Here is a 72,089-nt window from a genome sequence, read left to right as displayed (position 1 = left end):
ATGTTGGTGCAGGAGGAGAAGCTGCTGGGGTTGGTGGGGCCCCACCAATTGATCCCTAGGCTATAGGTTCTATGGTGGCTTCTACATCTCAGAGCACTAGGGGTGCGAGGCATTAGGGTCTCAATGTTATTATGGCCCATCTGGGCACCACTATGTCATTAATGAGGAGTATAGATGGCCGCCTCTAGAGCATGGACAGAACCTATTATCTTATGGACAATAGAGTGGCCTCCCTAGAGGCACAGATGCAGGCGATGGTCTTCCATCTCGGTATTCCGATGCCTCCTTTAGGAACGCATGGTCCAAACCAGGCTTAGGGCCAAGAACAGCAGCAGCAGCAGCAGCAGTAGCAAGAGTAGTGGCACCTATGCTCCAAGTGTAAGCTGTGTATTCAAGTTCTTTATTGTAATGAAACGGCTTTAACACCTATACTTGTCGCCTAATTCTACAATTTCTATTATTGTTGTCTGGAGATTTTTATTTAATCCTAGTTTCCCCAAAATCATGGTTTGGCTGAGATTGTGAGTTAAGGCAGAGCATTGCGCTTTGATACCATAGCTGTCACACCCCACTCCCGGCAGACCCAACTTACCATTAGGAATACCGACGGTGTGAGTAAGACACGTACCTATCTTACAAACCTACCAGGATCTTTGATAGCGGTACCTTAACATTTTCACAATCTCACATCACAAACCAGCATAAGCAGTGGAATCAGAGTATAGTAGAAAAATTTATAAATAAATGGGGAAATATCTAATGGTGATATAATAGCAATAACCAAGTTGTTCTGTTACATTCATCCCTGACATATACTATAATCTCAAGAAAATATGCAATCCACAACTATATCCAAAATTATCAAAAGAGGATGTACAATCTCATGGTGCGGCGTAAGCACAGTGATCATAAGCACAGTCCTGATCATGTTCCTCCGCTTTTGGCAACCACCAATCTCTCACACCATACTCCGACCCAGAAGATACTGGGTCACCCGCCATTGGCACCATGGTACCTGCATCATCATCTAAAAAGGGATGGATACGTGGGGTGAGCTTTCCAACTCACTCAGTGAGGGGTGGGGTCAAACACATCCAAGCAAGATGATAGCAATAATAATTTATGATGCATGATTGCAAAAATTAAACACATAGTCCATAATGCTCATGATGCAGTTCATTTGTTTATTATCCACCTAACAATATAAACTAATCTGGTGAAAGCTACTACGGTGCATTAGGTTGTATCCCGCGTCTCAGAAATGACATCAACTATGCAGTGATACAAATCCTAGCCATAATTAGAAGCCTATCGATCCCCGTATGCATCCATAGGTCACTCAACAAACCCCTGAGAACCCCCTCCTGGTAGTCATGACACCGGTAACACATCGGCCACGCCGGACAGGTTCCTGCCTCCAACAACAATCACATCGTACCGCGGGAGTGGTACTTTAGAAAGGCTCCACAATGGGTCATCCAACACCTCAACCCTTGTTGGCAAGGGTGTGTAGCATAAGGAGTGATAAACCACATATATACTATATGCCTTCATAATGATACAGTTAGTATGGATTACACGATACCAGAGAGACCTCGGCCACAAAGTGTAACCCATCTCCAAATACAGTCCCGGGTACACAATACCAGAGAGACCTTGGCAAAAAATTGAAACCCGAGACCGTTTACCTAATCTAGCATACATATCACAGTTGAGTATGGACTATGCAACACCGGCAAGACATCGGCCACGAAGCGTTTCCATTTCCAAATGTAGTCCTGGGATACACGATACCAGTGAGACCTTGGCCACAAAGTGTAACCCGCGATTACAACTAGCTCTAATACACATAATCAATGCATGAATGCAACATACCTATGCCAATCACGACACCAGTAGCACCGCAACCATACCGGATTCCATCTCTCACACACACACCCATCTAAACACATGAAGATCACGGTACTGATACCACCTCGGCCACACCAGATCCCATCATACATTTCCATACAATTCATATCATGATCGTAAAATGATAATTTCAATTAAACATATAATTCTAAGCATGTGAGCAATTAAATAAGTAATAAACATTTAAAAATAAACACAGTCCATCCCTTACCTATTTTACGATCGATCATGTTTGGGTTCAAGAACGGCCACCTATCGATCAATTCAATTTTGGCTTTGGGGCATATGTGCATCACCATCCTAGACACAGGGGAGGGATCCACACAGGTCACCCCGAAAGTGTATAGACACTGTCTCCCAATGACAGTAATGTCACCGAAAATAACCACCGAAAACAGGGCATTTCCACCGGAAATATCAGACCTGCTTCTAGTGGAGGTAATAGAGAGCACATAAGACTCCATGCCCACCAGAAATATGCCACCAGAAATAGACCCAGTGGATCCGATGGACTATTTTTGGTGGAGGTACAAGGCAGTCCAACAATTTGGGGCTTTTCGGCTTGGGACAAATTGCCAGGATTTGTTCCGTGGAGTTTGTAGTGGATGTCCCTATCATCATTCTAAGCTAAGAAAATTCCATTTCCACTAAGCTATTTGGGAGATATGTCAATCGAATGATTGAAACCCTAGTTGGTCTTTTGGCATTACATGTTGCCGGAGCTCACCGGGCTTGGTTCGAGCTTAGCAACAACACCGTGAGGGTAGAATATGCATCCTACAACCTTAACATGGTGTGTACACCAAGATTATATCCATACCTAGCTTTGTCTAGGTTAAAATGAAGAGAGAGAGTAGCATGGGAGGTTGTACTTACCTCCGATAGCAATTCCAGCAACAAGGCGGCAGCCGACACCAAGGTAAGCCTTCAATCCCCTCCTTCTTCCTCTTCTTCTTCCTTCCTCTCCTCTTTCTCTCCTATCCTATGTTGGGCACAAGGGAAATGAGAAAATAAATCCTCATTTCCCAACTTATATCCGTTTGGTTTGGGCCTCTTTTGAACCAATCGGTTTAAAATGAGTTTCGAGGCATGAGGGCCCGCACATTTGGGTCCATAAGGTGTTCACATCAAGAGGAAGGTGTGGAGGATGATTTGGGATCATCCATAACCATTTACGATGCGAGTGGTGGGGACCCACAGGAATCGAAACCTCGACAGCAGGACCCACCGGAAATAAACACCGGATTCATGCCCAGGCTGCTTCTAGTGGCTTATTTCCGATGGTTAAGACTTCTTGCTGTCTTGATAGCTTGTTGTCCCATGGTTGGTCTTACACAGGTGGTTTCCCTCGAACATGCCCAAGGCTTTTCGACAATTATAATGTGTGCTGGAAATCAAGTGTGAGGATTCGGGTCACTTGCTGTCTGGGATTAGAAGATATGAATCCCCTCCAGTTAGATAGTCATGCAATGCATGAACATGTGGGCTCATCTCTACCCCTTCGGTAATGTGTAGCCACGAGCCAAAACCTGGTTGTACTTCTAATCTCTGATTTGAGGCCTATCATAACAGTTCAAATGACACCGGATTAGGGCACGGGTGTAACAGTATGTTCATCGACAACACTAGATAAGTTCCTACCTCTGGTAACAATCACATCGTAGCACGGGTGTGGCATTCTGGGAAGGTTTATCGAACATACCACCATTGGGTTATCCAACACCTTACCCCCTATTGGCAAGGGGACGTAGCATAGGGAATGACACCTAACCATAAATATTCTACATGCCTTCATAATGATACAATTAGTATGAATTACACAATACCGAGAAAACATCGGCCATAAAGTGTAATCCATCTCCAAGTACAGTCCTGGGGTACACGATACAGATAACACATCGGCCACCTAATCTAGCATGTATAATAATAGTTGAGTATAGACTACACAATAGTGGGATTCCCATTGGCCACGAAGCATATCCATTTCCAAATATAGTCTCAGAGTACACGATACCTGTAACACATTGGCCACAAAGTGTAATACACGACTATAATTAACTCGAATGCACATAATCAATGTATGGAAGCAACAAACATACGGGGATCGGCAATCACGATATCGGTACCTGTGAGGGTAGCAGCCAGAGATGCCTCTGCCCTCTTTGTGAAAAGGGTTTGCACGTTGATTTTGTCCTCTCTCCTCTCTTTCACTTTCATGTGAGGGGAGGGGTTTGTGTCATGTGTGCTTTGCTTGTGGGCCTCACACCGTCGTATTGCCACTCGGAGATACGTGGAGGCCTATTTCATAAGAGTGTAAAATTCATCGTTTGAGACGGGGGTTTGATGATGGTCCAATATGAGGATCGGGATCATACAAATGGGGGTTTGGAGTCTCTACCTAGGATTATGGGCCTAGGACCCATGAGTGGGCCCAATTCTGGAGAAAAGGGCCCGATAATTGGTCTGGTCCAGAGATTTAGGGTAAATGTTAGGTTGTAGAATTGGGAAGGTGTTAAGCACCCAGTCTACCTGGCTCAACCGGTTTTCCTACTAGATGCTTAAGAACGAAAATTTTCCACAATTATTACAATTCCACATGCATGGCTAAGTTATCACACATATATACATTGACTTAATTTAAACTACTATATACACTAAAACAAGGTCTATATAAAGTCAATAGGATGACAATTTGGTTGAGAAACTGTACCTAAACTTAACCCTTGTTTCGGGTCAAGAGGGGTGGATCCCTGAATTGTACCAGCTCAGACTATCTTTTGGATTTTCTTGGCTTAGGGGAAGATGGTATTGACCTCCAACTTCCTTTCTTGAGAGATGCTGATTGTGATGGTAAGTGTACCGGGTTTCGGCTAGGAACGGTTACTTTTAGATTTGGATTTCGATAGATCTTCGGCTAGGGAAGGCTATTTCTAGATTTGGATTGGGATAGAGCTTTGGATAGGGAAGGCTATTTCTAGGCTTAGGATGAGGTGGCACTCCGGCAGAGCTTCTACTGGGGGTAGGCTATGGGAGGGCTAGGCTGAGGTGGCACTCTGATAGAGCTTCTGCTGGGAATGGCTATTTTTTGAAAGATTCCCAGGGCACTCGGACAGGGCTTCTACTAGGAACTGCTATTTTTGGAAAGAAACATATTGACCTAAAAATGGATCGAAGATCTCCAAAGCCCCGAAGAACACTTTGAAGATTCGAACAGAATTCTAGATCTTGACAAAGATCTCTCCGTAGATCCGAAGAACCTCAAAAAGTGGGGAATTTCTACTTTAGGTAAAACTCAAGAACACTCAAAGGAGGGGGTTGAAGAACATACTGCTTTTGGAAAAAACTAGATCGGACTAAGAACTTGGATTAAAGATCTTCAAAGTCTCGAAGAACACTTCGAAGATCCGGACAAGATTTCGGATCTTGATGAAGATTGCTCCGAAGACCCGAAGAAAATCAAGAGGGGAGGGGAGGAGAGTTTCACTACAAGGGAGCGAGGTGGGATTTTTGGTGTGTGAAATCCAAAGGAGGGGGTATTTATATTTTTTTCTGGCCAATTGGAGAAAGGGAACATCTTTATCCAACCGACAAAAGAAGGGTTCTTGTCTAAAGTGGGGGGACAGGGCTTTTATGCACTGGGTAAAAGAGGTCCTCGGACCAAAATGGGTGGGGAGAGCTTTTGTCCAATGGGTAAAAGAGGGGTTTTTGGGAGAGAGAATCCTTGGCAAAAAAATGGATTTTTTGGGCTTAAGTGGGTGAAGAGGGAATTTCTTCACCCATCGGGTTAGGGGAACACTAATCCAAGCCATTGACGGCGGTATGCGGAACTAGCTCAAAGTGCAAGGGGTATGGTAATGCGGGCGATGCCATGGGTGTATAGTACACTGTGCGCAGGTAATGGTATGTGGGTGTGTGGCGCATGACGCGGCACCATGACATGGGGTGCAAGCATGGGCAGCAAGCACAGGCATGCATGGGAAGTAGCTGGCAAAGGGGTTGCGAGCATAGGCAGTGAGCACATGCATGCATGGGTAGCAGCTGGCAAAGGAGGTGCGAGCATGGGCAATGAGCACAGGCATGCATAGGCAGTAGCCAGCAAGCGCATGTGTATGGGCTGGCCTGTTGGCCAATGCGGGCATGCACATGGGCTAGCCTGCTGGCCAGAACACAGGCAGAAGGGCGTGGGTGCTGGCATGTGGGCAGGGGCATAGACCTATGGCGAGGGCGTGAGCCATGGTGTGCAGGGGAGCTGAATTGTGGGCAGGGGCATAGGCCATGGTGAGCGAAGGTGCAGGCCATGGTGTAAGGGGATGTTGGACTGTGGGCAAGGGTGTGGGCCATGGTGTGTGGGGGCGCAAGCTGGCTTGGTGTAGGTTGGCTTGGCTTAAATTATAGATTTTTTTGGTGATGATTACGAGAGATCCATTGGTCCGATTTTGGCGTGCTATATATCATCAGAATCGTATCAATTTTGGCATGCTATATATCATCAGAATCGTATTCTCAAGCACTATCCATATGTACAGTCATCGTGACTGGATTCCTTCATATATAAAATGTCAAATTGGACCCCCTTCTCTCTCGCGTTTGGGTTTCCAGGGTTTCAGGTCCGAGAGTGTTTCTGGGTGATCTGGGTGGGTAAGGGATGAATTTTAGGGTGTTTGGAGTAGGCAGGGGATTTTTCCAGGTTTCCAGTGGGACTGTCCACGTGCGCGGCATACATGTGGGAAGTGAATTTTTTAGGAATGATTGCGGGAGATCTGCTGGTCCGATTTTGACGTGCCATATATTGTTGCAATCCTATTTTTGAGAACTAATCATTTGTACGATCATTTTGGCCAGATTCTTTCATATATAAATAGTCAAAACTGGACCCTCTTCTCTTTCGTGCAGGGGTTTCCAGGGTTTCGGGTAGGGGAATGTTTCCATTAGCATCTCCATTGATCGGAAGCTAGAAGTCACGTCCAAGATCCATATTTCATCATAGCTGGAGGAGGGTGACAAAATTGGGTGTCTACAGAATGCCCCTCTTTGGCCGAGGCCTGTGCCAACAGCCGAAGGGCAAAGAAAAGAATGACCACATTTTGTCATCCGGGGCATATACTGCCATCATCTTGCTCATTTACAACGGAGTTGAAAAATGCAACAGATAATATCTGTAAAGTTTTAGGACTTACCTGGGCTGCCAATTGGGGGAAGGAAATTTGTTGCTCTTCCAATCCTACGAAAAGGTTAGTACTTTGATCTTTGACTCTTTCTTAGCTAGGCCTTACATGTGCCAATTCAGGGAATATGGTCTCCATGCTGGGGCTTTCAACCCAATCTAGACTATCTGGGACCAAGGGTTACAAGAGAGAAATTTGCTACTCTTCCAATCTTGCAACAAGTAAAAACATTTGATTTTTTTTTATTTCCTTAGTTGGGCTTCACATGTGCCAGTTTAGGGAATTTTAGTCTCCAGGCTAGGTCTTTCGAGCCAATCTAGACTATCTAGGACCGATGGTTACAAGAGAGGAATTTGCTGCTCCTCTCATCTTGTAACAAGTAAAAACATTCGATTTTTTTTATTTTCCTTAGCTGGGCTTCACATGTGCCAGTTTAGGGAATTGGTCTATGAGATTGGGCCAGTTGAAACTGATTCAAAGGGCTTGAGCCTTCTGGGGCTGGGTTAATGACATTGGACCACCTGGGGTCAGATAAATGCAATTGGGCCACCTGGGCCCAGATCAATGAAATTGAGCCACCTGGGGCCGGGTCAATGAAATTATGTCTCTTCTTGATTTCCCCTTGATTCTTGATTTTAGAATTTTTCTCTTTGCTTTTGATTTGGAATTTGATTTGAATTCTGATGCTTGATTTGGAATCTTTTGATTTGAATTTGTAATTTTTTTTTTTTTTTTGGTATGAATTTTTCTTATAAAATGATCCCCCTCCCCTATTCATTCTTCATTCTAACTTTTCTGAGTGAGTTTTGAGTTCCGGGAGCTCTCTAGTTTTTCTTGAAGTTTTCCTTCTTGTTGTTGGAGTTTTTCACCTTTCTCTTGAAGTTCTTGAAGATCTTCATCTTGTTCTTGAGGTTCTTGAAGATCTTCATCTTTGTTCTTGAGGGAGGAGTTATTTAGAGAATTTGATATTTTGTGGGCTTTTGTGCAATTTGGGAAGCTTTTTGGGGTTTCTTGCAACTTTTTGAAACTTTCTGGGGTTTCTTGCAATCTTGAAAACTATGGCTGAAAAGAGAAAGAGAAAGACTTTGGGAGAAGTTCAGCTTGAGAGTTGCAGCAATCCTTCCCACAGGGATGAGGGCCTGGCCGACTGATACTCCGGGTAGACTCTTCACAACATCTGGAATCACATCTGCAACTCCATATGGGGTTCCTGGGTAAGTCCTTACATTTTATTTATTATTTGATCATCTTTTTTCTTATTTTGTTGTTGTTTTTCTTTTTATTTGCCTTTGTTTTTTTTTTTTTCTTTTTATGCATTCTTTACTTCCGTTAGCATGAGGGGAGGGAACCACCTACCTTGGCCTTGTATGGTCATCTAAACATGGTTCGGTCATGGCATAGGATACTACCTTATAGAGTGAAGGAGATGGTTAATGCAACCTACTTGTGCCGGGTAGCCCTTGTAGAGACCCAAAAGTTCAATCTAGCACTGGTGGGGGCCCTGATGGAGGGATGGTGGCCGAGTACTCATTCTTTCCATCTTCCTGTTGGCGAGATCACTGTCACACCCATGTGCTTCTATGCCTTGATAGGCATTCCATTTGGAGGTAGATCTATGACCCTACCCAAGGCTCCGACTATCCAGGAGTTCGTAGACTTGACCAGCATTACCATTGCGGCTGGCTAAACACACATTCACCTAGGGGAGATCAGTGCCCAATGGTGGAAAGTCGACCTAGGGGAGAACCCAGGCAACATGTCTCAGGTGTCCCGTTCCTAATTACTATTTGTTGTGGGTCAGTGCCTCTTCAATGATCTCCGAGGGGGAGTAGACTCCGCCCTGTGTTCTTCCTCTGAGATCTTCGCATAGTAGACTCTTGGGACTAGGGCGGGGCCACCTATGCATATCTTCTACGGTCCCTAGATCTGCTGTCCTATGGAGACAGGGGCCTTAAGGGGGCAAGCTACATTATTCAGGTAACTTTCCTTCTTGTACCCATTTCCTTTCATTCATTTGGATTGCACTTTCTTACTTTAATCTCTTGAAACAACCTTGGTGCTTTGAGAACTTGGGGACCATAGTTCCTAAACTGAGGGACCCTGAGGCATTCTTCTTCCCTATAGTCACAAGGTGGGGAGATAATCAGGTGCTCAGGGCTTGATGCCATCCTCTGGGTACCACTGCTCGTTCTCTTTTGAATGATCTCACTGAGGTATGCCATATCTGAAACTGAAATTCCTTTCATCTTATGTTGTACTTACTTCTCCTTGGTTTTGTAGGTCATTTGGAGACCATTCCATCACTTCGTATTTCTTGATGCTGAAGGAGTTGCTTGGCTAGGCATTTATCCGAGCACTAAGTCCTCTTTCGGGGTATTTGGGGCCATGCCTAGTATTTAGGAGAGAGAGTAGTACCCCAATAGTTGGATATCAAGCCACACCCTTCTCCCAATCTTCCTCCACCCACTTTACACTACCCAGAGATCATCCCAGTAGACGAGATGGAGCGTTTAGCTGGTGGAGTATGGGATGACTCATTTCTGGATTAGGATAGGGACTATGGAGTCTTCTTGGAGAAGACAGTATGCACCCCTCTTGGTCCTCATGGTCTAGTGGTATGTTACCCTTTCTTGAGTATTTCCTTCAAATTCCTTTATGTTTTGGTCTTGACTGATGTTCTTTCAGGGGAGAGTGAGACATGTAGATCCTTTTGTTGTTCGATCGCATACCAGTGCTACCGATCCTTCACAAGTAGGACCCTCTGCCAGTGTCGATTGGTCCCTCAGGGTTGCTAACATACCCTTTGTGGCTTCCCTACTGGAACCTATCCCAAAGCAGCCAACCCCAGTCTCCCTCATCTTTTGGAGCCAAACACAGATGTAGATGCTTCCCTTGGGCTACCTATTCCTTAATATGATCTGAGCATCCTCCAATTAACCCTTGATTTCATCTGGCTGATATACTCTTTCTCAGGTGTCCCCAAAGATCTATGCTAAGATTAGGAGGATGCATTATTGCCTATGCGAGGTGATAGTTGCCAAGGATCAGGAGATTGCACTGCAGGACGCACTGATTCAGGACCCAACCCAGAGGTTGGAGCAGGCTGCACTAGCATCTGCGGATTCCCCGGCACTCCACGAGGATGGTTCAGAGTATGACTTAGATGATGGCTTTTGACTTATAGGGATTAGTTCCTGTATTTATTGAAAACACAAACACATGGATATTTTCTTTCTTTTTTCTTTTTCCCTCCTCTTGTTTGTTCATCATTTTATTTCAGCATCTTATGAAAACTTACTTTTGGCATAAAGAAAATCTCTCTTTTTTTTTTTCTTTTTTTTTGTTTGCTTGCAATGTTCAGCCATAATCAATTCCATAACTCAAGTCATAATTAGAATAATTGGGATTACATGAGAATCCAAATACTTCCTTAGTCTATTACCAAGTGAATCACATGAAAAGGGGACAATGTTCCTACCACAAATGGGATAGGTGAGTAATAAGGTGGGTGAAAGTTCACTAACTATTCTGGGTCCGTCTCCTCAAGCCCATATTGTCGGATATATACAAAGGCAAATAAAAGGATGTGTGAGTCAATCCCATCAACTTAACTTAATTATAGCTAGGGGTCTTCATCAAAAGATCTTCTTGTGGCCTCCCTGGGCACCTCCATGTGATATCTTACACAATTCTTTCCTATAGGTACTTTTCCCAATCAGTGATGAGGTTTAATTCTGAAACTTCCCTCTTATCCTAGAAGTAAAGAGCTCCAAATGGGCCTCCTTTTAATGGCTTGGTGAACTTCAGTTTCTCTAGGAACCAAATCTAAAAAATAGCAGGACTTTCTTGATAATGATCTAGTCCGAATCTATGGCCATGGCTAATGTCATCGAACCCCTTGAGTGTTTATGTAAGATCCGTAGGGATGATGTCACCTCCCTTCTTCAAATATTTTACTACCTCAATTAGAACGGACGGTGCACCATGTCCGAGAATATGGAGAGCATAACGAGCTATCATGTAAAGTAAATAAGCATCCTGTGATCTCTATTGATGGATTCCTCCCATTGGTAGATATTGGATGAAGATCTGGGCCACCTTCATAATGTTGATCTTCCCATACCTGATAAATTGCTTCACCTCCCCTTCTTTCCATTCAAAGAAGTCTTAAATTTCCTCTAAGCAATCTTTCTTTAAAGATGGTTGGAACAAACTGCCTTTGGGCGGAGATAGCATACAAACCCAAAATTCTTTAAGAGTTGGGCAAATCTCTACTAATCCAAACTGAAATACATGTAAGTTGGCATCCCAATGCTGAGGCACCTGTCGGATTAATTGGTGATGTAAATTCACACATCCAACTCGCCAAGAAATGACATATTTATGGATTCCAGCAATCCTGGTGCCTTCATATATATGTCTAAGGTCCATTTTCTCAACGTCTCATCCAATGAGCCCATGAGTTTTCCTGAAACCAACACAAACAAAGAGATATGATGATTATCAAAGCGTTACTCATCAGCTAATGACTCAAACCAGCCTTTACCATTGTTGCATCAAGCCTTCTCTATCTTTTTCTATTCTTATCAAGGGTAAGGAATAAACTGGCCTTGATAAATTGGTGCCGGTTGGTGATTTTCTTTTAGGGGATAGAATCCTAGATAGGAGTGGACGGGCCAGTGGGCGGATGATAGATGCCTAATGGCCATTCATCCCAAATGGCGATTCTTGGGGGATAAAATCCTGGGTAAGAAGTGAAGGACCAATGGGTGGCTGACAGATACCTAATGGCCTTTCATGCCAAATGGCGATTCTTGGGGGACACAAACTATGATGATCTTTTAAGATACTTTGATTATTAATCAAGGAACCAATTTATTACCTTTAGATGGCTAAGACCGCACTTGCACATGTCAGGTTGCCAATATATCCCTTGAAAGGAATTAAGTCTGATGCAGTTCATGCTATTCGCCCTTTCAGATATAATATTTATTGAGTTGATCCATGTTGACTAGTCACGGTACTTCTTTGCCGTTATGATCTATGAGTTTCACAGCTTTTCCTGGTAAAATCTCTTTGATAGTGAATGGGCCACTCCAATTGTGCCTGAATTTCCCTCTTGGGTCATGAATTGGGGTTCTTTGTTCTAGAAGAACAAGTTCGTCTTCTTCTATGTGACGAGGCTTCACATTCTTTTTGAAGGTTCGAGCCATTCTCAATTGATATTTCTTCAAATTATCCATGGCTTTCATATGCCTTTCATTGAGAAAGTTGAGCTCATCATGTCTGGCCTTCACCCACTCTCCTTTAGGTAGCTGTCATCAAGGAGCACCCTTAGGGATGGTACTAGGATTTCCACAGGTAGAACCGCCTCAACCCCATATACCAAAGAGAAAGGGGTTGCCCCCATCGAGGATCGCATAGAAGTCTGGTATGCCCACAAGGTAAGGGATAACTTATCAGCCCAATCCTTGTGTGTTTCTGCCATTTTCTGTAGGATGACTTTGATGTTCTTATTGGCTACTTCTACTACCCCATTAGTCTGCAGCCTGTAAGTGGTAGAGCGATGTCTTCTAATATCGAATTTTGGGCAGATTTTGTCTGTCTTGCTCCAGAAATGGGATCCCTGATCTGATATCAATTCTTGAGGTACTCCATATCGGGAAATAATATTTTCTTGGATGAATTTGGCTACCTTAGCAGACGTGAGGACCACATAGGACTGAGCTTCTACCCACTTGGTGAAATAATCAATAGCTACCAAGATGAACTCGTGACCATTGGATGCCTTGGGGTTGACCTTTCCAATGATATCGATGCCCTAAGTGGAGAATGGCCAAAGTGAATTGAGCAAATGCAGCTCAGTGGGCTGGATATGTATGATGTTAGCAAATATCTGACACTTGTGGCATTTCTTGACAAAGTCCACGCAATCTGCTTCCATGGTGTTCCAGTAATATCCCAGCCTGAGGATCTTCTTAGATAACATCTTGGCATTTATATGGGGTCCACAAATTCCTTGATGAATTTCCTCTATGATGGTTATAGCTTGCTCCTCATCCACACACAACAACTGTATTTTGTCATAGGACCTCTTATATAACAGGTCCTCTTGAAGAATAAACTGGGTGGCATATCTTCTCAGAAATTTCTTTTCTCTATCAGTTGCTTCAATTGGGTACTTCCTTTCCTAAAAAAGTCCACTATGTGAGCGAACCAAGAATGACCATCCACAATGAGAGAGTTCACCAAATTCTGATAAATGGGTCTGCTTCTTTGTTCTACCAGGAATGGTCAGACATTAGCCATAGGGTTGCATTCTACCATGGAAGCCAAAGTTGCAAGGGCATCAGAAAACCTGTTGTTATCTCTCTGGAAGTATTCAAATGAGATCTTCTCAAAGTAATCAACCATCTCTTCTAGATGTTCTTGATACGGCTTCAGCTTTTCATCTCTAGTTTTTCACTTTCCTTGCGTCTGACAAATGATAATCAATGAATCTCCATACACCATGATCCTTTTAACCCCAATAGTCAAGGCCGTTTCTAATCCCAAAGCACAAGCTTGATACTCAGCGATGTTGTTGGTACAGGGGCAATTGAGGCTAAATGATGAAGGCAAATAAATGCCGTCAGGAGTGACAAGCAATATTCCCGCACCACATCCCTTCTGATTAGCTGCTCCATCAAAGAATAACTACCATTCATTAACGGTGTCTTCTTCATTTATTACAACAATTCCTTCATCGGGAAAGGAATCATCTAAGGATCTTCCATCTTTTGTGGGATGGGCAGCCAAATGATCGGCTATAACATGCCCTTTGATAGATTTTTGAGTAACATAGGTGATGTCAAATTCTGACAATAAAAGCAACCAACGGGCCATCCTTCCAGTTAAGGCTGGTTTCTCAAAGAGATATTTGATGGGATCCATCCTTGAGATCAAGTGCACCGGATAAGAAACCATGTAGTGTCACAACTTTTTCGTTCCCAAATCATTGCAGCACAAGTTCTTTCCAAAGATGTGTACCACATCTCATACTCCAGGAACTTCTTGCTGAGATAATATATGTCATGCTCTGCCACTTCTTTTGTCTCCTTCTATGCTAGCAAAGAACCCAAAGAGTATTCTCCTACAGACAGATACAACAAAAGTGACTCTCCCTCCACCAGCGGTGTCAATACTGGTGGATTCATGAGGTATCCCTTAATTTTGTTGAAAGCTTGTTGGCATTGGTCATTCCATTTAGTGGGCTGGTCCTTCTTAAGCAGATTGAAAATTGGTTCACAAATTGTTGTCGACTGACCTATGAATCTGCTAATATACTAGATGTGACCCAAAAATCCTCACATTTCTTGAATTACTTTGATCTTGATAAGGTCGACTTCAATGCCTCCTTCACTCACTAAGAAGCCTAACAACTTTCCTGCTGTTGCCCCAAGTACACAATTCTAAGGGTTCAACTTCAGCTGATACTTCTTAATTCTTTCAAAGAAACACCCTAGCACGGGAATATGCCCCTACCAATCTTTTTGACTTCACTATCATGTCATCCACATAGACTTCCACATCTTTGTTCATCATGTCATGTAATATGGTTGTAGCTGCTCTCTGATAAGTTACCCCGGCATTCTTCAGTCCAAAAGACATCACTTTGTAACAATAGGTTCCCCACGGAGTGGTGAAGGCTGTCTTCTCACTATCTTCTAGGTGCATGTTTATCTGGTTGTACCCTGAGAATCCATCCATAATTGATAATAAAGCATGCCCTGCCATGTCATCCACCAATACATCGATGTGAGATAATAGGAAATCATCTTTAGGGCTTACTTTGTTAAGGTCTCGGAAGTCCACGCACATTCGTGTCTTGCCATCTTTCTTTGGTACGGGTACAATGTTGGCCAACCATTGGGAGTACTTCGCCACTTATAGAAGCCCTGCATTCCACTATTTCACAACTTCTTCTCTAATCTTTTCACTCCATTTTGGCCGCATTCTTTGGAGCTTCTATTTTACAGGTTTTTCCCCATGATAAGTCGGCAATCAATGTTGCACGATGTTGGGGTTGATACCAGGTATATCCTCATAAGACCAAGCAAAGACCTCGGCGAATTCTTTCAAAAGACTAATCATTTGTTCCACTTCTTCGTCATCAAGGGTAGTGCCAATTTTTACCTCTTGAAGGCATTGGTCGGTTCCTAGATTATTACCCGAGTATCTTCTCGGATGGGTTGGGCTTTCTTGGTTTGTATTATTTTATTAATTCTTGGTATTTATTAAGATCATAATCAGAAAAAGGAGGAAAATCATACTCGGAATCAAAAATTTCATTCATGAGAAGGAGTAACAGACTCGACATACAAGGACTCTAGACTCTCCTCAAGAGGGGAGGTTGACACAGAATTATAAACAATAGACTCAACTACAGACTTGATAACTGGCTTGATGCTCTTGCCAAGGGTATTCAGGCTAGTTTACTTAATAGCATGAGCAAACTTGAAGTTTTCTTCAATGCTTGTTCAGTTCAAAAGTGGTTCAGTGGCTTGATGGATGAGGAGGTGTGGCAAAGTGCCTTCTTCTCCTTCTGAAAAAGTTGCTACTATTTCTTTAGGGGCACAATGGTTCCTTTGGATAGGTGCCCGCTTCTTCATGAATACCAGCTGATCAATTTCATGCTCTTGGAAGCCGAACTTTCTGAGGGGTGAAGATTGGTGGAGATTGCTCAATCCCTTTTCTATGAAGTCCATCTTTTCGAGCCTATTGAGGGATGCCATCTCGGTGCCTAGGTCACATCTTTGACCACCTTCATGAGACTTCCCGTTGCAGTTGGTTCGGGTATAGTATGTACAGACCATCATTCTCTGTGCTCTTCTTTGCTTTGCATATATGCTTCTTCCTTTGAAAGGATGAGGCTTGAGCTCATACAGCTCTTGGGCTTTTGTTTCCCATAGGAGGGAGCGAATAAAGCCTTTCAATCTAATGGGAAGCGACAAACTCTAGGTGAGCCTTATCTTCTTCTCCCATTCTCTCTTCATGAGAACTCGAGGACTAGGTGCCTCCTTTGATTGGATCAATGTTGTAGGATCACCAGAGGAAGACCCTGTCTCAATCCATGCAATATCCATTATTCTAGTGATGTAACTATCCTATTCTCTTTCCTTGATGTGTAACTGTTCTAGCTCAATTTCTGTTGGAACTTCCTCTTGAGGTGTGTTTGAGTAAATCAAAGACATAGGGTCATTCTCCTAACTTTCACCCAGAACACTTACTAGCTCTGCTGATGAAGTTATTTCTGGGGATTCTGGCAATGTAAGTATATCATTCCAGTTGTACCCATCCGTCCATCCTTCTTTTGGGTTATACACGGAACCTTGAGAATGGGATTGGTATGAGGGTGATGAGGGATATGAAGCGAGATGGTATGAAGACAAAGTGATATGGGAGGTAGGATATAAAGATTGTGGGTGATAGGATGAAGAGGTTCCTCCACTTTGATGGTGGGGGGAAAGATTGATGTTATGGCAAAGGCTGATAATATGGTGAAGGTGGAAGGAATGATGGGTGTTGGTACTGTGGTTCTGTGGACCCTTCTGTTGATGAGGAAGGATGAACGGTGGGTGTCTAATTTTCTGAATCTTCTTCTAATGATTCTCTTCTTTTGGGAGTCTTTATGATTCCAGCCCTTTGACTCATGATTCTCCTATAAGTGCAGGCATTCATATAATTCTTTCGAGCTCTAGGTACAATGAGTTGAGTGGGATCACTCTCTGTAGTTTCTTCATCCAGATTGTTCACATGATTAGGGAGTGGATTGATATTGACATTGGGAGGCTGCTTGACCTTGACCTCAATGGTTCCATTGTCTATCAAGTCCTAAATTGCATGTTGTAAACCCAAACAACTTTTAGTATTGTGCCTCTTCTGAGTGTGGTAGGCACAATATTCATGATCCCTATACCAAGCTGGAGGAGGGTTGCTGAACACTCTTCGAGCCACTATCCCTAGTAATCCTTGCTTCTTTAACTTCTCATATGCAACCATTACAGGCATTCCCAAATCAAAAAACTGCCTTCTTGGGTGAGGAGCCTTTTGGGTGGGTGCATCTACTTGTATTATGAAGGGTTGTGAAGGAGTGGCTGGTGAGACTGACTGCTAAACTGAACCACCATATTAGTTTTTGGACCCTTTCCCCGTCCGACTCAAGTGTTCTTGCTTGTATCTTGGGAGGACCCTTGATACTAGGCCTTTCTCAAAATTCTGTTCTCCACACGTGTTCCGGTGGCTATTAAGGCTTCAAAAGTTTACAAATGCTGATAGTAAAGAACATCATAATAGGGCTTTGACAGGTTTTCTATCAACATCTCCCCTTGTTCTGCTTCTGAAGGCCGATCTGCCATCTTGGCAGCCTTATCTCTAAACCTCATCAAGAAGATGGTGAATCCTTCTCTAGACTATTGCCTCAAAGTCTCAAGTTCTCGTCACTTCACATCCACATCAGTGTTGTATGAGTATTGTTTGGTGAAGGCTTTCACTATCGTTGCCCAATTTTGAGTTTCGTATGACTCCAACTGTGTGAGCAACCTTAGTGCTGGTCCTGATAGGGTTAGTATAAAGGCTTGCCCCATCAGGTTATCTGTAAGTTGCCACGACTTGGCGATGCTTAGGAAGACTTTAAGATGAGCCTTGGGGTCTGCTAACCCATCAAACCTATCAGTCTGCCATTTGAATTTTTTAAGAATTCTTGCCCGAAGAAGAAACTCATTTCCTTTAAATCCACTACTTGGCCTTACGAGCTTTTTCCCGCTCGAATCATGTTCTCCAACTTCTCTAACTGCTCTTTGAGTTTCCTTTCTTTATCCATCTTTGGAGGCTCCATTTGGACATGTATGGAAAACTCCTCTTCCTCATCTTCAATCACTACCTTGGGAGGAGGGACCCCGAAGTAAACCCCTCGTTGACCATTTGGATGAGTGGGTGAAGATCCTCTTTGACCGGTTGGCCTAACTTGCTCTGGTTCTCCTGAATCAACCCAAGAAGAGTTCCCACAATAATCTATAGCTCTACTCTGATCCACATTTCCTATAGCCGGCGTCGGCTCATTCTTGGGATCAGTTCTAGGAGGATTTTGAAGTGCATGCAATATCTGAGCTATCCCTCTCTTACTTCAGCCATTTCTATTTGCAAGGTCTCCACAGGACGGACCCAGCCCTGTTCGGGTGATTCAAAGTCGTGTGGATCCAGACTAACTGGGCTGTAATCACTTGGTGGTATACAGTCTCGAGGAGACGATGGAGGTGACACTAGACTTAGGCAAGTCAACCAATTACCTTGATGCGTCCAAAGGGACCGCAGAGAATACTTGAGGTGTGGAATTTTGCCTAAACCAAAAGTGGCTTATTTTGAGATTCTTGAATTCCTAACCCTTTATTCACACATTCACTAGATTAACAACCAATGATCCATCCAAAGTTAGTTCTCTTAATGATAGGGGTGGATAGGGTTTGATGCCCCTGGTCCACCCAACGTCATAAGTGAGAGATTCATACAAATGGCCTCTCGAGAATATTCCCATAAGACATTCTATGCAATAAAGTCATGTTGTCCTTGCTCTTTTTCCCGCTAAGTGTCCTTCCTCCTAATTTTGTCGGGACTTCTCAGGACTTTACATGACTCTGATGGGATTACCCCTAAGTCATGTATTTCTTAAGGAGGAGGGACGCCTTCTATTCGAAACCCACTTAGGAAAGCAATTCTTTATGAAGGGAATATAATGTAGGGATATTCCTTTTCAAGACTGCAAACAAGTTCTATAGTTAGCTTGTGGCGCTCCTCGCTTCTTCATCTATTTTCTACATGATGCAAGCATGCGGTGGATGCAATAGGACCGACAAGGCTTCCTTGACAGGATCTATATATGCAAGGTAGGTGATCCTTTTGATATACCCATAGGTACGAGATCAAGGGGGTGACTTCCTTGCCCATTACTCGTGACTACACACAAGGTTAAGCGATTGGCCATGGGGTAGTGGAACCATGAGTGATTGTGTGCAAAAGTGTAATGTAGGTTAACCATCATTCAATCTCAGAATGCCATAAAGTACACGAACCTCCCCAAGGGTCCTGGCACAATTACGGACATCCTCGCCTTTAGATGACGCATTCGATCTCAGAATGTTATAAAGTGCACGAACCTCCCCAAGGGTATTGGCACAAATACAACATCCTCGCCGTTTGACAATACCTTTCATTCTTGTATAGGAAGCGGATATCATTTGCTCTCAAAGTACTCTCCATGACATGCACTAACCTCCACGAGGGTGCGGGCATGACAGGGAGTCCCTCGCCAAATGAATTCACTTCGAGCACAATGCATGCTGCAGTTAGCAAATACAATTACGAACATGGGGTTAGCCAAACATGTTTTCAAACAAATGTGGTGGAAAATTTTCTTGCATTTAATGGTAGCATCTAGTGTCAGAAGCTTGACATTCTATCCCCAGTGGAGTCACGGGTAGCGGCTAAAGATGCCTCAGCCCTCTTTGTGAAAAGGGACTTCTCATCGATTCGATCTTCTCTCCTCTCTTTCTTTTTCATATGAGGGGAGGGGTTGGTGTCATATGTGCTTTGCTTACGGGCCCCGCACAGCCGTATCATTGCTCGGAGATAAGTGGAGGGCTATATCGTAAGAGTGTAAAATTCATCATATGAGATGGGGGTTTGATGATGGTCCAATATAGGGATCAGGATCATACAAATGGGGGTTTGGAGTCACCACCTAGGATTATTGGCCTAGGACTCGGGGGTGGGCCCAATTCCAGAGAAATGGGCCCGATAATTGGTCTGGTCTAGAGATTTAGGGTAAGTGTCAGGTTGTAGAATTGGGAAGTTGTTAAGCACCCAATCTATCCAACTCGACCGGTCTTCCTACTACATGCTTAAGAACAAATATTTTCCATAATTATGACTATTCCACATGCATGGTTAAGTTATCACATATATATACATTGACTAAGTTTAAACTACTATATACACTAAAACAAGGTTTAGATAAAGTCTACATGATGACAATTTGGTTGAGAAACTGTATCTGAACTTAACCCCTGTTTCGGGTCAAGAGGGGTAGAGCCTTGATTAGTACCAACTTGGACTGCCTTTTGGATTCTCTTGGCTCAGGGGAAGATGGTCTTCACCTCCAACTTCCTTTCTTGAGAGATGTTAATTGTGATGGTATGTGGACAGAGTTCCGGCTAGGAATGGTTACTTTCAGATTTGGATTCCGACAGAGCTTCGGCTACGGAAGGCTATTTTCGAATTTGGATTTGGATAGAGCTTCAGCTAGGGAAGGCTATTTTTGGGCTTAGGATGAGGTGGCACTCCGACAGAGCTTCCACTAGGGGTACACTATGGGAGGGCTAGGCTGAGGTGGCACTTCGATAGAGCTTCTGCTGGGAATGACTATTTCTAAAAAGATTCCAGGGGCACATGGACAGGGCTCCTGCTAGGAACTGCTATTTTGGAAAGAGACAGATTGACCTAAAAAGGGACTGAAGGTCCAAAAAGAGTTTCGGATCTTGACAAAGATTTCTCCATAGACCCGAAGAACTTCAAAAGGGGGGGTTGAAGAACATACTACTTTTGGTAAAAATTGGATCAAACTAAGAACTTGGATTGAAGATCTTCAAAGTCCTAAAGAACACTTCGAAGATTCGAAAAAGATTTTGGATCTTGATGAAGATCGCTCCGAAGACCCGAAGAAAATCAAGAGGGGGAGGGGAGGAGAGTTTCACTACAAGGGAGTGAGGTGGGATTTTTGGCATGTGAAAACCAAAGGAGGGGGTATTTATAGGTTTTTCTGGTCAATGGAAAAAAGGGAACATCTTTATCCAACAGACGAAAGAAGGGTTATTGCCTAAAGTGGGGGGGATAGGGCTTTTATACATTGGGTAAAAGAGGTCCTCGGACCAAAATGGGTGGGGAGGCCTTTTGTCCAATGGGTAAAGGGGTTTTTGGGAGAGAGAATCCTTAGAAAAAAGGAATTTTTTGGGCTTAAGTGGGTGAAGAGGGAATTTCTTCACCCACCGAGTCAGGGAACACCAATCCTGGCCATTGATGGTGGCACGTAGGACTAGGCCGAAGTGTACGAGGCATGGTAATGTGGACAATGCCATGGTTGTGTGACGTATGGCACGCGGGTAATGGCATGTGGGTGTACAGTGCATGACGCGGCACCATGGCATGGGGGTACGGACATGGGCAACAAGCACAAGCATGCATGGGTAGCAGCCAACACATGTATGTGTGCGGGCTAGCCTATTGGCTAGCACAAGCATATGCATGGCTGGCCTACTGGCCTACACACAAGCAGCAAGGTATGAGCACACGCATATGGGTGGGGACACGGGCCTATGGGCAGGGGCGCGGGCCTATGCGCAGGGGCACGGGCCAATGTGCTTGGGGGTGCAAGCTATGGTCCACTGGGGCACATGCCATGGTGCGTGGGGGCACTGGACCATGGGTGGGAGCATGGGCCATGGTGTATAGGGGTGCTAGACTGTGGGTGGGGGCTGGGGTGGGGGTGCGGGCCATGGTGCGTGGGGGTGCAAGCTAGCTTGGTGCAGGCATCATCTGCTACAGCCCATGGGTAGCAGCGCATGGGCAGCAGCTATAGGTTGCGAGCATGGGCTATAGCCATGGGCAGCAAGCACGCGTGCGTGCCGGCCTGCTAGCCAGCGCGCGTAGCGCGTGCGAGATTATGGGTTTTTTTGGTGATGATTACGAGAGATCCGTTGGTCTGATTTTGGCATACCATATATCTTTGAAATCGTATTCTTGAGCACTATCCATCTGTATGGTCATATTGAATGGATTCATTCATATATAAAAAGTCAAAATTGGACCCCTTCTCTCCCACGCGAGGGTTTCTAGGGTTTTAGGTCCGGGAGTGTTTTCGGGTGATCTGGGTAGGTAAGGGATGAATTTTAGGCTGTTTGGGGTAGGTAGGGGATTTTTCCAGGTTTCCAATAGGACCATCCATGTCCGCAGCATATATGTGGGAATTGTAATTTTTTGGGAATCATTGTGGGAGATTTGCTGGTCCGATTTTGACGTGCCATATATTGTTGAAATCATATTTTTGAGCACTAATCATCTGTACGGTCATCTTGACCAGATTCCTTCATATACAAATAGTCAAAACTAGACCCTCTTCTCTCCCGTGCGAGGGTTTCTATGGTTTCAGGTAGGGGAATGTTTTCATCAGCATCGCCATTGATCGGAAGTCGAAAGTTGCATCTAAGATCCATATTTCGTCATAGCTAGAGGAGGCTGATAAAATTGGGTGTCTACAGTACCACCTCGATCACATTGGATTCTGTTTCATACATACAACATTCATATAGCGATCACGGTACTGGTACCACCTCGGCCACACTAGATCTCGCCATACATTTCAATATACATCTCATATCATTGTTATCATTTCCAATACAATTGAACCAACATAAGTATCAAAATCATGATCGTCAATATAAACATGCATATAACCAAATGAGAATTTAAATATACGAACGCATGTGAACAGTTTTTAATATTGTAAACTTTTCATAAAAGAAAAAGCAACCATCCCTCACCTTGATTAGACTCATGCGGATTAGGGTTCAAGTATGCCCACCGATCGTTCGATTCAATTTTGGCCTCGGGTTACGTGTGCATCACAGTCCTAGGCACAAGGGTAACCGAATGTCAATACGTGTTGGGAACATTAGGAAGGGCCCACATGGGTCACCCCCAAAGGGTACTGGAAAAGTCCTATAGGGATAGTACTATCATCAAAAACACTCACCGAAAATAGGTATTGTCCTTCAAAAATATTAAACCTACTTCCGGTGGACATAACAGAGAGCTCCTAAGGCTTGGGTGGTCATCGAAAACAGCCTTAATCTTTTCGGTGGCATATTTTCGATGCTAGTACAGAAACTACCAGTGTGATTTAGGGCTTTCTGGCTCGGAATCGATCATTGGGATTTGTTCCATGGAGTTTGTGGGGGATGTTCCCAGCATCATTATAAGCTATTAAAATCCTAATTCCATCAATCCGTTTGGGAGATACGTCAATCAAATGATTGAAACCCTAGGTGGTCATTTGGTCAATCTTGTTGGCGGAGCTCATCGGACTCAATTTGAGCTCAACAATGGCACTGGGGAGATGAAATATGCAATCCGCGAGCTCTAGAAGGTATATGGGTCAAGATTCCAGCTATACCTAGCTTACCTAGTTCAAAATGAAGAGAGAGATGTATGAGAGGCTACACTTACCTCTAGTAAGGATTCTGACAACTAGGCAGCAGCCGACACCAAGGTAAGCTTCCCTCCTCCTTCCTCTCCTTCTTCTTCTTCTTCTTCTTCTCTCCTTTCCTCTCTGAAAATTTGTACAAGTGAGAAATGAGGATCATATCCTCATTTCCACTTACATGGTAAGTTAGGCCTTAAGGCCTGTTTGGTTTGGTCCTAGTCCAGTCCGAATGGGTTAATCCGATTTTTGGAGCACATGGACCCGACTACTTTGGTCCATAAGGTGAACATGTAATGTGGAATGGTGTGGGAAAGAATTTAGGATCAAACAGGGCTGTCCACGATGTGGGTAGTGGGTCCCACGAGCATCTAAACCCAACCAGCAGCCTAAATGACCAATAGAAATAGCCAGTGAAAACTGACCCAAGCTATTTCCGATGGGTTATTTCCAGTGGTTAAGATAGGTTGCTATCTTAACTGCTTACTGTCCACCAGTTGGTCTCGCATGGGTAGTTGCACTAGGCTATGTTCATGGTCTTTCGACAATTTTGGTATGTGCCAGGATTCACGTGTGGGGTGTCGAGTCACTTATCGTCTGGGATCAGAAGGTACGAATTCCCTCCAGTTGGACTGGCAAGAAATATATGAACATGTGGGATCATCTCTCCCCCTTTGGCAATGGGGAGCTACAAGCCAAAACTAGTGGTACTTCTCACCTCCAGTCCAAGACCTATCACAACAGTTCAAATTAGACCAGGTCAGGGTACGAGTGTAACAAAAGGCATCTGCCATTTCTTACAATATTGTGCCTCGAACGGAAACATACCGATGGTGGCTTGGTAACTATTGTTGTAGGAGAACTTAACAAGAGAGATGTGCTCATCCCAACTGTAACTCATGTCCAAAGCACATGCTTGAAGTAGGTCCTCCAAGGTTTGGATGGTCCTCTCCGACTGTCCCTCTATCTGTGGATGAAATGCCATGCTGAAATTCAATTGTGTGCCCATAGCCTTTTGCACACATGTCCAAAACTTGGAAGTGAATCTGGAATCTTAATCAGAGATGATGCTAATGGGTACATCATATAATCGGATGATGTTGTCAATGTATAGCTTGGCCAACTTATCCATAGAGAAAGTGACCTTAATTGGGATGAAGTGAGCTACCTTGGTCAAGTGGTCCACAACTACCCAAATGGCATCCATACCCTTGCTAATGCGGGGTAAGCCCTTGATGAAGTCCATAGTAATATTTTTCCATTTCCACTCCATAATAGGTAATGGTTGTGGTAAACCATGGGGCCTTTGTCTTTTAGCCTTAACTTGCTGGCATGTGAGGCACCTTGCAACATGCGTGGCCACATCATTCTTTATTCCCTTCCACCGGTAGGAACCATTCAAATCCTTGTACATCTTGGTGATGCCAGGGTGAATGGAGTATGTAGAGCTATGTGCTTCTCTCAAAATAGTATCTGTCAAATCACCATCAATAGGCACACATAATCTCCCCTTGAACTCAAGAATCCCCCCTTCAGTTAGGGAGAAATCCGGGTCCTTCTGATTTCCTTCCTTGTAGTCAACTACCAATTTCTGTAACTTTGCATCAGTACCCTGAGCTGCAGTAATTTTGTCCACTAGACTGGATTGTACCACTAATGTCGATAGTGACAAGGCAACACCTTCCACTAGTAGTTCCAAATCCAGCTTCCTGGCCTCTTCTATGAGATGCTCTTTACTGGTCAATGGTGCAAGAGTCAGTGACTGAGACTTCTGACTAAATGCATCAGCTACCACATTGGCCTTCCCTGGGTGGTAGTGGATGGTACAGTCATAATCCTTCATCAATTCCAATCAACATCTCTATCTCATGTTGAGCTCCTTTTGGGTGAAGAAGCATTTGAGGCTCTTGGGGTCATTATATATCTCACTCTTCTCACCATGCAAGTGATGCCTCCAAGTTTTTAAGGCAAAAATTACCGCTGCCAATTCCAAGTCATGGGTGGGGTAGTTATTCTCGTAGTCCTTCAACTGGTGGGATGCATAGGCAATGACCTTTCCATGCTGCATCAACACAACCCAATCCCACCTTGGAGGCATCATATATGAGTCTAGTCATTGGTGTAGAAATACGGGAGAAGTTTTCAATCAACCTCCTATAGTATTCAGCCAATCCTAGAAAACTACGAATGTCTACCACATTCTTGGGGGTGTCCCACTCTAGAACTGCCTCCATCTTGCTTGGGTCAACCCTTATACCCTTAACTGAGACAATGTGGCCTAGGAATGCCACTTGTGAAAGCCAGAACTCACACTTTCTGAATTTAGCGTAGAGTTGCTTTTCTCTCAAACGTTGCAATACTAGCCTTAGGTGAACAGCATGTTCCTCTGCACTCTTGGATATACCAAGATGTCATCAATGAACATAATCAAAAACTTGTCTAAGACATCCTGAAATACTAGTTCAGGATGACATCTTGAACAATTGGTCTCGCATGCCAGTTCAGGTGTGGGGTGTCGAGTCACTTATCGTCTGGGATTGGAAGGTACGAATCCCCTCCAGTTGGACTGGTAAGAAATATATGAACATGTGGGATCATCTCTCCCCCTTTGGCAATGGGGAGCTAGATGCCAAAACCCAGTGGTACTTCTCACCTCCAGTCCAAGACCTATCACAACAGTTCAAATTAGACCAGGTCAGGGTACGAGTGTAACAAAAGGCATCTGCCATTTCTTACCATATTGTGCCTCGAACGGAGACATACCGATGGTGGCTTGGTAACTGGTGTTGTAGGAGAACTTAACAAGAGAGATGTGCTCGTCCCAACTATAACTCATGTCCAAAGCACATGCTTGAAGTAGGTCCTCCAAGGTTTGGATGGTCTTCTCCGACTGTCCCTCTGTCTATCGATGAAATGACATACTGAAATTCAATTGTGTGCCCATAGCCTTTTGCACACATGTCCAGAACTTGGAAGTGAATCTCGAATCTTAATCGGAGATGATGCTAATGGGTACACCATATAATCGGATGATGTTGTCAATGTACAGCTTGGCCAACTTGTCCATAGAGAAAGTGACCTTAATTGGGATGAAGTGAGCTACCTTGGTCAAGTGGTCCACAACTACCCAAATGGCATCTATACCCTTGCTAATGCGGGGTAAGCCCTTGATGAAGTCCATAGTAATATTTTCCCATTTCCACTCCAGAATAGGTAATGGTTGTGGTAAACCATGGGGCCTTTGTCTTTTAGCCTTAACTTGCTGGCATGTGAGGCACCTTGCAACATGCGTGGCCACATCATTCTTTGTTCCCTTCCACCAGTAGGAACCATTCAAATCCTTGTACATCTTGGTGATGCCAGGGTGAATGGAGTATTTAGAGCTATGTGCTTCTCTCAAAATAGTATCTGTCAAATCACCATCACTAAGCACACATAATCTCCCCTTGAACTCAAGAATCCCCCCTTCAGTTAGGGAGAAATCTGGATCCTTCAGATTTCCTTCCTTGTAGTCAACTATCAATTTCTGTAACTTTGCATCAGTACCCTGAGCTACAATAATTTTGTCCACTAGACTGGATTGTACCACTAATGTCGATAGTGACAAGGCAACACCTTCCACTAGTAGTTCCAAATCCAGCTTCCTGGTCTCTTCTATGAGATGCTCTTTACTGGTCAATGGTGCAAGAGTCAGTGACTGAGACTTCTGACTAAATGCATCAGCTACCACATTGGCCTTCCCTAGGTGGTAGTGGATGGTACAGTCATAATCCTTCATCAATTCCAATCAACATCTCTATCTCATGTTGAGCTCCTTTTGGGTGAAGAAGTATTTGAGGCTCTTGTGGTCACTATATATCTCACTCTTCTCACCATGCAAGTGATGCCTCCAGATTTTTAAGGCAAAAATTACCGCTGCCAATTCCAAGTCATGGGTGGGGTAGTTATTCTCGTAGTCCTTCAATTGGTGGGAGGCATAGGCAATGACCTTTCCATGCTGCATCAACACAACCCAATCCCACCTTGGAGGCATCATATTTGAGTCTGGTCATTAGTGTAGAAATACGGGAGAAGTTTTCAATCAACCTCCTATAGTATCCAGCCAATCCCAGAAAACTACGAATGTCTACCACATTCTTGGGGGTGTCCCACTCTAGAACTGCCTTCACCTTGCTTGGGTCAACCCTTATACCCTTAACTGAGACAATGTGGCCTAGGAATGTCACTTGTGAAAGCCAGAACTCACACTTTCTGAATTTGGTGTAGAATTGCTTTTCTCTCAGACGTTGCAATACTAGCCTCAGGTGAACAGCATGTTCCTCTGCACTCTTGGATATACCAAGATGTCATCATTGAACACAATCAAACACTTGTCTAAGACATCCTGAAATACCAGTTCATCAAGTCCATGAATGCAGCCGGTGTATTGATCAGTCCAAATGACATCACCAAGAACTCATAATGTCCATACTAAGATCTAAAAGCTGTCTTGCTGACATCACTATCCTTGACTCTGAGTTGGTGGTAGCCCGATCTAAGGTTAATCTTAGAGAATATCTTAGCACCTTGTAGTTGATCAAACAAATCATCAATCTTTGGCAAGGGACACCAGTTCTTGATGGTTAGTTTGTTAAGCTCCTGATAATCAATATACAATCTCATACTTCCATCCTTCTTCTTAATAAATAGTACTGGTGCTCCCCAAGAAGACACATTAGGTCTAATGAATCCCTTCTTCAGAAGGTACTGAAGCTATACTTGTAACTCCTTCAATTCTGTGGGATCCATGCAGTAAGGAGTTTTTGACATTAGTGCTGCTCTAGGGAGTAGGTCTATAACAAACTCTGTCTCTCGGTCCAGGGGCAATCCTATCAAGTCATCCAAAAATACATCGAAAAATTCCCTTACCACATCCAGTTCAGTCAATGGTTTGACCTCTATCTCAGTATCTATCATAGATGCCAAGTAGCCTTGACACCCTTGATCTAGTAGCTTCTTCATCTGAAGTGATGACACAATGATCCTTTTGTGTTTCTTTGGCTTATCCCCCATAAAAGTAAATTCTCCCTCATCACGGGGTCTGAAAATTATCACCTTTTCTACACATAGCACACTGGCTCTGTAAGCGGAAAACCAATCCATCCCTAGAATCACATCAAAATCGATCATATCCAACTCGATCAAGTGTGCATTCAAGTCATATCTATTTATAGTCACCGGACATGGTTCATACATGTGGTTCAAACCCACCACACTTCTTGTCGGTGTACTTACTGCCAAGCATTGGGTCATGCCCTTGGGTGGAATTCCCAACTTCTTCATAAATTTTGGTGACACAAATGAATGGGATGCCCTTGAGTCAAATAAAACATGTCTAGGAAAAAATAATATCAATAATGTACTTATCACCACTCCTGGTGTGGCTTCTGCATCCTCTATGGTCATAGCAAATACCCTTCCTTGTGGTCTCTGGCCTTGTGATGGTTGGGCTGACCGATTGGCTGCATAAGCTTACTGGGGCCTAGGTGGCAAGGTATAAGGTGCATCACCCGACCTCCGATGGGGGCATGTCCGGGCTAGGTGACTTGGCTGGTCATAATGGAAACACCTGGGGTTTAAACCCACAGATTGAGACATACCATTGGAGTGGGAGGATTGAGTGGCTTGACTTGCTTCTAGCCTTCTTGACTAGACTGGAGTTGGGTTGATATAAGGGCCTCTTGAGTGCTTGGTGGCTCCCTTGGAATCAGAGGACAATATGGGCCTCTTCCCCATTCCTTGTTGAGTCGAGAAATTGTCCCTGTGTTGGTCCTCAATAGACTTGGCCACTTGGATCACCTTAGCATATGTATGCAGCTTCAATCCAACCATAATAGAACTGATGCTTGGCCTCAACGCTTTTCAAACTTCCTAGCTTTGGACCTATCATTTTGGATTTGCTTTGGAGCAAAGCAGTATAACTCCTCATACCTCTATTGGTACTCTAGCACTTGCACCAAATTGAAGAACTCACTCTCTCTCCTATCCCGAAAGCTCTCAGGGAAGTAATTCCCAAAAAAGGTCTCCTTGAAGTCTTTCGAAGTGGGGGTGGGGTCGGCAGCTCTCATAATGGGCTCAGTAGCACTCCACCAAGCATCGGCTTCATTTTGCAATTGGTAGCGGTACATAGTATTTTTTGCTCATCATTGCAGCCCAATTAACTTAAAAACTTTCTCCATACCCCCTATCCATCTTGAGGGAAGCAACTGATCATGGCTCACATTGGAGAAGTATGGGGGCCTCAGCGTTTGGAACATCTCCATCATTTTGGTCAGGTTAGTCCAGCCCTCTACTTGCACTTGGCCCTTCCCTTGCACTTACCCAGGTACTTGTCCTTGAAACTGCCCTAGTACCTGCCCTTGGATATGTTTGCACTTGCCCTTGCATCCCATCGAATGTCTGAAGGGTGGCTAAGCCAGCTAGCACCAGAGCTAGTACCGGTGGAGTAGGGGGTGTGGGAGGTGCATTCCAAGCTCTAATAGTAGTCTGGATCCAGGTATCAATTCCGGCAATGAACTGAGTTTGCCTCTCTTCCACCTCACGCATCAAGTTGCCCCTTATGTTGGCAACATCTTGTGCCATGAGAATAGGTGGGAATGGTGGCACACTGCGCGGTCTACCCCGATTCTGCGTAGGAGAAGCAGAAGGTGATGCATTAGATCAGGATCGGGTATTCCTACATGACATGATTCCTGTTGAGAAATCATAATTAGTCACACATACATAGGTAGCAAGCATGTTAAGGTCAACATGCATAGTGGGTCCCACATGTGTACACAAGGAGTATTTTAGGAGTAGAGCATGCATAGGTGGGGTCCACCAAGTATTGAAATCTGATCACATGCGTATTCGGGAGGAAATCCCTAATTAAGGAAGCAAATATTACAATATAAAATAAAATAAAAATATTTTCTTCCCAAAATAGTTCATTGGAAACAAGCATAAAAAGTCACCGAAAACAGGGCCATATCCACTGGTTCATCAAGACTATTACCGGTGGCCTTGGCAGAGAGCAGATTTCCAAACATTTCTCAAGTGAAACACTCACTGGATCTAGACCCAATGTTTCCAGTGGACCCAAAAACATTATAAATAGGCTCGGGCTTCATTCTCTTCTCGCAAAACCCTATTGTATCAGTTGGAGAAAGAGAGGAAACAACCAAGGAAGGTCTCCCCAGCCATTCCCTACCTTTTTCTCGTGAGTTTGTGCCCGATTGCCACCATTCATGCATTCAAGGTGAGTTATTCCTCTTCTCTGACCTAGGTTTTGAATTCTTCTCTGTGGATTTTGGAAATCTCTCCTAACTTAGGTTTTTTCTTCCCAAACCTAGGAACCTTTGTTATAACCGTCTCTGGTTGTTTTGTTCATCCTTGTCTTGCTACCACCCAACAACACCCGGCCATTCCTGCTGAGGAATAGTATGATCATCAGTTGTTTCACTCTGTGGAGGAGCAAGATCGCTGGGAGAAGTTTGATTAAAGGAATGTCGATCCTGGGAAGTATGTGAGGACAAGAGACTTTTGACGGTTCTATCTTCATCAACGCTTTGAAGCCGTAGGGTGGTACCGCATCTTAAAGCTGAATATGAAATACTATTCACAGCTCGTAAGGATTTTCGAATGCAACCTGCCATGTGATAATTGCGGCATTGAGGAGATGAGGATCACTTCGAGGGTGGAGGGGATCAATATTTCCTTTGGCATGGTCGAGTTGGCCAACATACTGATGATCTCCAATGAAGGAGAGCTGGCCTACTGCCTGCTTAGGACTCTGTCTTATGACTTCCAAAACTTTAATGTCCAAGGGGAGATGGACAACATGCTCATGAGGGATGCTTCTGGATGGCACCTATCTACCAATTATTAGGCTACACTGAAGGTCGTGTGTTGGGTTATCCAACTGAATGTCCTCCCCACCAATGGCCATTTTGATGAGGTGTCCATTCTTCATGCCTACATCACTTACTGTGTTTACATGGGGTTGCAGGTTCACCTCCCTTATCTATTGATGTGCACCATGGTGACACGGGCTGAGGGAGGGGCATGTAGGGATGGAAACCTCTACTACTGATGGATTCTAACTGAGGCCTTCCTATGCTTTGGTGTGAAATTGGAGGGCGAGGAAAGCTTGGGGACTGGTATCTTGAACTTCAACTAAGACTCTCTGAAGAAGATGAAGCTGAACATGAATGAGGTCACTGAGGATGAGATTGAGGAGGAACAGCCAATGGAGATAGAGGACCAATTGGGAGATGGTAATGGGGGTGGTTATAACGGTGATCAAGAGGGTGATGGAGGTATTGACCCTCCACATGTGCCTCCTATTGCGGAGGTTCCACCACCCAATCCTCAGACTATGGGGACTTCTGTTGCCTCCTCATCCTATGGCATTAGGGGTTTAAGGCCCTATAGACTCAATGATGTGATGGCTCATCTGGATACCACCACCAACATATTGAGGAGGATGGATAATCAATTGGAGAGTGTGGACAGGAGCTACTGCCTTTTGGACACCTGGGTGGCCTCCCTTGAGACACAGATGCAGGCAATGGTCTTCCACGTTGCCATTCTAGTGCCAGAACCGGGAGCACAGGGTCAGAACCGAGCTCAAGGCCAGGGGCAGAATCAGTAGCAGGACCAGTAGCAATAGTAGCTTATGTTGCCATGACAGTCTTAGAATTTCCCATTTATGTTTTTCGATACAGCCAACTTTCTTTACAATTTTGGTGTTCTAGCTTTTAGTTGAATTTTATTTCCTATCTTTTGCGTCTATTATTTGAATTCCTATATATATATATTTTTAAGGCTAGTTAGGATTTCCTACTTTCTGCCTTTTATGTTAAGAGAATTTGGTGTAAGTCGATGTATTCAAGTTCTTTTATTATAATGAAATAGATTTGACACCTATACTTGTCTCCTAGATGAACAATTTCTATTAATTGTTGTCTTTGAGATTTTTTATTTAAATCCTAATCTCCAAATCATGGTTTGGTTGAGATTGTGAGTTAGGGCTGAGCATCGCACTTTGATACCAAGCTGTCACACCCCAATTCCAGTAAACCTAACTTATCATTTGGATTACCGATTGTGTGAGTAAGACGCGTACCCATCTTACAAACCTACCAAGATCTCTGATAGCAGTACGTTAACATACACAATCTCACAACATGAGCCAAACCAATAGTAGCAAAATCAGAGTATAATAGTAGAATCATAATTTAAAATGAGGAACATCTAGTGATATCATATAAATATAACCAAGTTATTCATTACAATAATTCAAGACTTATACATAATAAGCCCAAAAGTATACAATCACTAGGTCGGTATCAAAAGATCAAAAATACGCCATGCATCTCATGGTGCCACGTATGCACAGTAGTCACAGGAACAATCCTGATCATGCTCATTGCCCTCTGGCCTACACCAGTCACCTATGCCATAATCAGGTCCCGTCAAGGTCGAGTCACCACCCAACAGCACTACTATACCTACATCATCATCTAAAAGGAGAATATACGTGGGGTGAGCTTCCACCTTGCTTAGTGAGGGGTGGGGTTAATGCACAAACAAGCACAAGCATTCACATATATAAGGTTCCATGATGACAAATACAGAAACTAAACACATAGTCCATGATGTGAATGATGCAATTCATTTGATTATTAAACAACCTAACAATACAATTAAGTTGGGTAATACTACAATGGCACATTAGGTTGTATCCCTGGTCTCGAAACTCTTACATCGGCTACATAGTGATACAAACCCTATTCATGATTAGGAGCCATCCAATCCCGAGATGAGTCCATCGGTTAACCAGTAAAGCCCTGACAACCCCCACCTGGTAGTCATGGCATCGAGATCACCGTCAGCCATGCTAGACTAGTTCCTACCTCCGACAACAATCACATCGTACCGTGAGTGTGGCATTCTGGAAAGGTTCATCGAACATACCACTATTTGTTTATCTAACTCCTTACCCCTATTAGCAAGGGGACGTAGTATGGGGAATATCACCTAACTAAAATATCTAATATGCCTTTCATAATGATACAGTTTGTATGGACCACGCAACATCAGGATCACCATCGGCCATAAAGCAGGTCCATTTCCAAGTATAGACACGGGATACACGATACCGGGATACCATCGGCCACAAGGTATAATCCACAACTATATACCTATTCTAGCATACAAGGCAGTTGAGTATGGACTACGCAATACCAGGATTACCATCGACCACAAAGTGTAATCCATGACTACATCTAATCTAATGCACATAATCAATGCATCAATAAAATCAAACACACGGAAATCACGGTACCAAAACCACCTCGACCACATTGGATTCCATCTCACAACATATATCTCATATTCAATATCCACGTTCCAGCAATAATATAATATACAAAAATGTCACATGTTATGGAACATCAATAACCATTTGAGAAATTCATAATCATGTGAAAATCTTACACATGCAAATAGTTCCATAATAATTAAACAATCCCAAAATAAAAGTCAATCATGCCTCACCTTGATTAAGTTTGAACGAATCAAGATTCAAGTACGGCCACTGGGTATTCAATTCACTATCAGCCTCGGGGTATGTGCACATCTCTATCCTAGGCACAAAGGTAACTAAACGTCAATACGTGTCGGGAACATCGAAAGGGGTCCATAGGAGTTACCCCCAAAGGGTAAATGTACTATTAAATGTTTACAGACTAGAGTGTCACCGGATTCACTCATCAGAAACATGTGAACACCCATCTGATTCATCAAATGTGAATCCGGTGGCACTGGCAGAGAGCTCACAAGAGCCTCTCATTCACTGGAAACAACCCACTAGATCCAGGCCCAGGTGTTTCTGGTGGAAACACAAAAAGTGCCCGTGTCATTTGGGGCTTTCAGGCTTGGGACTGATCACTGAGATTTGTTCTGTGGAGTTCGTAGGGGGTCTTCCTAGTATCATTTTAAGGTAAAGAAATCCCAATTCCATCGGGCCATTTGGAAGATACATTGATCGAACAATCTAAACCCTAATGGTCATTTGGTCCATCTTGTTGCCGGAGCTCACCAGACTTGGTTTGAGCTCGGTAATCACACCCGGAGGTGAAATACGTACTCCCCGAGCTTGGGGAGGTGTGGAGGTCAAGATTCACCTTGTGTCCAAGTATCCTAGGTCAAAATGAAGAGAGAAAATGTAGTAAGAGAAGTAACACCTACCTCCAGCAAGGATTCTAGTAATGATGCGGGCAGTCGAGAGCCAAGGTGAGTCCTTCCCCTTCTTCTTCTTCCTTTCTCTTCCTTTTCCATCCTTTATCTTCTCTTCCATCCCTCTCCTATAGTTTGTACAAGTGAGAAAAAGAGAAATGAATCTCATTTCTCACTTATATAGTAAATATCATACTAAGGTCCATTTGGTTGGCCCTTAGTCGGTCTAATAGGTTATTGTAAGATTCGGGATACGCGGGCCCATCTCCTTGGACTCATATGAAATACAAGTCACTAAGAAAGTGTGGGAGAGTATACAGGGTCATCCAGAGTCATTCCCGATATGGGTGGTGGGGTCCACGGGCATCAAAACCATTTCAGCAGCACAAGTGCCCACCAAATCTTGGCTCAGGTGCTTTCGGTGGTCTGTTTTCAGTGGTCAAGACAGCTATGAGTCTTGGCTACTTGCTGTCCACAAGTTGGTCTTACACGGGTAGTTACCCTAGGTCTTAAGTATGGTCTTCCGACAGTTTTGGTGTATACGGGGATTCGAGTGTAGGGTGTCGGGTCACTTACCATCTAGGATCAGAAGGCATGAATCCCCTCCAGGTGGATTGGCAAGCAGCACACAAGCAAGTGGGGTCATCCCTCCCCCTTTTGTAATGGGTAGCCATAAGACAAACCCGATGGTACTTTCCACTTTCGGTCCAAGACCTACCACAGTTGTTCAAATTAGACCACGTTAGGGCATGAGTGTAACGATTACTGCTATGGGTGTAACTATTATGCGCACAAGGTGGCAGATTGCAGAAGATAGGCCAAGCCTACAATATTTACTAGTAAGAACAAGTTTGCTCTATTGGCGAAGGAGAGTATGGAGTGTTATAGGTGTCATAGGATGGGACATATTTCCAAAAATTATAGGACCAAACTTCCCTACTATAGGTAGGAAAAAAGAAGGCAAAATGATAATTCTCCACAGAAATAAGGTCAGAGACAAAAATAAATTGGTACTAAATATAAGGCAAGAGAAATTATTACTATGACAAATAAGACAGCAAGGAGCAAGTCATTAATTGTTTAGACAACCTTCAAGGTACATAGCAAGCCATCACCACAGATTCTTAATAGTGGGTGTTCACTCACATGATAGGTGATAGGGGAAAGTTTGAGTCTGGATTCAATTGAGGATGCATATGTCAATTTTGGGAACAATGATGGTGCAAAGATAAAATGCAGAAGTATGGTTAAGTTAGATAGAGGGAAGATTAAGTCAATTAATGTCCTATATGTCAGCGGTCTGGTGCACAACTTGCTCGGTGTGAGTCAAATTTGTAACAATGATAGTGAGGTTTTGTTTACTAAGGAGGGTTGTGTGATCAAGACGATAAAATAAAAGATTGTGGCACAAGGGAGTAGAGCTGCAGGAAACTTATAGAACATTTTAGAAGCAAATAAAGACTTATGTATAACGGGGCAAGAAGATGAATGTTGGCTATGGAATAAGAGTTTGGGGCATCTCAACTTCAAGAACTTAGCCAAATTGGGTAAGAAGAAAGCAGTAAAAGATATTCCAAAGATCAAGTTTCTAACAAATCATATTTGTGCACCATTTCTGTAGGGAAAACAGACTAGGGCCACATACAAGTCAAAAGAGCATTATTCAAGTAAGCCTTTGGACTTGATCCATATGGATTTGTGCGGACCCGTGAGAACATAGGCAATTGGTGGAGAGAGGTACTTCATCCTATTCATAGATGAGTATACTAAGATAACCTATTATGTTCCATAAAGACAAGACTAAAGCCTTAGAGTGTTTCAAGATCTTCAAGAAAAGGGTTGAGAATGAAATCGATAGGACAATTAGGTGTTTGAGATCTAACTAAGGGAACGAGTTTACTTGGAATCTATTTTCCAACTTTTGTCATGAGTATGGGATTAGGATTCAACATTCTGTAGCCCTTATCCTCCAACAAAATGGGATTGTGGAAATAAAAAAGGACAATTTAGGATATGGCAAGGACAATGTTGATGAAATTAATAATGTTGCTAGGAGGTTCTGGAGATGAATAATATATTCTATAGTGCATATCCATAATAGGTGCTTGATTAGGCCAAATGGATCCAAGACTCCATATGAGCTATGGCATGGAAGGAGAGCTATAATGAAATACCTGAGGGTATTTGGATATAGATGCTTCATCAAGAGGAAAGAAGATAATCTTGGAAAGATTGACGACAGAGAGAAAGAAGGGATTTTCTTAGGGTATTCTCTAAAGAGTAAGGCCTACAGATCCTAAAATAAGAGATTGGGAAAGGTGGTAGAGAGTTTAGATGTGAAAATTGATAAGCAAGTGCCACTCTAAATAGATAGATCCAGAAGAGTAGACCTTTGAGGAGTTTGATGATGATTAACCATGAATAATGAAGTTGTGGAAGTTCAAAAGCATAATGATGATGCATATATTGATGCTCATGAGACTAACACAGTAAGTTTAAGGTGGTGCATATATCAGTGGGCCTTACTGTGCTGAATTGCCTTAATTTAACCTTTCTTATTTACTTGCACACCTTGTGAATCTAAGATGGTGGGTCCATGTGACCCAACCATCGCCTTATATCAGTTTGGTCCCGGCACAGTGTGTAGGTAAACAGACCTTAAGGCCACTAGCTATATAAGGAAGAAATGACCATTCACCTAGACAAAATGTGGGAGAGGAAAACAAAGAAGGGGAAAAGAAAGGAGAAGAAGGAGAAGGAGAGGAAGGGAACGGAAGGGAGCTCCCAGTTGCTTCGAAGCTAGCCTATTGCCACCAAAGGTAAGCATGCACCTTCTCTAATCCCATTTCCTTCTCATTTGGGTTTTGGGTAGGTAGTGAAACATGGATTCACTAGGTTGGAGGGGTCCACCCCAACCCTGATGATTTTTGGTAGCTAGGGTGTTGTGCATTCACTCCCCTGCATGTTTTCCTAGCTTAAAGTGGGCTACCCAAGTTCTGGGGTCATTTTAACCCAAATAGGGAAGTTAGGGTTTTGGCTATTTATTTTGCAAAACTCCCAAACGGCTTGATGGAAAAATGATCAATTGGGTTTAGATAAATGGGGAAAAGACCCCTTATGATTCCCACAAAACTATTATACCCGTGTCCTAAAATTTCCTCTTGTAACTTTATAGATGAGGCGCAGGAGAGCTCCAGCACCAATAAATACTGGGTAGAAGTAGTATTTTTTTGGGAAGGGAAGGATGACCCCATTTGCACCTGCTACTCATGCCTCAATAACTGGAAGGGGTTCTAGACATAGAAGAAAAGGTTAGTCAAACCCTTCACAAGAGGTGGATCCCACACACTAGAAATACCTTGGGAAGGCCCTATTCAACTTACAGATCCATTTCCATATAAAGGGAACTAATTCAGCCTTCATTAGTGAACACCTCCGATGAGAATACTGGCCAAAACTAGGTTATTTGGTCGTGGGGCCTGACTCCTCGCACTCGTGTAACTCAAACCCAATCCCAAGATTGGAGCAACATAATTGGAAATGAATTAATGTATCATCACACTCCATGGTAGGCCCGTTGTCCCAAATTATAATTTAAAACGGTAAAGGGTAGAAACCCATTATTTTTTCAAACAACCCTTAGGCAACTTAAGTGACTATAAATAGAAGCCTTTGCCATTCATTTCTCTCTACCTTCCAAGTTAGAGCAAGAGGAGAAGGAGAAGAAGAGCAAGGGGTTCCTACCAAGTAAGGTAAGACCATTCTCTCCACCCCTCCCCACATAGTCACATGCCTCTCTCTCTCTATCTCCCATTTTTCTACCCCCATTAAACCTAATGGAAACCGCCCCAACTGAATCTCACCTTCCCACTCACTAAACCTACAAATTGGGAGGGGGATCTGGTTTAGAAAACTTTCCCTAGCAAGATCAAGGGTTCAATTCAAGTCCATGACCCATCCCTATGAAATCCCCACCTTAAACCCCAAGTTTGGGTAACTAAACCCTAAAAATGGTGAACCTTTCCCAAATCTTCCATAACCAACAATTTAAACCCAAAATTGGGTTGGGAAAAATGAAATTAAACACATGAATGGTGGCTTGGAGTGACCATATAAGCCATTGGTGGTCACTACATGAACCCCAACTGAATTTTCCCAAATTTGGTTAACCTAGACTTGTAAAATTGGGGATTTGGTATATCTTGTGGCTCCATATTAGTTAATCCACTAACTATACTAAACATAACCTAGGTGGAGTGTGTGAGAGTGATCTCCGCATAAACCAACCCCATAAAGACCAAAACCTTACTTGTAAACTACCCAAGTAAGGAAAAATGGGTGTTTTGAGCTGGGATACACAATCCCCACAGAACTACACCCACCAATAGGCATTAAAAAGGGTCCCACCAATCTGTGGAGCAAATTTGGGCAAAGAACAGCCTAGATTGGCTTCACTGGTTGATGGTCACCGGTGGAGAGGCATCCACCAGTAAGCATCAACTGGTGAACGTCCCAAGAGGGGTTGTTAAACCCATTTTAAATAGCCATATACCCTAGGGTTAAACCCCCCCTATAGTTGACTAATTTTCTTAAAAACCCTATGTATTCTAAGAGAAGAACCAAGAATTGATGGGACCACATGACACGAGACCATCGACTATCCACCATCATCTAAGACTCAAGGTGAGGGAATTTTATGTGACTTTTATGAAATGTTTATGTTATGATGCATATGCGTATGATCATGTCATTTTTGCATATTATAAATCTATTATTGAAGTGAATGTGTATGTGTCATAATGATATGAGTTGTGAATGTGTGTGTGTGTGTGTGTGTCATTGCATTTATCTAGCTGCATTCATATTGGTTTTGTTGGGGCATTTATATTTGTTGTATTGCATAAATTGTTGTGATTGTTTGTGTGTAACCCTTATTGGGCTTCGTGGAAGCTCACCCCATTTTTTGTACCCCTTTTTAGATGTTGATTCAGGTAACCATCCAGAGTCTGTGGCTGAGGAGCTGACTCTCTATGGAGGCGACCTTTGGGACGACTGTGCATTCGGAGGACATTGAGGATGAGAGTATCAACTTCCATTTTTTATTCTTTTTGTGTACATATCAAATGTAGCCCTAGGGGCATAACTATAATTTTGATTCTACTGTGAACACCTTCTTTTTGGTAAATATGGTAGATATCGTTAGACAACACTAGTTGTGTAGATTTTGATTATTACCTATGTGATTGTAGAATCATTTTATAGCTTTCTGAACTTAAGGTACTGCATCATGGATCCTGGATGGATTGTGGACACATGTGCGTATCCATGTCACTAGCCTTTAGGTAAGTGGAGGCGGGGCGTGAAAAGAACAATGTCTAGTAATTGAACCCAAGATGAAGCCTCGTGAAGTTGCTGAACTTCTGGGCTTCTTATTAGTAGGAGCCCACTGGTAGGACCAACTCCAACCAGTGACTTTGGAGGTCTAAATTGGCCTTTGTTTACACCACCAGTTGGACACAGTCACCAACTGGTGACTACTACGTGTGGGTCTACTATACTATCAATTTTGACAGTTTTTGATACTTTTGGGGGGAACTATCACACCCCACTCCCATACTAGATACCAACGGTGTGAGTAAGATGCTCACCCATCTTACACCTCTACCAAGATCTCTAGTAGAAATACATTAACCTTCACAATCACACAATATGAAACCGTAGAATAATTACAGCAGAATCAGATTATAATATAGCGGAACATTTCTTAAATGGGGTAACATCTAATGATAACGTATAATTATAACCAAGTTATTCAATTACATTTGTTACATGACTTATATATAATAAGCTTAAAAGAATACCATTCCATAATTCGGCATTAAAATATTAAAAAGACAACCAAGCCTCTCAAGGTGCCGAATAGGCACAAGTGTCGCAAGCACAATCCGGGTCATGCTCATCAGCCTCTAGCATCCACCAGTCACTAACTCCGTACTTGGGTCCGGAGGAAGTAGAGTCATAGCCTAATGGTACTACAATACCTGCATCTTCATCTAAAAAGCAACATATACGTGGGGTGAGCTCCAGCTAGCTTAGTGAGGGGTGTGGTTCATGCACACACATTCACATATATTTCATGATGTCATGAGTACGAAAATAAATATATAGTCCATGATGTGACTGATGCAATCCATTTGATTATTAAGCCACCTAACATGCTACTAAGTCAGGTTCATGCTACTACGACACATTAGGTTGTATCCCTGATCGGTCACCCAGTGATACAAACCTTAGTCATGATTAGGAGTCTGTCGGTCCCAAAATGCGACCATTGGTCACCCAGCAAACCCTTGATAACCCTTTCTTGACATTCACCATTGGCCATGCCAGACTATTTCCTACCTCTGGTAACAATCACATCGTATTGTGGGAGTGGCATTCTGGAAAGGTTTATCGAACATACCACAATTGGGTTATCCAACACCTTACCTCCTGTTGGTAAGGGGACATAGCATAGGGAGTGTAACCTAACCATAATATACCACATTCCTTGCATAGTGATATACACATCCATGTCCCAGCCTATCTAGCATACAAGCAATTGAGTATAGGATATGTGATAGCAAAATTACCATTGGCCACAAAGCATACCCATTTCCAAGTATAGTCCCAGAGTGAACAATACCGGAATCACTATCGGCCACAAAGTGCAATCTATGACTATATCTAAATCTAATACACATACACAATACATGAATGCAGCATCCACACGACGATCACGGTACCAGAACCACCTCGGGCACACCAGATCCCGTCACACATCTCAACATACATCACATATCATAGTTCTCAATTTCATAATCATAATAATTTAATGAACATAACATGTCATGAGATTCACATATACATTTAGAAATTAAAGAGTATTCATAATTTCTAGCACATGTGAGCAATTCTAAGAATATGAAACACTCCACAAAATAAAGTCAACCATCCCTCACCTAGGTTGTACTTGGATAGAAGAAGTTCCAACTATGTCAATCGGGTATCAATTCACTTTAGGTCTCGTTGTATGTGCTTGTCTCTGTCCTATGTATAAGGGTAAATGGACGTTAATACGTATCAGAAACATTGGAGAGGGACCCACAAGGGCTACCCCAAAGAATACAAATTTTTTCAATTTTGATAGAACGACAAGTGTCATTAGAAACCACCAGAAATAGACATTTTCCATCGAAAATATCAGTCTTGTTTCCGGTGGCCCTAGCAGAGGCCTCCTAAGGGCTGGGATTTCACAGAAAATATGCCACCGGATCCAGCGCAGGTGTTTCTAGTGGAAACACAGCAAGGTGCCCACACATTTAGGGGTTCTCCGGCTTTGGCCCGATTGTCAGGATTTGTTCTATATAGTTTGTAGGGGATCTTCCCATGTCCATTTTAAGCCGAAGAAGCCCCAATTCTACCAAGCCATTTGGGAGATACGGTAACTAAATGATTGAAAACCTAACTACACATTTGGTCAAAAGTGTTGTCGAAGCTTACCCGGCTTAGTTTGAGCTCGGTAATCACATGAGAGAGTGAAATGCACTCATCCAACCTCTAGGAGGTACCAGGTTCAAGGCTTATCCCTCCAACCTGGTGATTCACTCCTTTTCTCAAAGTCACAAACTAGAAATGAGGAAAGAGAGTGGTAGGGGAAGATGGGACCTACCTCCGGTAAGGATCCGATAAAAGGAAGTGAAGCTATGAGCTATGGTGAGTCTCTTCCTTCTTCTCCTTTCCTCTCTTCCTTTCCCTCCTCTTTACTCTCCTTCCCACGTTTTGGACAAGTGAGAAGTGAGAAATGATCTCACTTCTCCTATTTATAGTAGGTGGGGATACTTGGGGTCTGTTTGGTTGGCACTTATCCGGTCCATATAGGTTAATCTGCCATTCGGGACACATGGGCCCACCTACTTAGGACTCATAGGGTGTACAAGTCATAAGGAAAGGTGTGGGAGAGTGTGTGACATCATTCAAGACAGGCCATGATGCGGGTGGTGGGGCCTATAGGCATCGGAACACATACATCAGCACATTAAGCCATCGGATTCAGGGTCACTAGATCCAACCCACGTGTTTCTGATGGCCTTGTTTCTAGTAGTTATTGCAGTGCTCTACTGCTTGCTATCCCCACTTGGTCATCCCATAGGGGATTTCCATAGGTTATGGGCATGGTCCTCCGATAATTTTGGTATGTGCCGTGACTCGAACATAGAAGTGGGAATTCACATATCGTTTAGGATCAGAAGGTTTGAATCCTCTCCAGTTGGACTAGTATGAAATGCACAAGCAAATGGGATCCTCTTTCCCTTTTTACAATGAGCTACCACAAGCCAAAACCCATTGGTGCTCTATATCTTCAGTCTAAGATCTATCATAAAAGTCTAAATTCGACCGAGTTAAGGCACGAGTGTAACAGGAATCCCTATAGAAACCCCATGGATGCTTTTGACATGTAATAATGCCCATTTACTCTTGCAACTAGGAGAGAGACGATCCCAATTTGATGTGATCTAGCTGGGTTTGACTTGGGTATCTAAACTTAGGAATTTTACTTGCCCGAGCAACTAACAAGGTGAGTGGTGGTATGACTTTCTTTTGGAGTGTTTTTAACCTATTAGAATTGTATGCATGATATACCAATCATGTTTATTTAATTTAATTACATGTATTTTATATTTAAACTATATGATGTGTTTAATTGAATTTGAACGATATATATGATTTGATTATGTGAACAATATCTAGTGTGGCCGAGAGAAATTCCAGTATCGTGACCACAGTGTGGATGATTGCATCATGTGTTGTGTGTGTGTGTTAGAGTTAGATATGGTTATGGACATACGGTGTGGCTGATGGTAATTCTGATACTATGTAAGCCATGGTCATACTTGATAATGGGTGTGCAGTGTTGTCAATGGTAATTCTGATACCATGTATCCCATACTAAACTTTATATATGCTAGATAAGCTTGGCATGGTTGCAATGTGACTGATAGTGATTCCAGTATCCTATTCCATACTACTTGTATCACTATGAAAGGCATGTAACATATTGTGGTTAGGTCTCATTTCCAATGCTGCATTCCCTTGCCAATGGGGTGCTGGATAAACCAATTGTGGTGTGTTCAATGAACCCTTTCGAAATTCCACTGTTGCGGCATGATGTGATTTTTTCTAGAGGCAGAAACTAGTCTGACTTAGTCGATGGTAATTCCAATGCCTTAACTACCAGGAGGGGGTTATCATGGTTTTCTAGGTGACAGATGGTCACATTTTGAGACCAGAAGGCTCCTAATCACGAGTAGGGTTTGTATCGATGGGTGACCAATGTCGATTTTTGGGACCAGGGATACAACCTAATGCATCTTAGTAGCATAAACTCGACTTAATCGTATATTAGCTGATTAAAGTAAAATGAATTACATCATTCTTACATCATGGCCTATGTGTGTGTTTTTGTATGAAGCCCATCCCTCACTGAGCTAGTTGGAGCTAACACGGTGCGCGTGTTGCTTTTTAGATGATGATGCAGGTACTATCATGCCATTGGGCAGTGACACATCCTCTTGTATGGCTGAGTATGTTGGCGACTGGTAGACATTAGAGCCTGAGGAGCACGATCCCAACTGTGTTTGCGATACTTATACATTTGTCGTACCCTGAGCAAAGGGTGAAGCTATCGTCTTTTTGGTGCCATATTTTTGGATATTATTTGGTGAATTATTATACTAATGTTTTGATGAATGTTACGAGGAATAACCTTATTCTGTAAGATATAATTAACATTAGTTCTTCCCCAATGTATTTATATGATTCTGCTTATTTATTTGTACTTTGATTTTGCTGCAATGATTTAGAAGGTTCAGTTTGTATTGTGGTTGTGACGGTTAAGGTACTGCTATTAGAGATCCTAGTAGAGATATAGGATTTGTAAGTGTTCTACTCACACCGTTGGTAACCTAGCGGGAGCAGGGTGTGATAGCTTGGTATCAGATCATGATTCTTTGTCTTAACTCAAAATCCAATTGAACCTTAGGATACTGGGATTATGATTGAATTTAAAAAAAAAAAATTAAATCAGCCAATAGTTAATACTACATTATTAGGAGATAAGTATAGGTGTAAAAGCCTTTTCATTGATAAAGAATTTGAATAGATATGCTTTTACATAAATTTTCCTAGAAAATATATGACTAAAAGCAAGAACAGCTAACTGAATTGAATAAGAAGGTTCATAACTAAAAAACAATAGGACTAGAAAGAGAAAAGTGATGAAATAAACTTAAAAACATCACAACTAGAAATTTAAAGCCTGCTATGTAGGAAAGTGAGAAAAGGGAAATCCCAATGTGAAACTGGGCATCCCAGTGCCACTATTCCTGAGGTGGCACTGGTGATGGTAGTTGTGACGAAGGTACCCGACGAACATGGAATGTCCCTCATCTACCTCTTAAGGGACATGACACATCAGTCAAGAATGCAGTATAGTACCTTCCGTCTTTACTCTCAAGTCAGTTTTCCACTCTCCGAAAGATGTTATTCATGGCATCTAGATGACTAACCACGTCACCCCACCCATACTCCTATGGCCCCTGTGAGGAAGAGGCCCTGAACACTCTTGCCTGTGGTGGTGGTGTAAAATCCCTATGAATGGGTAGGATGACATCCTCCTGACTGAGCACATCCTCTGGGTTCCCCTCAACATCCATGGGTTCCTATTTTATCTGTTGCTACTACTACTAGTGTTGGACTTCCTCATACTTATCCTCCTCCTCAGTGGCCTCACTGGGATTCATGTTCATCTTCCCTACAAAGTTGGAATCAAAATTTGAGGCATCTACCCCCACAACCTCATCCTCCTCATAGTTCACCCAAAATGATTGAATATGGAGGTAAGCAACTTCCTGTAATATAGATTCCCAGCTTGACTATCCTCTACCTTTTTCACCATGTTACACATAAGGATGTAGGGCAGGTTTAGTTGGTTCCCCATGTAGATACAGTAGGTCACGTATGCTATAGGATAGAGATCTCATCGTAGTGGCCGCCTGTGGTTAGGATATTCAACTGCACTCTCTTACTAATGATTTTTGGAGTAGCATTGTAGTTCGTGGAACATGACTGCTCGAATCCCTCCCTCATCAGCATGAGGCTCATCTCCTCTTGAACATCTAGGTTTTGGAACTCAATTGGCACAGTCCTAGGAGCACAGTATGCCTCCTCCCCAGCCTTGGCCACCCTTAGAATGTAGGCCAACTTTTCCTTTTTGAAGGAGATATCGATCCCTTCACTCTAGAGGTAATGCAAAAATCCTCTCTGCTACAGTTCGTAAAATGAAAGTTGCAGCAAAAGTACCTGACAAGTCTAATATAGTATAGGTTTTCTAGCTTTAGGATTTAGTACCAACCCACAGCATCAAACTTCTGACGGATGCCGAACCATCGAAAGTCCTTCATCCTAACATACTTTCCCAGGTTGAAATTCTTATCTTCGTAAGCATTCCATCGGGATTGTTCCTCAATCAAGTAGAACCATTGGTGCTCATACATCTCTGTGGCCGGAAGGGCCGGTGGTTGGAAGAACAATGTGCCAAAATTATTGACATAGAGTTGAAACCTAGGGTTTAGAAGATCAAAACCAAAGTCAGGGTTTATAAAATTTACAAAAAAATCCAAAACCTAGGTTAAAATGGTAGAAAAGCTTACTGTGAACGTGTGTACGAAGTCGAAGGGTTGTTTTGAGGCTTAGAATTGATAGCTATGGGTTAGGGAACCTTCCCTTAGATGTTTCCCCCTTTTCTCCAAAGCAAAAAGTGAGTTTAGTGTGAGCAAAGAGCCTTCAGAGTCGTATTTATTAAGGGTCTTGAGTTCATTAGTAGCAACCAGTGGAGAAAATTCCCCTACCGGTGGCCTGCTATCAGTAGTAAATTGTTTTTTTTTAAGTTTAGAAAATTTTATGCCATTCTCTGCACTTGTATAGGACCCTACCCTATGCATGTTGCAACTATATGTGTTATTATGGTTCTTGTGGTGACTAATGGAAACTTCTAAACATGAATTATGTCATGTCGAAATACCTACTCCAACTCGAATTCGCCTCCTTCCACTTCCCAAATGTGAGGTAGAGGCAAGCCACCTAATGCCTCTACTGCCCCATCAGTCCATACCGCACCAGATGTTATTGTTATAATAGGCAACATGATGCAAGGTATGGAGCAATGGCAAGAGCAGTTTATGGTCGAGATTGATACCCGCATCTAGGCTGCCATGGATACCAAGAATGCACCTCTTGTACCTCCCACTCCACCTGTGCCAGTTCCAACACTGACAGTTCTAGTAACCCCAACCACACCTGATGAGCCACAGAAGCCAGTAAACATGTGGATGAAGCTGACTAAGATGATAGAGAAGTTCTAAAGGCTCTGACCTTCGTCCTTCTCAAATGTTGGCCAGGATTAGCTTCAGCCAGCAAAATGGGTCTGAGGCATGGAAAAGGCCTTAACATTAATGGGTTGAACTAATGAGCACAAGTTATTGTGCATGAGCTATCAAATTCAGAATGAATCGAATGCCTGGTGGAGATCCACCCAGCCTATTCTGAATGTGACAAACCCCGATCCCACTTGGGAGGACTTTAAGGAGGCATTTTTTGGGAATTACTCTCTGAAAAGTTTTAGAGATATAAGGGAAGGCGAATACATAGTATTGGTTTAAGGATCTAGGTCCATGCTAGAGTACTAGCTATGGTATGAGGAGCTGTACTACTTTGCTCTCGAGCACATCAAGAACGACAAGTCCAAGGCCAGGAAATTTGAGAAAGGGCTTAGGTTCAGCATTAGTGCAACAATAGTAGGGCTCAAATTGCAGACTTAAACAGATATTGTTCTAGTGGATAAGTCTATCAAGAATCGGCATCAGGATAATTTCACAGCACAACAGGGCATATGAAAGAGGCCTATGGTGCCACAAGAATTCATAAGAACCGGTAAGGCTTCCAGGGGCCTTATCTTAGTCCAACACTGGTTCAGTTCAAAAGCTAGATGCAAGTCAAGCTTCCCAGTCTTCCCGCTCTAGTGGTACATCTCAACTAGTTGGGCCCAATCCTCATGTTTCAAATGATCAGCTATGGCACTTGGCCAGGACATGTCCCCACCATCAGTCGGGTGATGCAACACACGCTCTACCCCCTAGGCCACAATAGACTTAATTGGCTGGCCAGCTGTCCGGTGCAGTCACAATAGGGAAACAGGCCCAAGGGACGTGTTTCTGATATGAATGCAGAGGATGGAGAGGCTGCTCCAGATGTGGTGACAAGTACACTATCAATTTCATTATTACCTGATCATGTATTGTTTGATTCTAGGGGACCTCATTCATTTGTATCGCCCACCTAAGTGCTTAACTCACAGTTTAGCAGTTAGTACACCCACATGAAGTGTAGTGGCTATGACTCAGTGTGTGAGTCTTGTCCGGTGACTATTAATGGTCATGACATAATAGCACACCAAATCAAGCTAGATATGCCCGACTTTGATGTGATTCTAGGGAAATAATAGTTGTTCGCTTATAGAGCCAGTGTGCTATGTGTAGAGAAGATGATTATCTTCAAACCTCATGATGGAGATGAGTTCACCTTTGTGGGAGATAAACCTAAAAATCCCAAGAAGATCATCATATCAGCTCTTCAAATGAAGAAACTACTACTTCAAGGGTGTCACACCTTGTTCCACATAGAACCGGACAGGTGACCAAGTTTACCCCTATTAACTCATAACCTGCCAGGATCACATGACGCAATAACCACAGCACAATATACCCACACTAAGTCAAATAAAATTTGTATTTTAGTGGAAGTCTTACCTGTACATATCTGTAAATACCCCAATACTCTTAATACCCAAATTGTATTATATAACATAAATACATGTGGGCCCATAGGTGTGATATATATACACAAGAAACACAATTTAAGCATCTAGAATACAATAGGGGCAACATCTCCAAAATAATAAAAAAAAGAATCCCTGCATGGTATCAATGTTGCGGACCCACAACACAGCTATCGCACGGGCACTTGGCCTCGTGCCCAAGATCTTCAGGGACCCACCAGTCCTCGACTAGAAACTCCACGGTGGGTCCTGGCTCTAGGTCCTCAGTCAGATAACCTGCAAGATCAACTAAAATGGTGTGCACACGTGGGATGAGCTCACTAGCCCAATAAGTGAGAAAAAGGATTACACAAGTATGCATAATATAAATGAATCTATATGCGTGTAGTTCATTTTATTATCTTAATCCTCCTAGACAATAATTCTAAGTCATAGATTATGTGCTCCTTGCAACCACAGTGCGTGTATGCCCCAGGTCTAAGTCACAAACCCAATCCCATGATATGCCCATAGGGTTGCAGAAGAAGGCCATCCATTAGTACCGGAAAGCAAAATGGGCCTTGCCCTACATTAAAGTAAAATGGGCTTTGCCCTGCATTAATTTAAAAGCAGTACGATTAGCCCTCTATTATATCACTAAAATTTCCGAACAGGATATACCCAACACTTAAACCCCTGTTGGGAAGGGTCGTAGCACAGAGATGTGTCAATCCTAACTGTATGCTCCTATGTGAGATAGTACGACATGCATAATGCCACCATGTCCCATATTACGGGCCACCAATGCATTCTTGTCCAAGTCGACTACGGCATCTAGTCTAACAAGCATCAAAATCAATAGTTATATTCACCCATCTCACATCACGGGATAAGAACAGACATTTAACAATGAAAGATATAAACATGTTAAATCATAATTGAATTTTATAATCCACACGTCAATGCATGCAATGGCATTCATGGATGACTAGTCTATAATAATAAATGATGACATGACTAGTTTACAACCAGAATGACATGATGCAATGTCCTCTTCCCACTTACCTATTTGTGTACGATGATCACCCTTGGTACGAGGTAGATCCGGCGTGCAACGACATGAGTTCTAGTGTAACCTACCATAAAAGAGTTAGGTTTAGTATACCTCCATTTTAAGGTCATAACCAGTGAGGTTTGATGATTCCAATGTGTTTAGAATCACAAGAGTAGGTTACCCGACAAATTTGGATCTAATCAAAATCTGAGAATCGGATTGGTAGGTCGATTGGCGGGCAAGGCACCCACCAGTCCTCACTCTCCTATCAATCCAGGAACACTACCTGGACCGGCGGGCCAAGATTAGCGGACAAGGCACCCACTAGTCCTTGCTCGCCTGTCAGACCAGGAACCCTACCTAGACTGGCGGGCCAAGACTGACGGGCAAGGCACCCACCAGTCCTTGCTCTCCTGTCGGACTAGTAGCCTAGTTTGGATTGACGGGCGCTGGATTGGTGGGTCCCATCCATTTTCAAGCACCCACCACACCAGACCAAGGTTTTGCTTCTCTCTCCCATTCTTCATCCCACCTTGGGGAAACCATCAAGGGTCCATTCGACCATATTTTCCACAAATCTAAGGCTCTAAATCATGATTCCAACCTATATCTAAGGATGATCCAAGGTCTTAAGCGTGGATCTTACCTCTTTGTTCAAGAACACCTCAAACCCTCAAATTCTTCCCTTTAGCTCAAGAGATCAACAAAATCTTCACAAATCTTGCAAGTCTTGCTCTAAATCCTTCATAAACAACATATAGAACCTCTATTAAACCTTAGATTCATATTCTCAAAAGATAGTAGCAAGCTCCAAAGGATTTCTACCCAAATTGAAGAGTTTCACCTTAAGTTCCATAAAGGTTTAAGGAATATGGACTTCACTCACCTCAAATCATAGATCTCCAGATGAGGATCTCAAATCTAGCACCGGATTCAAGAGATCCGACCCTGGCGATGTGCAACAATCGTCTCCTTCCCCATTTTCTCCTTCCTTCTTCTCTCCTCTTTCTCTCTCTTTTTTACTTTTCCTAACTATAGTGTAAAACAATAAATGAGGTGAAAGAGAGGTAATAAATGCTATTTATAGTGGGGTAAAAATATCTAGTGACCAAATTGGTAGGTCACACTGGTGGGTCGACCCTTATGACCACCCACCAGTCGACCAGAACTTAGCCTAAACATTGGGAATTTCGATGGGGCTCAGCCCCGACAAGTATTTCACTCCCGGTAATTGATTAATATGCGTACTTGACATAAAATATGGCTACGTACCTTTATTATGCTTACATGGCCTCATGATACGTGCAAGTGCATGGCTTGGGTATGCGGACTTCACTAGGCAATGACTCCAACTCATTTAGCCAACCTGAGTTCAGAGTCACCCTTACCACCATGTTGCATAAGGTACTCGAATCGGCTTGCTCGGATTCAGGTCCTACAAGACCAAATCGAGCCAACCAAGAAATTAGGCCGAGTTTAGAAAGTAGGATATCACAAAGGGTGTTAAGGTTGCTTAGCATTTGTGATGGATACTAAGGTAGAGGTCAGATCACTGACCGAGTTAGATGTGGTACGGGAGTTTTCAGATGTATTTCTGGATGATTTGATGAGATTGCCACTAGACCGAGAGACAGAGTTTGTAATAGACTTACTCACAAAGTCGACAACAGTGTCGAAAGCCCCATATTGCATGCCCCCATAGAGTTGAAAGAACTACAAGTACAACTTCAAGGCCTTTTAAAGAAGGGATTCATTAGATCCAGTGCATCCCCATGGGGAGCACCAGTATTATTCATTAAGAAGAAGGATAGAAGTATGACCATTGAATATCGGGAGTTCAACGAGCTAACCATCAAGAATCGGTATCCTTTGCCAAGGATTGAATACCTATTTGACCAGTTGTAGGGTGCTAAGGTATTTTCAAGATTGAACTTGGATCGGGCTACCACCTGCTCAGGATCAAGTGTAGTGATGTGAGAAAGACAGCCTTTAGATCTCGGTATGGACACTACGAGTTCCTGGTGATGTCTTTCGGATTGACCAATGCACCGGCTGCATTTATGGAATTGATGAATCGGGCATTCCAGGATATCCTAGATAAGTTTGTGATTGCATGTATTCATTTGATGATATCTTTTGGGTTCACCATGAGGTTTTCCAATGGAAATTTACTAAATTCCTAAGAAATCATATTTATGATGCATGATTCCTGCAATCTTCTTCGACGGTGAGGGTGGGCTGAAGACGATGAGGGGAGGCTGCCTTCTCCCTTTTGTTTTGTTTTAATGGAAGAGTATATAGGTAATTTCATGTCTATATAAGGGCATTTTCGGCATTAGTCGTCACCAACTAACAATCTCAATTTCACGGTGACTAACGGATTGGACCTAATTGTTAGAAAAACCAGGGGGCGTACTTTCTTCAAACCATTGGATCCACATGTAATTTTTGCAAACTACAGGGGAGGGGGCGTAATTTTTCCTAAAATAAATTAAGTACATTAATAATGGATTTGATGTGCACACTTCCAACAAATGATAAACCGAGATTTGACCATCAAACCATTGGAGAGAGAGATCCATTTGTTTTTTCAATAAGCAAATATCCTTTTAAACCCTATTTACAAACAATTCCATTCCATTCCAGGGTAGGAAAAAATTAACAATGATATCAATCACTCCATTTATAAAGGCCAGGGTTGATAATATTTATTATTGTTATACTACAGAACTAAAAATCAAATCCCATATAAAAAAAAATCAATAGAAGCATCATTTCCACACTCCATCAGACCAAAAAAAAAAGCACAAACCATAATCACACAAATCGTTTGAAAGGCTTCCTTCCAACTCCAACGGGCAAAGAAACAGTGGAATCCACACTCAAATTACCTATAGACTGCAAAGTTTGGTTCTTCTCTAACATCCTGTGAGAGCTAGAATCTTTGGTTGAGAATACCTTGTTCCACCTCAGTGACCCAATGCTTTGTGTTAGAGGAAATGAAAGACGCCTTCTCCGGCCATGACTGGAACTCACCATCGTTTCCCTCTCCTTAGGGTTATTAGCCCTCACCTTTGCTTTTGCAGAAACAGTTGGCACCATATAATTTGGCACTGAAAATGGTGGGCAGCTTGTAAGGCTTGCATCGTCCCTCAATGGCACATCATCAAGTGACAATTCAGTAGTAGCACCAGTCCTCCTTGGTTTTACATGATTCATCACTGCTGCTGTTGAGCTAGTATTTGTTGTTGTTGTTGTTGTTGCTCCTCTATTAGATAGGATTAACGGTGCATACTTCGGGTTTGCTGTGATGGCTGATTTTGAAGATCTAGGTGTAAGTGTTTCAGTGAGATTATCAAAACCACCAAGCCTTGTTGGTAGTTGCTTACTGTAATCGGTGGACGGAGGTCCTTGGAGGTTGGGGGAGTCTGAATGATGGGGCCGGCGGCGGGGAGGTGTTAGATCATGACTCAGATGATCAACTCTTGTATGCATCGCTGCATGGATTTCAGAAGGATATCCAGGAAGTTCTCTTTCTACCCAGTTCCACCACCATGGGAGCCCACCAGACCGGATCTCCACCAGGGCTGCCTTTGCGGATTTTGGAGTTGCCTTCCACAGCTGATCATGAAACCAAATCAAATACATGTTTGTTACACATACCAATATAGGCACCAATATCCAGTTTATCTTGGATGTGGATACACTGATATATATATATATATATATATATACACGATTAAGATATACTCCGTGTATGACTCATCTTGTGTTGGATATTTCATCTAATATTTTTCAGACTCTAAACCATCTATCATGCCATTTCTTGATATTTCAACTATTTTCAGAACCCTTGTCTTGCCACTTTCCAATCTCAAAAAATTTGAAATGACCAAGTGGACTGTGTCTAGCTTAGGTGCCGCCACCCAATTGCAATTCTAGCCAAGGAATACAATTTTGGGGTTTGGCTAGGGTGGGTTAAGCCCAACCCCAACCCAAAGGCAAGATGGCCAACCTAAACCCCATATTATCAGCCATTTTACTCAGGTTTTCTATGCGGATTCTTGGGTTTACACTATTTATCTAAGGCCTCAGCCAAAGCCCACATAAAAGAAAGGAATAGATAGTCCAGCACACACTATAATATGGGCTGGAGCCTAATTGGGTTTCTTAGCCCATGATCGGCACCTTCCCACAATATGGTTCTCATGGACGAAATAATACCTGGTTCGAATATGCATAAGCTAAAGCCCTCTCTCGCTTGATTACAGCATCTACCTTTCTCTGCAGTCTCGCTTCTTCTTCCTCTTTTGTAAGCAGGCTATCATCCCATTCTTCGGTGTCAGACTGCACAAGCCACAAGATTCCCATAATCTAATTAAGAACTTAATCTTAAAAAGGAAACAAAAACAAAGAGTTGCAACCAAATTAATGCGTAAGGGGCACCTCTAAAACTCAACTTATAACCACTTATTTCTGTAGCCATCTCATTAGAGAACATACTCGTACGTAGTTGCGATGGAGAGAGAGGGAGTGTGGTCTAAAGATATTGTATCAACTAGTATGGACTATGGAATGGGTTAACTCCTTTGGACTCTAATACCATTAGTGCAAAAGTATTGAAGTATGAACTCAACAGCTTACTCTGCTAAGTGGAGAGACCCATTTGGTATTAATGAAATCATCCAAGGTCCCGGAGTTAGTCCATGTAGGGTTACTCCCAATACTCCCCCTCACATGTTGCCTATCTTTTGGGTGGCATTAGTGGCCCATATTGAAGTGTCCAACCCAAAAACTTTCGATGTTAGGTGGAGAGGCATAACTAGTATGTGATATTATCTAAGGTCCCAAGAGTTGGTCAGTGTGAGATTATTCCCAACAAAAAGAAAATAAAGCTTTTTCTTCTCTTAAAGGCATAAAGGAAGGCAAGGAAAGGAAATAATTCATTTGTATCAAATACTAAGGTCTGTTTTTTTTTCTTTACATCTCTTTTAGGAGATGTTTCCTTCTTTGGGTGCTAATAAAGTCTACAACTGATGATGGCATCCTTATTTGTTTAGAGTGTATGTATTGTTGTAGCATCTCTATACGTTGTGTACTTGAGTTAACACTTTATACTATACGTCAAATGTGTCCTTGAGGCATCTAGCACTCCCTCCCTCCGCTTCCCAGGCATTTATTTCTTATTATATATCTATTTTCTTATAATAGTGGTGTGTCAGGTAGGCAACCAACACTATCATATCTAGCCATTCACCTTTTTCATGGATCCTTTTTGTTTTATAACCTCTCTTTTCTTCTGATTTCATGTCTTACCGGCCTATTGTGAATGTAGTACACAAACATAGGGTCATAGTTGCTACCTAAAACATTGGCTCCTTAACGGGAAAGAGTATGGAGTTGATAGATGTCATGAGGGGAAGAAGGATTATTATTGCATGTATTCAAGAGACAAGGTGGAAGGGCAAGAAATCCAAGTCTTTAGATGACTTCACTTTAGTATTTAGGAGATCATAGCCATAGAGGAGTGGATACTGTTGTGGACAATGACCTAAAGAATGAACTTGTGGATGTGAATAGGGTGGGAGATAGGATTATTGCAATCAAGATGATGTTGTGAAAGAGGCTATCAATATAATTAGCATGTATGCTCCCCAAGTGGGATTGGATGATGCTAGTAAGCTACAATTTTTGGGAGATATGGATGGATTAGTGCAAAGCTTTGTCCAAGATGAAAATATTATCTTATAATGTGATCTCAATGGACATATTAGGAAGGATTGGAGCGGATATGAAGATGTACAAGGAGGATATGGTGTTGGAAAGAGGAACGAGGGGATTTCACTTTCAGACTTTGCACTAGCCTATAATCTATCCATTGTGAACACATTCTTTAAAAAGAGAGAGGAACAACTTGTTAGATATAGAAGCAGACTTCATTACAATCAAGTTGACTTCTTTCTAGCTAGAAAGTCTAACAGATTGTTGTATAAAGATTGTAAAGTTATACTGGGGGAGACTTTAACCTCTCAGCATAGACTGGTGGTCTTCGATACGCATTTTTGTTCACAGACTCATAAGACAAGAAAGCCGGTTTGACCCAAGATTAGATGGTGGAGATTAAAAGAAGACTAAGAAGACATCTAAGATGTTTTTACTGATAACGTGGTCAAACATGGAAAGTGGGACAGTGAGGGAGACTCCAATGAGATGCGGACCAAGATGTCAGCCTGTATTAAGAAGGTAGATAAAGTGATCCTAGGGGAATTAAGGGGCACTAGTCGAGCCTTTACGGAGACTTGGGGGTGGGATTAGGAGGTCTAGATTGCCATGAAGTATAAGAAAGATTATTTTAAGAGTTGGCAAAGGACTAATGAAGTTGATGATGAAAAAATTGATATTTTGCCATAAATGAAGCAAGAAAATTTGTGGGGATCGTAAAGCCAAAGAAATATGATGAGTTTTACAATAACCTAAGACTAAGGATGGGGAAAAACTATTTATAAGATAGATAAAATGAGAGATGTGAAGAGCAAAGATTTTGAACATGCCAGGTGTATCAAATATGAAGATGGTAGGGTGCTAGTTAAGGATGAAAACAATATGACGAGATTGGGTGATTATTTTTTCAAGTTATTAAATGGTGACAACTCGATTGGATCTAACCTGATTGAGTGTTTTTTTCACCATGACAACCACTGGAGTGGGTGAGGTTAAAGATGCCTTAAGAAAGATGAAGTCAAGAAGAATCTAGGCAAAGACAAAGTCCTTATAGAAGTTTGAAAGAGCTTAGGACTTGGTGGTGTATCCTGGCTAACCGACCACTTATACAAGATTATGAGTACAAGAAAGATGCCAGAAGGGTGGAGGAGAAGCATTCTAGTCCATATTTACAAAAATAAAGGAGATATATACGACTATAATAATTATAGAGGCATAAAGCTTATGGTTTATACGATAAAGCTTTGGGAGAAAGTTATTGAAGTGCACTTGAGAAGATAATCTAGAGTCTCGAACAACCAATTTGGTTATATGCCAGAGAGATCATTAACAGAAGCTATATATCTGCTCTGAAAACTCATGAAAATATATAGACCTGCTAAAAAGGACCTCCATATGGTCTTTATTGATTTGAAAAAGGCCTACAATAGAGTACATAGAGATTTATTATGACATGTCTTAGAGAAGAGAAAGGTGTCGGGTAAATATGTGGATATAATTAGAGACATGTATGCTGACATGGCTACAAGTGTGATAGCCAAGGGCGGTCAATGATGCGAGTTTCCTATTGGGCTACAGTAAGGGTCAGCTTTAAGCCCCTACCTATTCTTTCTTGTTTTGTATGAGTTGACCAAAAACATCCAAGGTGAAGTTCAATGGTGTCTGCTTTTTTGCGAACAATTGGATGAAAAATTAGAACTCAATACTAAACTGGAGTGATGGAGTTTGTCCTTGGAATCAAGAGGCCTTAAGATAAGTAGATCGAAGATGGAGTATGTGATGTGTAACTTTAGTCACTCTGCGATGGATAAATGACGTGGTGGCTATTGAAGGAATAGAGATAGTGCAAAGTGACTATTTTAAATATTTGGATCTATAATTAATAAAGAAGGTGATATAGAGGATGATGTGTGTTATACTTGTGCCCTAAAATTCTTATTTAAATTCTACAGATGAGACACCGAAGGACACCAGTACCAATGAATACTGGGTAGTAGCCGTATTTTTCTAGGAAGGGAAGGATGACCCCACTTGCACGTTCTACTCATGCCTCAAAAATTGTAAGGGGTTTCGGGCACAGGAGAAAAGGTTAGTCTAGCCCTCACACCTCATGGGAAAATTTCTGAGGCTTAAATAATACAACATACTATGGGGTGGGGCCCACAAATTGGGAATACCTTGGGATGTCCCCCTCAACTTAGAGATCCATTTTAATTTAAAGGGAACTGATCCAACCTTCATAGGTGAACACCTCCGATGAAAATATCAGCTAAAACCGGGTTATTTGGTCGAGGGGACCAGGATCTCACAACCGTGCACTTCAAACCACCTCTATTAGTTGGCACCACCTATTGGGTGATAAATTAATATATTGGGACACCCCAAGGTGGGTCCATTAGTGCCAAATGAGGAATAATGAGTGAAAACCAATTTTTCTACCAAACAGCCATTCATTTCTCCACCTACCATAATTAAGTGACTATAAATATAGACTATTACCATTCATTTCTCTACCTACCAAAGTAAAAGCAAGGAGAAAGAGAAAGAGAAAGAAGAAGGAGAAGGACAGCAAGTAAGGAAGAGGAAGGGAGGAGCAAGGGTTTCCTACCAACTAAGGTAAGCTCCACTCACTCTAACTCTCATGTGCTAGTCTCTCTCTCTCTCTCTCTCTCTTTTCCCTTTCTATTGACCTAGTGGAGAATCGCCCCAACCAAATCTCCCTACCCACATGGCCTTTGTACGAATTGGTTTGGGGATTTTGTGTGGGGAACTAAATAGCATGTTTTGTCACTCACTTTGGGTGCATAAACCTCCTCCATAGGAAGCCCCATCAAAAACCCCTAATGTTAGCAACACAAAACCTAGAAATGGAGAAACTTACTAAAATCCACTTTCCCACTTGTTAAACTACAAATTAGGAGAGGGGTTTAGAGTGAGAGACTCATCCTAGCAAGATTGATAGATCAATTTGAGTCCATAAACCCTCCCTAGTGAAATCCATAATTTGGGTAGCTAAACTCTAGAAATGGTGGGTTTTTTCCAAACCCTCTATACCCCACCATTTAAACCCAAAATTGTGTTAGGAAAAATGAATTAAAAATGAGTATAGTGGATTGGGGTGACCACATAAGCCATTAGTGATCACCACATAAACCCTCAACTGAAATTCCCTAATTTAGCTTAGTCACGACCAAAAATTTGGGGAAATTTGGGTGCATTGTGTAAATCCACCTTAACCAACCTATTGATTACACTTAATCTAACTTAATTGAGGTGGGAGAACATTCCCAACTCATAAATCAGCCCTAAAGTCATAAAACACTCAATTTGAGAACGATTTCAAAGAAAAGAGAAATAGGAAATGAAGCTAGAACATGTGCCTAGGATTTCATATCTCTATAGGTGATTTATTTTCTTAAAAATCTTATGTATTCTAAGGGTATAATCAAGAGGTGACGTGACAACGTGGCGCGAGGCCATCGGTTGTCCATCATCACCCAAGACTCGAGGTGAGGGGATTTGTATGATTTTATTTTATGGAACGTTTATGTTTTGATGCATATGTCGATGAGCACATTAATTTCATATTATAAACTTGTTACTTGTGTTGGATGTGGATGTTGCATAACGACATGAGTTGTGAATATGTGTGTGTGAGTGTGTGTTGTGGAGACTGGGATGCAGGGTAGCCAAAGGTTGGGTTCTAGCACTGCATGCCCAGGGTGAGTGTATGTATGAATGTGTTGTGGAGATTGGGATGCGGGATGACCGAAAGTTGGTTCTAGCACCGCATGCCCATAATGTGTGACTGTGGGGTACAGGGTGGCTGAAGGTTGGTGCCGACACTGTATGCCCATGGGGTGTGTGAGTGTGATTGTAATGTGTTGTGGTATATTAGAATGCATTGGGCTATGATAACTACCCTGGTACTACAACTCTTTCCAATAAGGTTCTACGTAGTGGCTAATCCTACCATCCGACGGTCCAAGGTTGGGGAAGATTTTCGGTGACTGAAGTGCGTAGATGTCAGCATCATGACAAACCCTCATGCAATGTTGGATTTGGTGGTAGGTATACCCTACATACAATGTTGGATTCGATGTAGTGGAATTATGGGGGATTATTAATAGGGGCTTACCGGGTACCATGTAGGGATCAGTATGCTCCAGACTGGCAACTAGCTTGTATCCTTGGGGACTGATAACGTATATTTTTGACTGGGGATGCCACCTATGTTGCAGTGGCACTTATACCCCTTTAGACTTAAAAATTGTTACTTAGAATTGTTTAATAATGATTGGATCATGTTATTGCATTCATATAATTGCATTCATATTGATGTGGTTGGGTATGGATATTTATATTATTGTATTTTCTTGGATTGTCATGATTGCTTGTATGTGTTACCCCTCACTGGGCTTCGCGGAAGCTCACCCCCGTTGTTGTCCCTTTTTTAGATATTGATTCAGGTAACCATCCAGAGTCTGTGGTTGACGAGCCGGCTCTATGAAGGTAACCTCTAGGACGAGGATCTAGTTACGCATGAGGACGGTTTGCATATGTGATGATTATGCATTCAGAGCACGCTGAGGATGAGAGTATCATCTTCCTTTTGACTTCTTTGCACTTATCAGATATAGCCCTAAGGGCATGACTGTAATTTTGATTCCGCTGTGAAAACCTTTTTTTGAGTATATATGTTAAATATCATTAGACATCACCAGTTGTGTATATTTTGATTTATTATTATCTATGTGATCATAGAATCATTTCATAGATTTATGAATTTAAAGTACTACATCATGGATCCTGGATAGATTGTGGACACGTGTGCATGTCCATTTCACTAGCCTTCTTATAAAGGGGAGGCGGGGTGTGACAGTGTGTCGTATGTGATTAAAGTGGGCTGGACAAAGTGGAGGGTTGAGTCTGGGGTTTGGTGTGATAGACGTGTCCCTGTAAAACATAAAGGAAAATTCTATCAGATGGTCGTGCGACTGACTATGATGTACGGGTCAAAATGTTGGGGCGTTAAGAAATAACATTTTGATAAGCTAGTTGTAGCAAAAATGAAAATGCTAAGATGGATGTGTAAAAAAACTAGGCAGGATAAATTGAGGAATGAATATATTAGAGTGAATCTGAGAGTTGTTCGAATTCATGATAAGTTTCGAGAATGTCATTTGAGATAGTATAACCATGTTCAACAGAGGCCATCCGATGCTCTGGTAAATAGGATTGAACTGATTTTGATAGAAGGATCAAATAGAGCTAGAGGTAGGCAAAAAATGACTATAGGAGAGGTAGTGATAAAAGACATACACGGATTAGGCCTTGCCCAAGTATGGTCCCGAATAGAGCGGTTTGGAGGTCTAGGATCCAGGTAGCGGACCCCCTATGGTTGTGTTTTACTTCATTAATGTTTTTAATAATCTGTTTCTCTTGAATCCTATTCTTTTTTCCTTATCTTTGCTTGGATCCATGTAGCCGACCCCATTAAGTTAGGATTAGGCTTTTGTTGTTGTTGTTGTTGTTGTTGTTGTTGTTGTTGCTGTTGCTGTTGTTGTATAAATTATTTAGATTTCTTATCATATTTAGTAATGAACTTTTTAGATGTTAATTTATTTTTTAAATCTTAATGGATTTGAATACAATGTAAACTGAAATTTAATAACCAAATATGGAATAATTGGGAGTTAGTGATATAACAGTGTGGGATAATGATAGCGAGATTTTTTTTTTTATAAGTTTGAAGATTTCACTTCTTTTTCACTAAAAGATTCCTAAGAATTTCACTTCTCTTCCCTTCATTTTCCCTTGCAATCAAATATAGTATGAAGGTCGTACTAACACTAATCAAAGTTAGAGACTTTAGGATAATTTAAGAGTCATCATGCTAGCTACGAAAGGTTTTATATCATGAAAGACCCTTACCATTCACAAGACAAAATCCAACACAAACTGAGTATGGTATGAAATCCTCCATGACATGATTGTCCCACATATATATATATATATATATGTTGCATGCCATGTGGCAATTCCTGAACCTTCACAAATTTAGCCATGCATTGTCACATTCAAAGTTTCCCCTTTATTACTATTTTGAAGACGACTTCCCCTTTCATTGAAAACCACATGACCAGAAATGGAGTATAATTTTTTTTTTTTAAACTATCGCAACGTATTAATTTTGTACAAAACGCAAATCTGAGTAGCTAAACATTAAATTGAACTTTTCTTTGAAAAAAAAAAAAAGAAAAAGAAAAAGAAAAGAAAGAAGAAGGACTTACTGGTAGGGTGGTGGTCCACTTGCCCAAGCTGCTTTCTAGCTCTTTGTCAATCTTATGTAGATTATGGCGTTGCATAGCCTGGTGGTCCAACATTTGTATCCTTCTAGACTGTATTTGTGATTGCACTCTCACAAGTAGTTGCATCTGTTTCATGGCGTTCATGGTTTGTCTTTTGATACTCTGCCCTCGCATTACTCCCTGTAGCCTTACTAGCCCTTTTAGTGCCCTAAAGCTCCTCCGAGCCTGTCAGTTAAATTTCCATTAGTAACTGCATACCAAACTTGTTCTACCATCAACACAGGAAGACGAAAATTTCATCCTTCTTGCTTCTCATTAAATTTTCAGTTGGTTTAGTCTTGCTAGATCGGTGGTATCTCTATGTAGTGATCATGGATTGTGTTAGGTGAATTTCTCTGTCATTATGCTATAGTTTAGGCTATGTTTGGTTGTAAGAGTAATTAAAGGGAAGGGAAGGGACGGGAATTGAAATCTTTATACTTAAAAAATAAATATATGTAATCATTATCTATGTGACTCTAACATTAACTTCAAATCATTCCATATTTGGTTATATAATTTCACTTTACTTTGCATCCAAAACCCTTTGCTATATAATATGTAAAATATATCATTACGAAATATGGTTAAAAAAATTAAGTAGTTTATACAATCATATGGGGAAATGATTATGAACATTTATTTCTAAAGTATGAAAATTTCACTTCCCATCCTTTTAAATTTCCATTGCAACCAAACGTAGCCTTAATGAATTATATGTGAAAATTCACTAAACCATTGTATTGATACTATAGAAATAAAATGGCACGCAACACAATATTTAAAGTGAATAGAGTCTTGTCACAATTAGAGCCACGCATTTTCTTGCCACACTTAATAACTATCATTTGATAGCTTATATCTGGATTGTGAACAAATAAATTCCAATGTCCCTTGTACATATCAAGTTTCAACCTAATCCTTTGTCAAATGCATTCATCCAAAAGCAAATTTATCAGGTGTCAAAATAAAATATTGAGACTATAAAAAGAATGCCACTGGATTGAAGGGACTATACCATCAAGGGGTACGTACATGGGCATATATGGTAGAATATGCTGACATTAGGAGAGAATACTTGGAATTACTTGAATTTGATTGCAATGAAATAGGTTAGTTTTATCCTAATAATGGCATATTATTGTCAAGTGCGGACAACTGAGGTACTCAGTTGGATTGTTTGCGCTTGTCATGATAAAGCAAGTCCAAAGCCTTGAGTGTGGATCAAGTCCTTGTACGAGAATGGTGTTTGATCTACACTTGGACTTTACGCAGAATAAAAACCAATTAAAAGAATAGAGATATAAAGTGGAGTCCAAGAATAAATCAAACACCGTACGAGAATCATTTTCGTACGAAAACTTGATCCGAACTCCAAAGCCTTGGTCTCATTGTTGAGTCCTCCCCATGCACAATGCACAATGCACAATGCACAATGCACAATGTACAATGTAGTGTTGGTAGCCGCTGCCCCACCTCCCACCCTTGCACACACCCCACCCAAGCCGCTCTTGGCTCTACCCACCTAGTGGCCTATAGGGCCATGATAAGAAGTTCCCAGAAAAAATTGGAATTACATACCTTACTTTTCCTCGTGACAAAAATACAGGACATCCTAATAAAGATATCAGGTCAAGGCCCGGTGGAATATTTTCCAGTGAAGAGGTTTATCACTATTCTAGATTTTATAAATCCCTATAGGGCTATAGGACCTTCTCAAAATTCACCCCAATACCTCATGCACATCTAAGGCCCGTTTTCCGTTCACTGTGGCCTTGGAGAAATTCAGTCCCATTTTTTTTCTTTGAAGCAAGGAGAAAAAGTTTAACATTACTTCGAGTTTAGAGCACATCATATAATGTTTAATAACTAACAAGAAGGCGGCATTGGATCAAAGTTCCAGTGATTTTTGTTAAGGTACCATGTGACATTCGTTAAGGTACCACGTGATATTTGCCTCGAGAACTGCCCCAGCACTGAGAACTCGCCGGAGTGACGTGTTAAAGTGTTGGTCTATTGTGCTTTTATCTTCATGGGTATCATATGTTGGGCGGGTGAAGCGAACAGGCCAAATCCCGTCACAAAAAAAAAAAAAAAAGAACAGGCCAAACCCTAAGTTTGTTGGGGCTTTTTCTGACTGTTGGGTTGGTGGGTCAGGCTTGTGACGCTTGTCTGGTGTAAATTAATCTGTTTTTTAACCTGATTGGAATTGGATAACCCTTTATGGGTTAGACTTGGGTCATGGTTGTTAATTCACTATTGAAAACTTTGTTAACTCAATGTACTTTGGGATGAACGCCTGGGTCCTCTCAGCCCTCGGATCACTAACTGGAGAGGGAGACGGATAAATCTCGGGCTCTAGTGGTCAGCCAGAAAACTGAGCCCAGGCATAATTGGTTGACGGGTACTTATCCACCATGTAAGGTAAGTAGAGATAATTATAAAAATCACCACCCACTTCACCTTTTTGGTTGCTTCATTTGGAAGAGGAGGACGAGAAAGTAGAGATTTGAACTGCTTACCATATACCCTCTAAAGGCTGCTTGAATCTTGGTAGCTGAAGTTTGGTGATTGTTTGAACTGATTATTGGGCTACCGCGGATAGCTTCTTTATGGTGGACCCCAGGGGCCATTGGAACAGGTGATGGCGTCCTAGGAGGAGGAGGAGGAGGAGGAGGACGACGACGACGACGTTGCTCCTCGGACGACGACGGCGGCAGCATTGCAAGATTTGTCTGCACCGGCGCAGGCCTCGGTAGATGTTGGTGCTGCTCTGAGGAGTAATTTTTGGGGATCTGTAACTCTCTTTCGGCATCTCTGAGTATTTTTTCGATGCTACTTGGCTCTCTGTGGAGTGGATTAATGAATGAATTGCTATCTCCATGCCTAAGAACCCCAAATCCCCATTTCTTCTTGTCCTTGCTCCCACTTTTCGACTTATTCTCCGATGATGATCCCTGTGGAATGTGGCCGCCAATTAAGAACCCAACAATTAATTATTTCTTATAATTAAGGGGGAGAGACCGAGAGAGAGAGAGAGAGAGAGGGAAGGAATAAGAATTAAGCTTAAATAATTATACGGTTATTCAAGAAAAAAAGAAGTATTTTTACAAGTAAAGGGATTTCATCAACTTACATCATGCAGCAACTTTTCTTTAGTGTTGGATACAAATACCCTCTTGATTGCGGAGAACCAACTTGCTTTCTTTCGTCCCATTCTCGTAGTATTAACTAATTAGTAGTTTCTTGCGCTGCAAATTAAGATCAATACCAAATAATAAAACTTCTTCCATTCTTCCCTTTCGCCTTTACTAAAATTAGAAAAAGATTTTACTGTACGAGCATAGAGGATCTAAGACCAAAAGAACTGAATCGAAATCACATAAGAGCAAGAATTTATTAACTGGTTTAACTTGAAACGATTATGCTATTTTGTTTTTAGGAGGAATTTGTACCTTGCTTGACCCTCAATCGCTTCAAAATCTTCCGCAGATTCGAATTCTTGAATTTGATATGATGGGTCTCAAGCCTTTCTAAAGCTACACCTTCATAGTAGGAAAGGGAAGAGAATTAAATCTTATCCTTCATGAAATGCAAATTTGAAGGGGGAAAAAAAAAAGCAATCAATTTACACATTAGAAAAGAAGAAAAGTGATTCAAAACCAAAAACCCCAAACGAAATTGAAGCAAAGCATGCAGGAGGTTAGCAACAACATCATATTTCTCAAGAAGTTCAGTTTATTGCAATATGTAAAGTTAGTAATAATCCCGAGAGAAAGAATCTGGAGGAACAGACCTTTTTCCATATAAGAATCGATAGTTGTTCAATTGAAAGGGTAACCTCTTTTCTCTAGTAATTAGAGAAACCAAACAGCTGGAATTAACAAAGAAAAAAGGAGGGAAATTGAATGAGAAAATAAATACCTCATGCTATCTTCCATCCTTCCAGCTCCTTAATAAAGCTGTTACTAAGCAAAAGTGGTAGGAGAGAAACAATCAGTTCTCTCCCCCCCCAACGCACCCACCCACCTCCTCCTTTCCTATACCAAATGCTTTTCTGCTTCATTACTTTTCATTTTCATTGTTTATGTTTCTTTTTCCTTTCTCTCTCTTTGGAAGTTTGAATCTGGTTCTTCCTTGTAAGGACCGGGGTCTACTTTTTTCTCTCTACTTTTCTGTTGGGGGGTGGATTTATAATTTTCTTTTGGTTTGATGATGAAGATGGTGACCACTTTCTCAGTCCATGAGTCCCAATCAACTTTACTTGAGTAAGAAGCCTACTTAGACAGAATTACCACTTAAAATAAAGTTAGGTAGCTCCCTTTACAATATTATCACTAAAACGTTAGGAGTATTGTTAACACAGAAGAATACTGTATAATGGTTTGTGTTATTATCCTCCAAAAGAGTGTAGTGCAGTATATATACAATTGTGAGTAAAACCTAATCGAGTGATACAATGAGAGTCCAAGCTAAACATGGAACTATGCACATGCGATAAGCTGGATGTGATCTATTCAACTAGGAAACTGTATATTGAGTTTCCGAGAATCAAAGCTTCAAATCTTCAACTTGTCACGCTTAAACTGGAAAAACGCTGTTGGAAGCGCCTTGGTGAGGACATGAGCAAGTTGATCCTTTGTAGAGATGAACTGGATAGTGAGCTAGTGTTTGGCAACTAATTCATGCATGGAATAATAATCAATCTCCATGTGCTTCGCATGAAAGATGGGATTTGCAGACAAGTATGTGGCACCGATCTTATCAAACCATAGGATCGGTGGACCACGAAAAGGAAACCCAAGCTCATGGAAGAGACTCCAACCATATTAAGTTACCCAAGGCATTAGGCAGAGCCTTGTATTTAGCCTCAGTGGATGATTGGGCAACAATATTTTTCTTGTGGGAAGTCCAGCGATTGGGAAGAAAAATGGCATACCCCTAGCGAAGCGAAATTCTTTTGCACTGTCAGCCCAATCCACATCACTAAAGGCCTGAAGACTAATGGGGGAAGAACATTTGAAGCGAAGACCATGCAATCAAGTTGCATTGAGGTAACGCAGTGTCACATCGCGCCTCATTTAGGCCAAAGGTATGCAGCACTGAACTCCTTACCATATCCAGTCAGCCTGACACACCAAGACCACAAAGTTGTAGGCAGATTTCTACAATAAACAAGATAACTAAAATCGTATATATAACAAGATCACATAAGTAAACTGCTAATGGCTACATAGTACTGACATAAATATAAATAACTCAAAACTAAAGTATACATCCAACACCACAATTCTTACATATACATCAGAGTATAATATATAGCAGCGTAATAAATACATAACAAACATAAACTGCAAAAGAAAACTCAGCAACTCTAGCCTCCAAAGGCATAGTCATCACACCCACAATTGGGTCCATGCTTTGCCTATGCATGTGGAACAATTGACCATATTTCGGGAACCATCTCCCGAACCATCAAGACTCTTACCTGGAAACTCTGTAATCACTCCATCTAATAAAAGAAAAAATGAATAGGGTGAGCTTCACAAGCTTAGTGAGGGGTGGAGGCAGGCAAGCAAACAAAGTACAAATGATGCAATGCATGCTCCAGACCTTAATATGATGCTCATGAGTCCATTTAGCTACACTAGTTCTTATTCCATTACTAGGTCCACCAATATGGTTTTAGTGCTAAGCAACGTAGTGGTATTCCCTCCGCAGTATGTCTGGCTCTTGGGATACAAGCTAGTTGCAGGTAGGAGTCAGCCAATCCCAGAAAAGCACCTCAGTCCCCTGGCTAACCCATAAGTTATTAACCCCACCAGCTATGCTTACATCTTGTCGTACCCCAGAAGTGCATTTCTAATCAGGCAACCATTGAACAGTATTAGTCAATGCATCACCCCTACTGACAAGGGGTTGTAGCACGCGGGTTGTGATACCTAACCCATATGCATTTCTAAATAATCTTGTCCATCCTCCATCTAGCATACACAAAGATCACATACATCGAGCCCACGATGCCAGAACTCACTCTTCGGCCACCTGTGTCCTGTCTTACCTTTCTCACTTCCACATTCCACATAGCATACCACATTCTACATCATATCAGATTCATAAGGATATAATAATAAGATAGGATACATCAAGCATTTAACACAAAGGCTTCATGTTAAATATAAAAAGAATGCATAAACACTCCATAAATTAAATGCAAGACCCGCTCACCTTATAACCCGAATCACAAATACGATAAATTTTGAGAATCAATCTCCGTATCCTCACTGGTGATTTAAGTTCCTAACAATAACGTATATTATGATGTCAATAAATATAATAGTTAGTACTGGATATACATAGGCTCATTGTTGAAGCCGAACTACATTTCAATAACCCATGTTCTAGACTACTTCCTAACCTCAAAGCACCCTCAAGATGCCCCATCTTTATAGGGCCAAAACCATGTAGAAGGTATGTAACATGTCCCATAAGAGTGCAAGGTATCAACAATGAAGGCAGAAGCAATTTGGGATTGCAAATGCTCCACTGGCAGGTGGGCAGCAGGGCTACCGAACGGCCACTGGCACCCACCGGTGCTTGTTTATTGAAAATTTTTGTTTATTCTTCCAGCTGAACATTTAGCGCCTTGGCTATGCACATGGTCAAGGGCCATGTTTGAGATTTAAAAGTAACCGCAAGTATACGGATCAATGTAGCTAACGGGTCGATCACAAGGAGAGAAGCCACTTTATTTTAAGCTTCTTTTAGTAATGCGAAAGTGTAAAGATTGATTATGGCGATCTACTTCTAACTGCAAGCATATGGTGCTCATTGTGTCTGGCTTTCACCCATTCTCCTTCTAATAACTGACTATCAAGAAGCACCCTTAGGGATGGTACTAGGATTTCTATAGGTAGAATTGCCTCAACCCCATATACCAAAGAAAAAGGGGTTACTCTTGTCAAGGATCGTACAGAAGTCCGATATTCCCATAAAGCAAGTGGTAACTTATCTGCCCAATCTTTGTGTGTTTTAGCCATTTTCAGTAGGATCACCTTGATGTTCTTGTTAGCTACTTCTATTGCCCATTGGTCTATGGCCTGTAAGTGGTAGAGCGATGCCTTTTGATACCGAACTTCGTGCAGATTTTGTCGATTTTACCCCATAAATGGGATCCTTGATCCGATATCAACTCTTGAGGTACTCTATATCAAGAGATGATATTTCTTGGATGAATTTTACCACGTTAGCAGATGTGAGAACTGCATATGACTGAGCTTCTACCCACTTGGTGAAATAACCAATGGCTACTAAGATGAATTTATGACCATTGGATGCTTTGGGGTTAACCTTCCCAATGATGTCAATGCCCTAAGTGGAGAATGGCCAAGGAGAACTGAGTGGGTGTAATTATATTGGCGAGATATGTATGATATTGGAAAATATCTGACATTTGTGGCATCTCTTGACAAAGCCCACACAGTCTGCTTCCATTGTGTTCTAATAGTATCCTAGCTTGAGAATCTTCTTATCTAGCATCTTGGCATTCATATGGGATCCACAAAGACCTTGATGAATTTTCTCCATGATTGTTGCAACTTGCTTCTCATCCACGCACAACAATTGTATTCAGTCATAGGACCTCTTATATAACAAGTCCCCTTGAAGAATAAACCGGGTCGCATATCTTCTCAGAAATTCCTTTTCTCTTTCCGTGGCTTCAATCAGGTACTTCCTTTCCCTGATAAAATCCACAATATGAGTGAACAACGACTGACCATCTATTGTGAGAGAGAGTTTATCGAATTTTGATAAATGGGTCTGCTTCTTTGTTGCACTAACAATGGTCGGACTCTAGCCATAGGGTTACATTCTACCAAGAAAGCCAAGGTTGCAAGGGCATCAACAAACCAGTTGTTATCTCTCTGGAAGTATTCGAACGAGATCTTCTCAAAGTGTTAAATCACCTCTTCCAAATGTTCTTGATACAACTTCAGCTTTTCATCTCTGGTCTTCCACTTTCCTTGCATCTAAAAAATGACAATAAATGAATCTCCATACACATTGATCCTTTTCACTCCAATAGTCAAGGTTGTTTCTAGTCCCAACATGCAAGCTTCATAGTTAGCAATATTGTTGGTACAGGGAAAGTTGAGGTGGAATGATGAAGGCAAGTCAAGGCCATCAAGAGTGACAAGCAATATTCCTGCACCACACCCCTTTTGATTAGCTGCTTCATTAAAGAACAATTGCCATTTATTAATTGTGTCTTCTTCCTCTATTGTTGTGATTTCTTCATCGGAAAAGGCATCATCCAGTGCTCTTCCATCTTCTGTGGGATGGGCAACCAAATGATCAGCTATAGCTTGCCCCTTGATTGATTTCTGAGTAACATAGGTGATGTAAAACTTTGATAGCAAAAGTATCCACCGGGCCATCTTCCTATTAGAGCTGGTTTCTCAAAGAGGTATTTGATTGGATCCATTCTTGAGATCAAATGCACTAGATAAGCTACCATGTAGTGCCGTAGCCTTTTGTTGCCTAAATCAGTGCAGCATAAGTTTTTTTCAAAGATTTGTACCACGTCTCGTACTCTAGGAACTTCTTGCTGAGGTAGTATATGGCAGGCTTTGCCCCCTTTTCTATCTCCTTTTGTGCTAGCAATGAGCCCATGGAATATTCTTCCACTGATAAGTACATTAGAAGTGGTTCTTCTTCCACTGATGGTGTCAATACTAGTGGATTCATCAGGTATCCTTTGATCTTATCGAAAGCTTATTGGCATTGATCATTCCATTTCGTGGGTTGATCCTTCTTTAGCAGCTTGAAAATTGGTTCACAGATCATAGTCAGCTATGCTATGAACCTAATGATATGCTGGATGTGACCTAGAAATCCTCATATCTGCTTCACAGTCCGAGGTGTGGGCATCTCCTGAATTGCCTTGATCTTGATTGGGTCGACTTCAATGCCTCTTTCACTCACCAAGAACCTAACAATTTTCTTGCTGTCACCCCGAATACACACTTATGAGGATTCAACTTTAGCTGATACTTCTTGATCCTTTCAAAGAATCGCCTTAGTGCGGGAACATGCCCCTGTTGATCTTTTGACTTCACTATCATGTCATCCACATAGACCTCCACATCTTTGTTCATTATGCCATGCAATATGGTTGTAGCTGCTCTTTTATAAGTTGCTCCGGCATTCTTTAGTCCAAAAGGCATCACCTTACAACAGTAGGTTCTCCATGGAGTGGTGAAGGCTGTCTTCTCATGGTCCTCTGGGTGCATGCTTACTTGGTTGTATCCCGAGAATCCATCTATAAAGATAGCAAGGCATGCCCTGCCATGTTGTCAACTAATACATCAATGTGAGGTAATGGGAAGTCATCTTTAGGGCTTATCTTGTTAAGATCTCAGAAGTCTATGAACATCCGTACCTTGCCATCATTCTTGGGTATGTTTACTATATTGGCCAACAATTAGGGGTGTTTTACCACTTGTAGAAACCCCGCATTCCACTACTTTACAACATCTTCTCTGATCTTTTCATTCCATTCTGGCCACATTCTTCTGAGTTTTTGTTTCACTGGTTTTGCCCCAAAGTAGGACGGCAATCGATGTTGCACGATATCAGGGTCTATACCAGGAATATCCTCATAAGACCAAGCAAAGACATCGGCGAACTCCGTTAAAAGACTAATCATTTGTTTTGATTCTTTATTATCTAGGGTGGTACCAATTTTTACCTCTTAAAGGCATTAGTCGGTTCCTAGATTAATAACCCGAGTATCCTCACTGATGGGTTGGGCTTTCTTTAGTTTGCATTGTTTTATTAACTCTTGATATTTATTAAGATCATCATCAGAAAAAGGAGGCAAGTCATATTCAAAATCTGAAATTTCATTCATAAAAGGAGTAACAGACTCGACATACACAGACTTTGGACTTTCCTCGAGAGGGAAGGCCGAATCATATCATAAATAGAAGACTTAACAACTGACTCAACTGCAGACTCGATGGCTGATTTGATGCTTTTATCAATGGTATTCAGGTTGGTTGGCTCAATAGCATGAGTAAACTTAAAGTTCTCCCCAATTCTAGTCTAGTTCAGGAGCGGTTTGATGGCTCGATGGATGAGTAGGTGTGGCAAAGGGCCCTTCTTCTTCCTCCAAGAAAGTTGCTACTATTTCTTCAAAGGTGCAATTATTTTCTTGAATAGGTGCCTGCTTCTTCACAAATACCAGGTGATCAATTTCATGTTCCCTAAAGCCAAACGTCTTGAGGGGAGAGAGGTGGTGGAGATTGCTCAATCCCCTTTCTATAAAGTCCATCTTTTCAAGCCTATTGAGGGAGGTCATCCCGGTGCTTCAGTCACATCTTTGCCCACCCTCATGGACCTTCCCGTTGTAGTTGATTCGGGCACA

At 42.0% G+C, this 72,089-nt stretch overlaps 1 protein-coding gene and 1 long non-coding RNA gene across 4 annotated transcripts; both read right to left on the bottom strand.

The window, feature by feature from the left end:
* Positions 1-40,381: 40,381 nt before the first annotated feature.
* Positions 40,382-50,291, bottom strand: LOC122093259. Its single transcript, XR_006144396.1, has 3 exons — positions 50,236-50,291; positions 49,601-49,671; positions 40,382-40,676 (listed from the first exon to the last, which is right to left on the bottom strand). It is a non-coding gene; the product is annotated as an uncharacterized LOC122093259 (long non-coding RNA).
* A 1,956-nt stretch (positions 50,292-52,247) lies between these two features.
* Positions 52,248-65,803, bottom strand: LOC122094070 (protein IQ-DOMAIN 14). Of its 3 annotated transcripts, none has more exons than XM_042664715.1 (7): positions 65,585-65,803; positions 65,116-65,205; positions 64,797-64,911; positions 64,183-64,617; positions 61,604-61,846; positions 53,814-53,936; positions 52,248-53,210 (listed from the first exon to the last, which is right to left on the bottom strand). In XM_042664715.1, exons 3-7 carry the CDS (start codon positions 64,875-64,877, stop codon positions 52,407-52,409), a joined length of 1,686 nt encoding a protein of 561 aa, XP_042520649.1. In that variant the 5' UTR covers positions 64,878-64,911; positions 65,116-65,205; positions 65,585-65,803; the 3' UTR covers positions 52,248-52,406. The 3 variants fall into 3 exon arrangements, with proteins under 3 accessions (XP_042520649.1, XP_042520651.1, XP_042520650.1); XM_042664717.1 differs by having other exon boundaries at positions 65,116-65,199; XM_042664716.1 differs by lacking the exon at positions 65,585-65,803 and adding an exon at positions 65,457-65,582.
* Positions 65,804-72,089: the final 6,286 nt, after the last annotated feature.

The sequence above is a fragment of the Macadamia integrifolia genome, chromosome 11 (genome assembly GCF_013358625.1).
Source record: "Macadamia integrifolia cultivar HAES 741 chromosome 11, SCU_Mint_v3, whole genome shotgun sequence".
NCBI lineage: Eukaryota > Viridiplantae > Streptophyta > Magnoliopsida > Proteales > Proteaceae > Macadamia > Macadamia integrifolia.
The sequence above is the reverse complement of the archived record's forward strand: the minus strand, read 5'-3'. Positions and strand labels throughout refer to the sequence as shown.

Coding starts and splice junctions, on each gene's coding strand:
- LOC122094070 (XM_042664715.1), bottom strand. CDS start 64,877: ATGGGACGAAAGAAAGCAAGTTGGTTCTCCGCAATCAAGAGGGTATTT. Junction 61,847..64,182: donor CAGCCTTTAGAGGGTATATG/GTAAGCAGTTCA, acceptor TTTAACTGACAG/GCTCGGAGGAGCTTTAGGGC. Junction 53,937..61,603: donor AGTGGACCACCACCCTACCA/GTAAGTCCTTCT, acceptor TGGCTTGTGCAG/TCTGACACCGAAGAATGGGA.